This window comes from Balearica regulorum, chromosome 2 (genome assembly GCF_011004875.1).
Source record: "Balearica regulorum gibbericeps isolate bBalReg1 chromosome 2, bBalReg1.pri, whole genome shotgun sequence".
NCBI classification, from domain to species: Eukaryota; Metazoa; Chordata; class Aves; order Gruiformes; family Gruidae; genus Balearica; species Balearica regulorum.
Window position 1 is genome coordinate 49573013 of NC_046185.1, and position 60948 is coordinate 49633960.

General features: G+C 40.6%; 2 long non-coding RNA genes across 2 annotated transcripts; both read right to left on the reverse strand.

Moving 5' to 3' along the window:
- Positions 1-1835: 1835 nt before the first annotated feature.
- LOC142600730 (uncharacterized) lies at positions 1836-20772 on the reverse strand. Its single transcript, XR_012834290.1, has 6 exons — positions 20672-20772; positions 14383-14471; positions 11434-11566; positions 9576-9626; positions 2375-2855; positions 1836-2086 (listed from the first exon to the last, which is right to left on the reverse strand). It is a non-coding gene; the product is annotated as an uncharacterized LOC142600730 (long non-coding RNA).
- A 21558-nt stretch (positions 20773-42330) lies between these two features.
- On the reverse strand, positions 42331-60171 carry LOC142600731 (uncharacterized). Its single transcript, XR_012834291.1, has 3 exons — positions 60096-60171; positions 46072-46208; positions 42331-42897 (listed from the first exon to the last, which is right to left on the reverse strand). It is a non-coding gene; the product is annotated as an uncharacterized LOC142600731 (long non-coding RNA).
- Between the last annotated feature and the right edge of the window lie 777 nt (positions 60172-60948).

A 60948-nucleotide genomic window follows, 5' to 3' on the forward strand; every position in this document is an offset into this window, starting at 1 on the left:
AATTTCCAGCTGTAGGCAGTAGAATCTTAAAAAACAGCATTTCAGTCACTTGTGATTCTGTGACCATAACCTGAGGTTAATGACTGACATTAACTGTGTCATGGTTAATGTCATAACGTAGCTGGCATTCAGTGTAAATGACAGCAATTTTAGGCAATGGGTGTTTGAGGCGAGTAAACATTTCAAGTCTAGCTCTCAATTAAGTATCTTGTTTAGTGGCCATGACAAAACGCTCTCTCAGATTTATTAATGAGTCTGATGGATATGAGTCCTAATGAAAATGGACAGGTAGGTAATGAGGGAGGTACAGTCAGAACATAGGATTAAAGTCAGGTACAATTAAAGTTCAGCTCCCTAGTCAAAAACAGGCTCCTTTGGGGCCCTAGGTAAATCATTTATGCACAGCCTCTCAGTCTTTAAAGAGAGGATAATAATATTCATTATCTTCATACATACACCTTGAGAGTATGAGCAGTTTTGCTGTGTCTTTTTTTCTTAATTCTCAGAAGTGCCCAGTAGATTACCAATATCATGATTATAATACCGGGCAGAGCTGGAGCAAGGCAGATGCTGCGTAGGTTTCTACACAGAACTCTGCTAATATATGGCAGACATCTTTACCCCTTATCAGTTATGCTATTCCACTCTAAGCTTAAGACGAGCTGCCAGGAAAATACCTGCTACCTGTAGGAGTGATGCCACATCATGAGACAATCAGTGCCGCTCTAATGCTATTCCCAGCGGAGCTGCCTTTAAACACCATGTCTCTGGGAGTGACTTGAAAGACATGGCAGACAATGGCAGCACAAATGTCAGGTATCCAGTAAAGGAGATAGCAAAATACCTGTCCTACCCAAAGGCTGTAAAACAGAACCAAACAATGCAGACAAATTGCAGGGGAAGAAAAGGAGGGAGTGACTTAGTGAGAGGGAGAGAAACCACTACATCAAGCCATCTGGATTAAAACCAGATCAGTCATTCTAAATTGGTGCTTGAGTGCTGAGCAAATGAGCTAGAGGAAGAAGAAAATCTGTGTGTTTGTATAGCTGCATCGTAGGACATTAAGGAAGTGGTGTTTTACATTTTAAGCAGAGGAAAGTCTGTGCACAATCTATTAGCTCTGGCTCATATTATGAAGCTGTTACTAAGAAGTCAGGTGTATTTTGGGATATCCCCATGCACATGTACTGCTGACCATGGTCTGCATCTGCATTACAGCCTTTCCAGAACCCAGGCAGCAGTGAGTAATTAAATTTTAATGGTTATCTGCTGAGATGAAAACACTTGGGACAGTGAGAAACTGAAGTTTAAGAGGCTCACCTCTCTGTAGAGAGGGAGTTTGGAGCCAGGAAGAGTTACCACAGGCAAAACAAAGATATGGAAGACAGGGATTAAAAAAACTAATAAAAAAAAAAAGGCAAGCAAAAAAGCAGAGAGAGATAGTGAAGGAAATGAAGAAAGAAGAGAGGGGTGTATTTGAAAAGAGAAATATTTGACTTACCTGGGGACAAGCCACACAGGAGTTAACTCATGAGCTGCAGGAGCAGCTTAGGTTGTCACAGAATGAAAAGAAACTCACACTGGGAATATAAAGAGGAGTTGTTATTTTAGGTAGGTTTGAAGATTTTCTTGCTCTATTTAGCAGAGAATAAAGATAATTTGTTTACAGCACCACATGCACCTGAGAAATGAGCTGCAGCTCAGCATGCTCATGCTAGCTAAAATTTGGGAAAAGGTAATCTGAAGCAAGGACAAATCTCAAGGACTGAAGTTAATCCTAGGACTGCACAGATTTTATTCAGACTTCAAGGCTTAAGGCACACATGTTCTAGTGTCTGGTCAACGTCTAGCCAGGGAGCTTAGCAAGATCTGTGACACATGGGTTACATGCCTTTAAACAACTGAGCTTGTGCTTTGCCTTCATATAGGATCAAGCGTAACAAAACTGCCTCCAGACCATGTTTCATTGTGTGTTGAAGTCTGTCCAGAAAACGGGTGAATCCATGTAAGCAACAATCCATTTCCCTTCTTCCGTAGCATTTTCTCCACAAGTAATCTGTCTCCCACTGATAAATCTGCTGGTCATCTTTTAAAGGCAAAAGGCATTAAAAGCACATTAAAATAAACCTTTTTCCATATTTTTCCCCTGTTTTTCTTACATCTGCAACATTATTCCAACTGATGTGAAATTGCTATATACTCAAGTGCTTACACTCACTGTCCGTGAGAAGTGGTCTGGCACAGTCCACAGCTCCAGGAACATGGGAAAATGGGAGGAGAGGTGCTATTTAAAAGCACTTCACTCATCAACCATGCCAGTTTAAGACTGGAAAGGGAGGTGGAGGGAAAGCTTTACCCACAAGGATATACTTACCTGTAAGAAATGGAATAATTGCTGTTATTTGCTCTATTATCTTTCAGATTTTTACTTTACCATCAAATGTGGTTGAAATAGCCAGCAGATTTGAAAGTTATTGAAAACAACACTAGTACACACTGTGGCCATGTAACCTGCATTTCCTTAGAAATCTGGATACAAGTATCTTGAAATGACCTTCTCAAGGATGTACATAGAATCTTGATTCATCTTTTCTCCTCATTTAGAGCTGTATCAAAATAATCTTAGTTATAGTAGAGGTTGCTGTTTTGTTCTTCACTTTAGTTTCAATTTAACTTAACTAAGCTCAAGTAAATCTCAGTCTCCTTATGACAGAGGCTGAAAAACAGCAGGTGTTTCACTATCCTTGATAGTGCTCAAACTTGCTTAGGGAAAAATAGCTAATGCCATATCCCAGACTAATCCTTCATTCTCAGGAAAGTCGTCTGTTTGGTGATGTCCAGAGGCTGATATTTTACTAAAAATAATAAAAAAAGATACTTAATACTTTCAGCAATTTATTTTTTCTCTTAAAAAAATCTATTACTTCCTTCAGAAAACAGCTCTTAAAATCAAAAGAAAGATCAGCTTCTAAAATCAAATCAGAGACAGACTCTGCTTCTGAATCTGTCAGCTTGCAATATCTCTGAACTGAAATTCCTTGCAGCCCTAGAGTCATATCATTCTAGCCTGATTCCTTCTGCAAGCAAGGCTTGAGTGGTTCCACTGTGTACAAGCGTGTATAGCCACATTTGAAACCCATGGCTCACCTTAACTGCGAAGAAAGGTAGAAACCTCAAAGATAATTGTCTGCAGATTTCACATAAACAGGCAACAGAAAGAAACTGAAGGATCGTTTGCATCATGAAAGCTCACTTTATCAGACACCAAGAAATCCACACTGGAGGATCACTACAGCAAAGATCCCAATCAGAGCTCATGAATAGCTAGAAGATACAAACCCATTTGCGAAAGTTCCAGAACTCTCAGAATAACTTGTTAAAAGTCATATTAGCGCCATAAATATACAAATTGTCTGAGCATCCTCTGCTTCCTTTCCCTTTGCAGTTTGGAGTATTGCAGAAAAAAGATGAAGAGCAAAAAGGCATCATAAGGACTTCAAGCAGGTGTCACATTTGTGCTTTTGTGATTTGAAACAATATGGTCCTCCCAAATGTAGGAAAAAATGTTTTTAGCACTATATGCTGCCTTTCCTTTCTACCAAATGTGATATAACAGTATAGGGTCAGAGTGCATAAAGTACATGAAAACTTGAAACCATAGGGAAGAGCATGGAGCTACTGGAAACTGCTGGCCAAATTACTTTGTTCAGAAAAATACATCCCAGCCAGATGTATGACTCACATCCACTGCCATCTGTTAGATGGAAATAAACCATATTTGCCTTATTAAGGTAGAAATGATCCTCTTTTGCAGTCAGTGATGACCTACTGACCTGACCCCCAACAGCTCAGATCAAGTAGGTTGGGACATTTGATGCTATTAGGATCATTTCTTTCTCAGTCTCATAAATGATAATTTAACCAAACTTCCACCCTCTCCTTCCGAAATAATTCCTCCAGGTCACAGCATTAGGACTCAAACAACTTCCCCTCCCTTCTGTGCTTGGTTGAAGGCAACTAAATATCATAAACTGTAGCAGAGCATCCCTAGTCAGAAAAAATCCTCCTCTATCCCAGAGCCTGGTGAAATTCCTCTGGATGTGGAAGTGATGTGACGTGGGATTCACAAGTTCTGTGAAGCTATGTTGGGTTTGCGTGGCAAGGTTTTGGTAGCGGGGGGGCTACAAGGGTGGCTTCTGTGAGAAGCTGCTAGAAGCTTCCCCTGTGTCTGATAGAGCCAATGCCAGCCGGCTCCAAGATGGACCCACCGCTGGCCAAGGCCAAGCCCATCAGTGCCTCTGTGATAACATATTTAAGAAGGAAAAAAACAGTTAGGGAGAGCTTTTGCAGCCAGAGAGAGGAGTGAGAAGATGTCAGAAACTCTGCAGACACCAAGGTCAGTGCAGAAGGAGGGGGAGGAGGTGCTCCAGGCACCGGAGCAGAGATCCCCCCTGCAGCCCGTGGTGAAGACCATGGTGAGGCAGGCTGTCCCCCTGCAGCCCATGGAGGAAGGATGAGGGGGTGTAGAGATTCCACCTGCAGCCTGTGGAGGACCCCATGCCGGAGCAGGTGGAGACACCTGAAGGAGGCTGTGACCTGTGGGAAGCCCACGCTGGAGCAAGCTCCTGGCAGGACCTGTGGATCCATGGAGAGAAGAGCCCATGCCGGAGCAGGTTTGCTGGCAGGACTTGTGACCCCGTGGGGAATCCACGCTGGAGCAGTCTGCTCCTGAAGGTCTGCACCCCATGGAAGAGACCCAAGCTGGAGCAGTTCATGAAGGACTGTAGTCCGTGGGAGGGACTCCATGTTGGAGCAGGGGAACGATGAGAGGAGTCCTCCCCCTGAGGATGAAGAAGCGGCAGAAACACCGCATGATGAACTGACCGTAAACCCCATTCCCCGTCCCCCTGTGCCACTGAGGGGGGAGGAGGTTGAAGCCAGGAGTGAAGTTGAGCCCAGGAGGATGGGAGGGGTGTGGGGGGGATGTTTTAAGAGTTGATTTTGTTTCTCATTCCTCTTCTCTGTTTTGCTTAGTAATAAATTAGATGAATTCCCTCTCTCAGTTCAGTCTGGTTTGCCTGTGACAACAATTAGTGAGTGATCTCTCCCTGTCCTTATCTCGACCCACAAGCATTTTGTTATACCTCTTCTCCCCTGTCTAGTGAAGGAGGGGAGTGACAGAGCGGCTCTGGTGGGCACCTGGCCCCCAGCCAGGGTCAACCCACCACAGAAGCGTAAAGACCAACTCTGTGGGTATTTCCAAGATATCAGCACCCAAACAGAAAGAGGAATTCAGTCAGCCCCCGTGAGGCATAAAGCCAGAGGATCAGCTGCTTTCCAGCTGTCAGCAGAACTGGGGACTTCCAGGTGCTCCCTGCAGCCATGGAGCCACAGCAGTGCTCGTGAAGGACTCCTGCTATACATGTGTCACCTGTGAGAACCGCTGACCATACGGTGCTGGAGGCCATAGAGGGGTGCTGACAGGCACAGTGATGGATTTTGGATCCAAGAATTCAGGTTCGGATTCAAATACAGACACATTGTGCTTGCAGTCTGTGTGAGGGTGTGCAAATTTTTACGCAAGCTACAAAGGGTTGTATTTCTTGACCTTCCTCAATCCCCAGCACCACATTATCCTTTTGGGGAAAAAATGTAAAAGAAGGGCCCTCTCGTATGCACATATCCAGCAAAAGATCTGACAGCAGCTGTAAGCAGGTAGCGACACAAAAACGGTCGAATATATGGAAAAGTGTCAAGTTAAGGTTTTTATTCCAGAATTTTCAGTTGTTTTACAGACCACCTTCCACTCACTTGTAGACTCCATTTCTGAGCACAGCCTGCAGGCTGAAATACTGGAAGACACAACTGCTGAGCTGGGACTATCCTGAAATTATGGCCTTTTTAGCATCACAGGTACAGCATCCAGTTTTCATAACATCACATAGCTTCAGAAAGGGAATACACATTCCATTGTTGCAAATTCTGTCAAGATTACCTCCCCCTGAAGATCAATTTCATAGCCACTGCCACACTACAAAGAAGATCCCTCCTGTCTGTTTCCCTAATAAAACAATAGAGGCGCTATAAATAAAATGTATCTAAGCTTTTCAACTTGTGACAATTTAAATGCTGGAATATGAATCTTTCTGCTTTTCTCTCAGACTGGTGAATTATGGGATCAAAACATTCCACTCATTCCCTCACCATCCTCCACCACTTCAAAAAAAAAAAAAAAAGTGTATTTATATTTGTATTTTATAGAGCACCTGAGCTCTGCTGGAATGTGTCTGACTTGATGCAAGCAAGCAAGCACAGCATGGTGCTTACTTCCTAGCAATGTACAACCTAATTAGATGGAGACCCAAAAGTTCTGAAGTATAAGGAGAGATTCTTGTCAGCTCCCATACCAGGGGAGTTTCTTTCTAGATCTTCACAGAGTAACATCATTCCTGCACACCACGAGAGCAGTGAATTAGGATCTCCACAAAGTATGGGAAGAATGTTGGAAATGGTTTGGAAAGCTCAGCATCGCATGCAAAGGTATTTGAGTACAGCAGGAGCCATAGAGTGGTTGAGGGTTTTGGGAGCTTCACCTTTAGTAGATTGGAATTTGGAAAAAAAATGGGATGTGGATAGCCCAGAAAAACACAGGTGGTTTTTCAACCTTCTTAAATTGAAAGCCCCACATAAATGTTTGATGAACTGCCATGGACATTTTTGCTGTAGACATTTCCCTTAATTGTCAGGAGGTGAAAGGAAGAGATAGACAAATAAAATACTTAGCACTGTGGTAAACACATTTCTTTGTTTAGTTTTACAAAGTTGTAATTTTATTGTTAGAATTAGCATAATTTTAATTAGGCACTGACAGAAGTCAAAAGCTGGCTCCCAACTGTGCCTGCGTGCTCACAGGGACACGTTATACCTGCTAACTGTGGGGGAGTTGCACGTGTATGTGCTTAGAAATGAACTGCAACCATTTTGCAGCTTGCTTTCTCAAATCTGACATCCCTGCAGTGCTATCCAAAACAGAGGCTAAGTTACCCTGAGCCTGGCAGGACATGTCAGTGAGATGGATGAAGGCTATCTGGGGCTGAGTGAAAAATCCATGACTGATAGCAGGAGGAGAGTTTTATATGAACTCTTACACTGATTGCTGATACCAATTCTAACACTGTTTTTTACTGTTATTTTCCTTATTAGAAAAGTTCTCATTTTCTTCATCTTGTAGTTCTTTGGGTTCATTGTTCCAGTGCTGTTTTTTTCTTCCATGCAGGCATAAACTGTTACTGCTGACTGCAGTCACAGCTTTAAAGCTCACTTCTGCAATTGCATAAAGAGCTAGCAGCTCAGAATACCTGATGTGGACACCAGTGACGAGTGGTGTTCCTCAGGGGTCAGTACTGGGACCGGCACTGTTCAACATCTTTGTCAGCAACATGGACAGTGGGATGGAGTGCACCCTCAGCAAGTTTGCCAACAACACCAAGCTGTGTGGTGCAGTTGACGCGCTGGAGGGAAGGGATGCCATCCAGAGGGACCTTGACAGGCTGGAGAGGTGGGCCCGTGTGAACCGCATGAAGTTCAACAAGGCCAAGTGCAAGGTCCTGCACGTGGGTCAGCGCAATCCCAAGCACAACTACAAGCTGGGCAGAGAATGGATTGAGAGCAGCCCTGAGGAGAAGGACTTGAGGGTGTTGCTGGACGATAAGCTCAACATGAGCCAGCAGTGTGCGCTTGCAGCCCAGAAAGCCAACTGTATCCTGGGCTGCATCAAAAGAAGCATGACCAGCAGGTCGAGGGAGGTGATTCTCCCCCTCTACTCCACTCTCCACCTGCACTCCACCTGGAGCACTGCATCCAGCTCTGGGGTCCCCAGAAAAAGAAAGACATGGACCTGTTGAATTGGGTCCAGAGGAGGGCCACGAAGATGATCAGAGGGCTGGAGCTGAGGACAGGCTGAGAGAGTTGGGGTTGTTCAGCCTGGAGAAGAGAAGGCTCCGGGGAGACCTTATAGCAGTCTTCCAGTACCTGAAGGGGCCTACAGGAAATCTGGAGAGGGACTGTTTACAAGGGCATGGAGTGACAGGACAAGGGGTAATAGCCTTAAGCTGAAGGAGGGTCGATTTAGATTAGATGTTAGAAAGAAATTCTTTACTGTGAGGGTGGTGAGGCACTGGAACAGGTTGCCCAGAGAAGCTGTGGATGCCCCATCCCTGGAAGTGTTCAAGGCCAGGTTGGATGGGGCTTTGGGCAACCTGGGCTAGTGGAGGGTGTCCCTGCCCATGGCAGGGGGGTTGGAACTAGATGATCTTTGAGGTCCCCTCCAACCCAAACTATTCTATGCTTCTATGTTCATGGGAGTTTAGGTCTCAACTGTTTTTCTAACCCTTTAGGCACAAATATTTGTTCCTCTAAGAATGTCCTTCTAGTTGAATGATTTTAACAACCTCCTCCTAAAGTTTGGAGTAGATTTTTCTTTTTTTTTTCCCTTCCTTTTTTTTTATCATATAGGCACTTTTGTGTGCGTGTCAAATACTACTGCTGTAGAAAGTGTGACATATAGTCTAGTGCAACTTATCAAATAAAGGCTGTCTGGCAGTCAATTTCCAGCACATAGTGTTTGTCTCATGAGCTGTGACTAAGGCCCATATAGTTTTGATTTCTAGATCTTATGACTGACCCCATACAGCTGCTGTTTACAGAGCTGTCATATTCAGGCAGAGGGTGTTAATGCAAACCTTCTTAACCTGTAAAGATTATCTTGCAAGAAATTAATCAGGGGAAATAAAACAAGGAATAGACTTGAAAAAATGCCTAGATATTGGAAAACTCTGTGTTAAAAAAAGCATTAAGCACATATACAATACACCCACATAGGCAGACACACATAGACAGGTGGGTATATTTATATACCTGGGTATATATAGAAGCACACTTCTATGATCATTGAAAAAAAGACTGTAATATTCACGAATTGCATTCAGTAAATAGCATACATATTCAAGTTACAATGTGTCAATTAAGAAACTTGTTCCAATACGTTTTACAGTCAAAAAAGCATAAATTTCACTTGCAAACAAATCTCTCCTTTTTTTAAGATTTTTTTTTAAAGCTGCTTCCTTTACTGAACCCTTTTTTATGCAAACCCACTTATAATAGAAGGGTACAGTAAGTATCCTAAACTAACAATTATAGATGACGACATTCTCTTTCATTATGCAGGATAATAAGCAATTTTCATTCCTTGGAAACAAGCAGATTCTACAGCAAGCCTTCAACAAATAGAAAGATGCATAATAGATGCTAAGATCATATAACGTTTCTCTTAATTTCAGGCTTTCTTCTGGATGACAAAGTTATACTGTAGAGTGCAGATTATTTGGAACAGAAAATAAGATATCTTGAAAGTAAGATCTTTAATTGGATTTTAGAAATACTATTATGCTTTCAAAAACGATATTGCCTTGCATACACTGCCAGAAGAGGTGTTGGAATTCGCAGTTCTGGGGGTGTGCTTTTTGTTCCTTTTTAGCTGACTATAAAAGCATTTCTGACTCGGAACAAGTCCTCACCTGAGCAATCACAGGCGTTCTTCCAGCGTGGCCCAGGAAATTAAACAGTTTCTTTAGCAGACAAATTTGACAGAATGAAGCAAGATGTGTTGGGTTTGCGTGGCAAGGTTTTGAAGCAGGGGTGGGGGCTACAGGGGTGGCTTCTGTGAGAAGCTGCTAGAAGCTTCCCCTGTGTCTGATAGAGCCAATGCCAGCCGGCTCCAAGACGGACCCGCCACTGGCCAAGGCCAAGCCCATCAGTGCCTCTGTGATAACATATTTAAGAAGGAAAAAAACAGTTAGGGAGAGCTTTTGCAGCCAGAGAGAGGAGTGAGAAGATGTCAGAAACTCTGCAGACACCAAGGTCAGTGAAGAAGGAGGGGCAGGAGGTGCTCCAGGCACTGGAGCAGAGATTCCCCTGCAGCCCGTGGTGAAGACCATGGTGAAGCAGGCTGTCCCCCTGCAGCCCATGGAGGAAGGATGAGGGGGTGTAGAGATTCCACCTGCAGCCTGTGGAGGACCCCATGCCGGAGCAGGTGGAGACACCTGAAGGAGGCTGTGGCCCTGTGGGAAGCCCACGCTGGAGCAAGCTCCTGGCAGGACCTGTGGATCTGTGGAGAGAGGAGCCCACGCCAGAGCAGGTTTGCTGGCAGGACTTGTGACCCCATGGGGGACCCACGCTGGAGCAGTCTGCTCCTGAAGGTCTGCACCCCATGGAAGAGACCCACGTTGGAGCAGTTCGTGAAGGACTGTAGCCCGTGGGAAGGACTCACATTGGAGAAGTTCGTGGAGGACTGTAGCCCGTGGGAGGGACTCCATGTTGGAGCAGGGGAACGATGAGAGGAGTCCTCCCCCTGAGGATGAAGAAGCGGCAGAAACACCGCATGATGAACTGACCGTAACCCCCACTCCCCGTCCCCCTGTGACGCTGGGGGGGGCGGAGGTTGAAGCCGGGAGTGAAGTTGAGCCCAGGAAGATGGGAGGGGTGGGGGGAGGTGTTTTAAGAGTTGATTTTGTTTCTCATTCCTCTTCTCTGTTTTGCTTAGTAATAAATTAGATGAATTCCCTCTCTAAGTTCAGTCTGTTTTACCTGTGATGATAATTAGTGAGTGATCTCTCCCGGTCCTTATCTCGACCCACAAGCTTTTCGTTGTACTTTTTCTCCCCTGTCTAGTGAAGGAGGGGAGTGATAGAGTGGCTCTGGTGGGCACCTGGCCCCCAGCCAGGGTCAACCCACCACACAAGATTAAAAAAAAAAAAAAAAAAAAAAGACCCATGAGAAAATTGCTGACAAACATTAGCAGGAATTAAATAGAAAATCATTCACTGGAAAGTGATAGATGAAAGCAGCTAGTGTCGATTATTTTTTAACACTCCTACCCCATGTACAAACTGGCCTTAAACGGTAATTCAGTTAGAGCCAAACTGACAGTCTAAAAACATCAAGATTACAACTCATATTCTGTTACTGCTTTTAGAAGAAGACAGTAACTATTTTTAAGGGGGTACATGTTATACAGACTCTATCTGGTCTGTCTCACAGCTCTGGCTCATCGCTTCTTTCAGCCCACTTCTGATGCAAGCCCAAATTCAGCAAAGGATTTACAAATAATTTTCCATAGATGAACAGTGGACCTCTGAAGGACGTTTTCAGTTTCTTTAAAGGAAGGAGAAGGCTGAAGGACTAAGAATTCACTGGGGGACTAAAGAGGTCACGTCAGTGCCTCCGTCCACCCAAAGAGCAACCCCAGATAAACACTTCAGTGCCACCTGATACTGTATGCATGATTCCAGCTGTGCCATCCCCCGCCCTCATGCATAATGGTGCTGCATTGCCCCTCAGTACGTCTCTGATTTGAGACATTTGTTCTTTTCTCACCTGCGGCAAAATTGCAGGATGTGATTCCTCCCTGCAGCTTTGCAGCCACAAGTTGGCATGCAAAAGGATTGAGACATCAGGTGTACTTCAAGACACATTGTCACCAAAAAGGGGGGTGGACATAATCCAGCTCCTTTATTGCATTTCAGAAGAACATTTATTTAAATGATGTTTGCCTCTGATATTAATGTCCCGGCAGTAACTCTGTCCCATTGCTCCCAATCACACATGCCCACATTACAGAGACAGGTTGGGTTTTGGTTTGCATTAAGCCTGTTTTGTGAGTTTTAGTACACTTTGCAGTCTTGAATAACAGAAGAGAGGAAAATAGGAGAAAGGTCATTCAAGAACCAAAGGACAGAAAGCACATTAAATTTGGAAACAGGTATCAGATCAAATAGAGGAGAAGAAAGAACAGCTCCAAGAACAGGATCTGCACAAGGGAAGACTTTGGTCAAAACCAGCAAAGACTATAAAAACTATCAGACCACAGTGCTGCTAGTGCTGACAAAGACAATATTAGTTTGTGCTCATTTCACATGCACCTTAAAAATCAGTCCCTCTACTCATATACGTCTTCTGGAATATGTCCTAATTTTTGCAACAACTGTTCCCTATTTTCTTTTCCAAATAAATACAAGTCTAAAATGTATCAGAATGTATGGAGAGTTATACAGACTTCACTACATAGCATGTGCTATCAAAACACAATGATTCTTTGGTTTTGACATTTCAGTAGGTGGCTGCCTGTTCTTTTCTCAAGAAAAGTTGTGCCTTCCTGGTTTGCAAATGGTGAAGGACACTAATAATGGAGTATTTAAACTCCATATATTAAAAAAAAATTACTAGAAAGAAAATATATACACTTATTTTATCCAAACTCACATGCTCCTTGTCGCTTAGCTGGAAAAGAAATTGCAGCACTCACAAAATGTTTTCCTTACTGGAACAATGAAGAACCTCCTTTTCAAAGGCAGATATCTAGGATAAGTATTCATGCCGGTGAGCCTAGTGTAAAATGTCCTGACTCTTTAGAGAGGCATTAAACAATTAAATAGACAGAGTTTCTTTTGAATTTGAAAAATTAGAAGATAATTTCGGGTTTGTGGCATAGCAGGCGCAAAGTAGAACTAAGTTGCTTGTAGGTGACAGAATGAAGCTCGAAACAGGAATGTGTGTTTGAAGCCATGGTATTTACAAGTTGCTTACAAAGCATTTGCTAGTAAACACCACATCCTTAGCACATGCAAAGTATGTGGTAGATTTTATCACCCAGAGCTATGACTGATTCTATAGGAAATGGTTGGTTTTATCTTTAAATCATTCCAACTCTTTCAGCTGCTGCAGTGGTTAAGATCTGCACCAGGTAGGACGTTGTCTTCACATCTAGACTAACATCTAAAGGAAATAGGGATCAAACTGCACAGCCGAAAGCAGTACTAATCATTTATGCATACTGTTTGGAAACAATTCTCAGGTTTGAAAAGTGCCTTTCAAATAAATATAGACCAAGGAAATGTAATCATCAAAAACGACTTAGACATCACCCTCTTCAGAAAGAACAAATTGTAATCACGACATGTAATAGCTCTTGAGCAATGTTCACATCCCTGTCAGGGGTTTTGAAAGATTGACAAAACGGGATGTGGATGTTAAATGTTTTGTGGTGGGTTTTTTTTTTTTTTTTAAAATACACATACATTGTAACAGTTTCCTGGGAAGCCGAACTTCACAGTTTTTGTCACTTTTTACAGCCTGTCTTGATTTATAGAAAGTGTTATCTCCAGCACGCAAAGCTGCAGTGCAAGGGGAACTGCTGTCCCTGGCCATGCACAATTGACCCAATTCTTCACCTGTGCAGATTAAAAGCAAAGACTCTGGAAAAGCTAACATCCTCTATCATATCTGGGTTCTGGAAGCTCCACAGCACTCCCAGGTTATGAACCTCAGAAGCAAAAGCCTCTTCCCCAGGACTAATCTTTCCCTTCGGTATCTGTTAAAACAAGAATGAGGCCGTTTCTGGAGGGTCTTTCCTTCATCCCTTGCTCTGAGACTGGAGCCCTCGGTCTACCTGGGAGCCGTTCGGTGAGCAGCCTGGGGAGAGAGGGAGCTGAAGGAAATCCTCTCCTCCCTCTCCATAGACCATCCACACAAGGCTGCCCCATTGATCAGGGTGGAAAGGCTACATTTCCCTCTTCTGCCATAAAAGTGTGTCCCAAAAATTCTTCATAAAAGAGGAGGTTCAGGACTGGCCAGTTCCCCTGCCACAGCTTCAGGCAGCATGGGAGCCAGGTCACCGATTGCCATGGTCTTCCTCCTCTCACAACCAACTTCTTGCTTCTCTTTGTTTGCTGGATTTTTTTGCCAGTACCAGGGGCAGGCCTGAGAGGCCAGCGCCTAGCCATGGGAGCTATATTTGGGGTTCACCTCTCCACTGCCAACCCCTCCAGCTTCTGCTCCTCTGCACTGGATCCCTGGGAGAAGAGGAGGAGATGGAGAAAAATGGGAGTATCTTGTATGTCTTTGATGCACTGACCTTTGCTACAAACTGGGTTTTTTGCTTGAATAATGTGGATAAAATATCACTAGACTGTATCTCTCCACTGTAGTGCCCACTTCCCTGGAGCCAGAGACATCCCCCTCCCATCTCAAACTGAAATCTGCATTCACCGTACTGGAGGTCACAATAATAACAATGGATATATTTCTTAGAATCTGTTTTCAAAGCACAGGGAATGAATGAAATCCCCATCTGTTGCTTTATATCCTGCTGCTTTAATCCTCCGAATCACTAGCAGTGAGAAAGGAAGCGCTGGACACAGGAGAGAACTATTCCATCTCTTTTCTGCCATACTGCCACGGCTGCAAGAAGAAAAGCCACTCAAGCTGAAAAAGAAGGTGACGGTTGCAGAGCAGTCTCTGTGAGGAGCTCTCAGCTCTGGAAAGGACTCACTGGTCTGAAATAGCCTGGGTCTGTTGATCTCCAGGGCATGCTACAAGAAGCATCCTTCTGCTCACACTGGTGATGACTGTGACGCCTGCAGAAAAAGAAGAATTTGTGCGAGCTCTGTAACAAGTGAGGGGGGGGGAGAGTGTGGTTGCCTGCTGTAAGTGTTCATAGCAAATTAACAGGGTTTTTTTTTTTTACTTTTTTTTTAATAATTTGTATTGAAGGAACACTTGTGTACATCCCAGCAAGATGGTATATAGGCGCAGACGAGTGGTGATAATTGTACCTTGATTTCCCCCTGCCATCCTCCTGTGATGTAAGTTACTTTTTTAGTTGTTACTTGCTGGCATGGTGCGACAGGCTCAGATTTCCCTTGCGCAGGTATATCTGCAGCCTAGCCAACTTCTGTAGCCATAATACGTCCAGCTCAGCTTTAGCCTTTAGGCACTAGTAGCTTTTCTCTGTTTAGCAGGGCTGGGAACAGGTGTCCTGTTTGTGTTCACTTTGCTTCAGTGTGGAGTCTGTGCTACAGGGAGGGAGATGAAGGCAGGGGATGGAGGGGCGATTTAGAAGTGAAGTTGTTAAAAGGGAGGCTAGTGTCTCTGCTTGGTCCCAGGTGGATTTCCTTTTGTTTAGTCTACCAGAAGAGCAGCATATTTCCTGCTTTATGTGCACAAACAAAAATATAAGAACACGAAACCAAAGATGTTGAGAGCTGTGAGCTCAGAGGAAAAAATAAAGCAGGAACAAAACACACACCCCCAGCCCAGCTTCCTCGGATGGCACAAAGCATTGTAAACAAAGTTCTATGGCTAATATGTTGCTGATACACAGGGATATATAATATTGCCCATAAAATTAGTCATGTGTTATTGCACAAAGTGGTGTGTTCCATAAGAGCTGCCTATTTAGCAAGCTTGATCAAGAACATTAAATATGAAAATAAGGAAAAAACATTTAACATTGTTGAAAAGTAATTAAAAATATATGTCACCATATGCTTCTCTGCCATTACTTCATTTCAGCAAAACAAATGCCTGGAGCATTTATTATCCCCCATCATTTTTTAAAGAGGCCTAATGTTCCCACTTGGCACAGGAGACATGCAGATAAAATGAATCAGCCCTGAAATGAATTGTGTGAAATGCATTTGTCTGAATTCAAACAGCTTCCCTGTAGTCAATAAATGCATGAGTACTTCCGATCTCTCAAAATGCATATCTCTGAAAAATAAGTATTTTTTGCTCATTATACCCTGTGTGTAATCTTTGACAAAGGCTAAAATGTCATTAGCTTTATTAGGGTTCTGATGCAGTCGATGTTAAAAAGTTCATGTTACTAATACAGCCACTAAATAGCATTGGTATTAAAAAAGCAAAGCAAAAGAAAAAATTATAAATAAAATACAACACATATATCAAAAAAGCTTTCAAAGCACAGCTAAACTCATGAGACTAAGTTCACCATTGAGTAATTATGCTCTTTCCTGCTCTGTGATGACAGGAATAAATTTGACCATGGGGCTTTAAAGGATGGATTATAAGCAATTTTATTTTAATTCATGGTGGACAGAAGAAGGTATCTTCTTTCAGAAGTGATGATCCAAAGAGCAGTAGCTTGCACAGCTGCATTCTGAGATTTATTAAAAAAAGTGATGTATCACTGGCCAGTTAATAGGGGGGGATATTATTCTTTGGAAGAACAATGAATTAATAAAAAGGTGACCTAACAGAAAAAAGAAGTCCTTGTTTGTGTCAAGTGTTAGGAACACCCATAATTAATGAAAACAATATCTAAACACAGCTGGATAAAGATATTCATGCTGTGTAGTTGATGCGGTAGTTTATCCATTACTGGCACTGAAACGTATGCTGTTTCTCTTTGTCTTGACACCGATTCCTTTTGAACACGTGAAACTTGACCCACCAGCCTGTATAACAAAGCTCTGCCATGCAAGACAACTCACTGACACTGACCTGGCACATAGCTGTGAGACGACTGACCTGAGACAGAAATCAAACGCAGCAGATTCTTCCTGGGTGAACGGAGGCAAGGAATGCGTTGGAAGTGATATGAGAAAGCCCTGTAATGGCCAGAAATAGTCCCTCCCTTTCTGGGAGTAATGGGGAGAGACAGAAGAGACTGAGGAGGAAAGCATATATTACATTAGTCCAAAAGATCTGGCTTTTTCTCACACTACGTGGAAGGAGGCACAGAGGAAAACGCAGTGGGAATCAGAGGTGTGTACGTGGAATTTGGGACTGGGGGTAGACTCAGCAGGAGCAATCTTTCCGGCAGCACCACACAGCCCATAGCATGTTTTTCCTAACAAATAACATGTCTCTTCTTCTCCCTCCCTTCTATTCTACCCCAGAATGTAATTTCAGTTGAAACACCACATTCTCTTCCTGTCTGGGGAAAAAAGGTAAAAAAAAAAAAGGAAAAAAGAAAGAAAAAAAAAAGAAAGGAAAGGAAAGTGCAGCACTGGATTCAAATGGCATCTACAAATGGAAAAGTAGGATTGAAATTTTGCAAGTGTAAACCACAATGGGGCTTGGTAGCCTGGAAACCCTGAAAACTCCCAAGCTAATCACTATTATTCACTGCTGACAACCATTAAAGAACATGGCTGACATTGGCAGACCAGGAAAAACATCTAAATATCAGATCCACAGTAAAACCATGAGAGCTAGCAGAACTCTGTGATTTTCAGCAGCTGCAATTTTGTTACAGTTCCAAATGACAGAAGCTGGCTATTCAGTTCAAGCTCTACAGAAGTGTTCTTTCAGCTCTGGAAGTCCATTTTTGAGCAATGCTTTATCAGGCAAGGGGACAACACTGATGCAGAAAGTAAAGGTGGTGAAGCTGGGGAATGTAATAGATTTGCATCTTTATCAATGGAACCAAGGGCACACGCTGATCAATGAATCCCATCAATAAAGTAATGTATTTTGAGCACAAGGGTCGTTTGCCATTTAAGTAAGAAAATAATCTGAGTTTGAATGAGCTTCTTTAGCATTTTCAGTTCATGATTTGATCCACTCTCAAAAGTTTTGCTAGCATTACTGAGCTGAACAGAGGTATGAAAAGAAATCACACTTTAAACCAGAATATTCAGACATAGTCCCTCAAGGAACAGATTTTACTTTGTACCAAAAAAGGAACTGTTTTTCCAATGTAAGCCACATTTCCACTTCAGAAATTTGGTGGTATGAGTGGGCATAGCTATATTGGTAGACCATTGCCGGTGCAGACCATTCCTGTAAAACAAATTAAGTATTTAAGTACCGAGTCTAAGAAGTTTACCTAATGTTTGCAAACTGATGTGAGATCTCCAGGTGAAAGATGCTTTAGGAGTATAAATTGCTACAAGATTAATTACTGCTAAAAATGAATATTTTACTAATTCAGTTAGCTGAAAAATCTTCTGTGATTTTATTATGTCTTAAATCATCTATAATCTTCTAAGGATTCAGCATGGTGGATTTGCAGTATCAAGCTAAAAAGCAGAGGGAGGAGAAGCATCAATAACGCCTGGCACAACCACTCCCCCGAGAAGCTGTATATGCCCATCAAAGGCATCTCCTACATATCAGGCTGGGATAGACGTTCTAGGAGCCCCTCGGCTTCCAGGCCCCTGCTATGAAGCAGCATCATAACATCATTATATCTACTTCACTGTTACCGTGCATATTATAGATATTTATTAATGCAAGATATGTTTTCAATTAACTTGTGTTCTTAGCCACTCAGAATGAAGCTCACTTTTCTCCAGTAAGGATGTATATTACTTAAGCATAAATTAGCTCTATTTTGAGCTAAGAAGCAGTGCATAAGACCATTGCTGTCCTGATTCAAAAAAGTTAATTTCTGCCAGAAAGAGAAGGAATAAATAAGTGTCATCTCCTGATGAACATAAAAGCAGAGGAGGAAACACATATGTGATTTGGAAACAGGATTACTCATAGATTCAGAAGTAATAAATCCAATTACCTTGCTTGATTCATCAATAAATGGGAAAGCAGTATTTGTTTTATTATCAAATTAAGTTATTCTTTGGAAGTAATCCACTTAAAATAATTGTTTCCTAGCATCAAGCAAAAGTAATCAGTAAAAAGGAACATAAAATGTTTTTCTACCACTTTCTGCAAAAGGCTTTTTCACATTTTTTGAGCAACAGATTATCCCATTATAAACAAAAGCAGAGAAATCCAAGGAATCTTGATAAGTAAATGTTGCTTTTATAACATCTTTTATTCCAACTACCTGGCACAGTGGTTTAAATGCAAAGGTTGTCACACCCTAGATGCAGAATAAAATGGTCTTTTGGGAGCCCTGCAAGTCAGCTACCGCTGAATTTTCCCTCCTCAGTGAAGCAATGTTGGTGAAACCTTTGACTGCCAGCGCTGAAGCATTCTCAAGTGCATCTTCTGCTCACAGGACATTACTCTCTGCTTGCAGGATACAAAAATATTGGCAATACTGGTTCACCAATACTGACACAATGAATATAGGTTCACCTATCTCATGAGTAATAGTTTAAACAGAGGCAGAGGGAGATGAAAAAGCCTGCAACAAGTAATCAACTGTGGCTAAAATGTGTTCCTACAGTTTTATGACTTATGAGTGGAACTTGCAAAGGTAATGTATGGAGTAAAATAAGGAGAAAACTACTTAAAATCTTAACCTTTCCTTTTTTAAATCTCCTTTCTGCAGGGCAGCCACATCCTCTACAGTCTTTGAACTCTGAAACAGTAAGGTACCTAGAATGCTGTCTCATATTCAGAGTTTGGTATGCACAAGAATTTAACATCCCTCTGTTTTTTGAAAAGGAGATCGTCAATCATACCAATGCAGACAAGGCTTTTATTAGCCATCAAAGATCTGATTCATCTCATGCAGAGTGAGATTCAATAGTTGGATTAGAGAGATTATCTGGCAGCAACCAGAAGTTTTTGTGTTCGCTCTGTTCTAGCAAGACTGAGAAGGTTTTCATCCATCTGCACGGGGAGCCTCCGCTGTGTTTCTTTGGGAAGAGGTGAACCGACTTCCATTGCAATGCTAGACACGCCAGCATAGAGTTTAAGACAAAGCTGTGACTCACTGATGATAGATTAAATTTTAAATGACAAGTTTTCTAACTTTGGAGGAGTGACAGTCTGGAGCAGCCTTCTGATAGTGTAAGCATCAAGCAAATGATCAATTTTAAGCTGGAACTTGGATAGTTTATAAAAGGTATTGCATGATGTCATTGTCCATGAAAAGCACCGTGATTTGAGGACCTATTGCCATGACCCAGACTCCTTTTTCACCAATATCCTATGCTCCTAAGTTGCTAGCAGCTGCAGATTTGTACCAGACCACAGTGCTCTAATGGAAGCAGCCATTAACCCTTCGGATATGTAGGCTGTTCAGCTTTATACTATTACGTATATGTAAGCTAGGATCTAGCTTAATAACGGACAAGCTACAGAACTCTTTGGAGTTCAATTATTTCAACACAGCAGTCTATTTCTGGGTGTCATTAATACTAATGTGGAGGTTGCATGTACTTATCTAGGACTGTATTTTTAGTTGGCAGAGACCCATCTGAAGGCATAGTTGCCTGTCTACAGTTGGAACCAAAATGTCAAACCATATATCTAAAAATATTAATGTAATTGCACACAGAAAAGTGATAACTATGTCATTAAATACAAGTGGATAAGTCAGCTTCAACTTGTGGAATATGCTATTCTATTTTTTTCTTGCAATAGGCATTGATCATGTTAATTTTCAAAGATTCAACATCCAAATATTTTTAAATACTCCAGTGAAATATTTTGGTTTCACTTTGAACACATTATGAAACAGTGCATTTCTAATGTTTACCAAAAAAAACCCCAATTTAACACATTAGTATAATATTTTACAAATTTAGAACATTTACAAAATCTTTAAAATAATAATTATATCAAAAATGCTGAATTGAAAATTCTCAGAAAATGTTGAAGTGTTAGCATGCTGATTGGAATTGCCCTTATAAACATTATATAAAAATTATAACTGCACATTCTGCTCCTGAGATAGTTTAATCCAGCAGTTTCATTTAATGATACTCATTCTCAAATGAAATTGCTGTACTTGAAATTTTAGGGAACCTGAATTCAGTGGAGAACAGTTTAGATAATAATAACCAATGATGTATCAGAACGAAAATCTTAGCATAGTCAAAGGGAGAGAAAACCAACAGCGATTAAAATAAATGAACAAAGAACAAAACTCACAGATATAAATTAAATCAAATACCTTTAGGCTCCTGTGAAGTCTGAAGCATAGCACTACAGGCTAATTTCAGGGAGAAAAATCAGAGGAGGAATTCTGCAGTGATTCTAAATAAAGTATACTGTGAGCACAAGGATTAACCGCAGTGCACTACATGAAAAATTAATCTATTTTTGTCATCTGGATTCTATGACTCCATATTTTTCAGTTCCACTATAATAGCGTTTGAGGTGGTTTTTCTCCTCTTCACCAGACTTATATATGATTTTTCACTGAGAATTCATCTGAACAACAGATCAAAATCACCTCTGGAGTATGTACACAACAAGATTGTGTGACTAGGGTGGGCATTTTCCCTTGTAAAATTCTAAATTCTGAAATCCACCATCATTTCCTGATGTGAAGACCATATCTCTTACTCTTAAATTATGCTGTGAACAGAGTTCAGTACTGAGGAGATTATCAATAAGAGATTGAAACTGGAGAGTGAGAACCTGGCTCCCATAACATTTGAAGGCTCAGGCTGGCTGCATCTCTGCTAAGAAAGCCGGGAGGGCTCTGTAGTTCCTAGGTCTTGTTGTGTGCCTCACTTGCACAGAACCTCCAAACTGAGGAAGACCCAGACTGCTATGCTTGTGACTGAGGTGGGAACCACTGCATGTTTCAATTGATGCACATAGAGAGGGAAACCAAGGGACCAGAATCCAAAGGCAGAGCCTCTGTGACAGGGCAGATTTTGAAACAAATAATTAGAAATGCTTTGGGCAGAAAAATCTAGCCCTTTCTCACTTTATTTTTAAAACCTTGAATCCCCTACAAAGATCAATAGCACTTTTATTAATATTCCCATTCTTTGGACTTCTGCTACGTCACTCTTATTCTACATGTACAGCCAAATCCAAAAAGGGGATGTGATCTTAGGAGATGTTTGGGCTTCTCCAGCTCTAGCTTGTCATTTCATAGAACTGGGCAGAATGGAACAGTAATTAAATAAAATATCAGGTTGATGTTTAAAAAGAGAGAAATTATCAAAGCAGACTCAAAATACACAAACATTTTTGTTGAACAGCATTGGGTGATACATAATGAGTTTGATTCCCAAAGGTTAAGTTCTGGGTGCATTCATCAGTTCAGACTTCTTTCAGTATTCATGAAGCACTTTGTGGGACAGAAGAAAAATCACGTGCCTTCACTCTGTCTGAACATGGCCTCCCGCAAGGGTGGAACTCACGCCCAGAAGACATCAGAAACACTTAGAACATCAGTGCCTTCAGAAACCAACGTGGAAGCTGTCTTTTACACTCAATCTTTCCTCAGAAACTCACACAGAGCAATTTTATTTTTTTCCACCAGCATGAAGAAAGCAGATAGTCACAGACATCCCTTTCTGTCTATGACTAACAGCTGTAGGTCTATAGATGTTGGGCTTCATCTGGTAGAGCGCAGTCATTGTATCTTCTATGTTAAAAGGCTGTGAGCTCGGTTTTGATGTGCTGTTGTTAAGTGGCGTAGCTCCATTTACACTTCTTGAAGGTCTGGACTGGTGCCTGTCTTGGTTTGTCCTTTTGCTAGGTGAGCTCAGTGAACTTGCGTTCATACAGAGAGCACAGACTTTGAAGTTATCAGAGGCAGGTGTCAATGTTATCATCAATAGCGCTTCTGACACGACTTCAACTGGGATTCTAACTGCATTTTTGCCAATACACAATCCTTTAACTTCCTCTAGCTTAGCATAATTGCCTTACAGGAATTTCAAAGAGTTCTTTGAACCAAGGTACAATTAACATCCTTTCAAAGGACATTCCCACCCAGCAGTTTACCCCAGGTAAACTTCCTTTCTGCAGAAAGAGTCTCTTTAAATGTAAATCAGCTTCTTCACTTCTGGAAATTGTTTCCAGTCTCTTCTCAAATACACTTTCACACCAAAATCTGTCTTCAAGGCTTTGCATGTTAAAAGGTACATTTTCAGCTAGAAAGCAGATATAAACTATGAAGTTGATTTTATAGATGTAGTTGATTATCAGAAAATGAGATTCTACCTCTAGATTGCTAGACCATGGATTCAAATAAGAAAAGCTACTGAGAGTGGATGTCCTAGCTAAAAGATCAGTGGTCTTCCACCTTTAATCTAATTTTTAAAGTGTCCCGAGAAATCCTTACTGCAAACTTTGGCTGATTGGAAACTGAATGGCAGCTGTAGGAGCCAGATGAAGAATAGCCTGAATGAAGCAAAGACTGAATGATCCTGTCTTCTGTCCACTGCTGGGTAAAGAGGAGACTTCAGCCTCCAGAGCTGTCATTTTAGCACCTTAATATAGCACTAAAATACACATTTAGAAAAATCCACGTGTTTTAATCTCTACAAAGTGTCATTTAGGATGTCAGCTGACATTAGCTAATCATGCACATCCTCTTCACTTCCCTAAGCCAGGCACTGCTGCTAAATGGGAGGAGATAGGGAGGTTGGTTTAAAAAGCTTTTAAATGATAATGTTTAATTTCATCATTATTTTTAGGAAAGAAAAAACTTTATAAGCCTTTTAAATAACAATCCATGGCCCTGTGGTAGCATCTTGGCTGGCAGTTATAGGTGAAGGTACTGTGCTATAAGAAGCTTTGAAATGTCATAAGAAATTCTTCCCTTTCCTTTGCATCTAATCATGTTACAATTGCCAGTTTATGCTGTGCTCAAGCCATGCAATTTCCAGGGGCAGCCCATTCGTGTGCTGTGAACATTTGCGAGTTATACTTCATATAGCATTTATTAGAATTTGGATAGAAAGTTAAGAATTTTAATGATGAAACAGTATCTCATTTTTCTAAACACGTAAAAGGGCTTGAACTATTTGCCTCTATTCTTGCATTATCAAGGATTAACTTAATGATTTCTGTGGAAAACAAAACCCTCAAAAAAAGGAAAGAGAGAAGTAAAGTAGAGGTTTGGTCATATTTAAATGAATGAAATCATTGCTAATAGCTAAACAGATGCAAAGAAAGGATAATTTCCAGAGCTTACAGGTTCAGTTCAGGTTGAGTTTGTTCTGAGCCAAATGTCCAGTCTTTAGATGTCTTTGCATTGGAGACCTCATAAGCTTCATCTCTGTTCTGAAATACCTGATGCTATGACTAAAATATAATCTCCTTCATCACAGGACTTTCAGTTAGGAAAACACTGTTCACAGATAAGACATAACCACTTTTGGCTCCCTCAAACTATCACCTGTCAAGCCAGGGCCACATATTTATTCCTGGAACTGCAAGGGAAGCTGCGTACCATTAGATGATCCATTTTAAAGTTCAGGACCTGGAATAAGAAATCTCAATTAGGTTTTAGCTGCCAGTTTTAGTGGTCTACACTATGTACTTTGATATTCCTTATTTGAGTCCAAAGCAGGAATAAAATGCTTATAAAGTTCACTCTACATCTGGTGAAACCGTGGTAAAGGAGATCTAAAACTCTGTTCCTAAACTAATTCTTTCAAAATAGAGTCAAAGTAGGATCTAATCAGTAGGGTTAATAAATTCACCAAGCCCTTATGATCACTATGGTCATGCTTTTAGAAAAGATCACAAACCTCAAAGACAGCTGCTCTCAAAAACAGAAAAACAAATAAAGCAGAACAAGCTTAAGCTCCCAGAAACTTGCTCCTTGCTGTGCTGGTCCAGATTGTGTCTGGGGTGAGGAGATAAAAAGCACTGGATTCACACTGCTCCAAAATTGAAGCAGAGCAGGGGTGAATCAGGCCATTAAATTTGTAATCAGATCTGTTGATTGTCCATAGTGCTTTAAGTTCTGTTCTGTTTGAAAATAACTGGGGTTTTACTTGAGAAGACAGTATATATCACAAACAGGTTAGCAGCCCTGAAGAGTTGTTTTTAAAAGGTGAATTCTCAGATTGTCTGACTTGATAATTCCTTATAAATCCTATTCAAATTGATCAATTACAAAGTCCATAGGATCTGTGGAAGAGGAACAGTCCTGGGAGCAGACTTCAAGCAGCGAGCATTTCTTTTCCACTGAGATCGAGGTGTTCCAACTTGTTGCATTGGGGTTTTTCCAGTTTTAGGTTTGTTTTTTTTTAATTTGTGCTGCCAGATCACACTTGCTGCTGCTTCCATCCTCTCCAGAAAAAAAGATGAAAAAAATACCCTAAACCTTTCTCAGAATTTATTTAGCCACTAGGTTCAAATTTTCCAATGAGAGAATGTGTTGTTAATGCAAAAAAATGTGTATACATTTATATTTGCTCATATCAACTTCTATATTTGTTTCTTTGTCAGACAGACCTTAAAATATTGCTTATACATAGACATATTTATATATGCATACACGCATGAATTCAGGTATTACGTTAGAAAGTTATTATTCTATTTGCGTACATAACATACTTTGGCATAATTGCTCAAATAACATCAATAACAAAGAAGTTAGCAGGTCCGTGTTGGGAATAATCCTAAACAACTGTGCTTTAATCATTTGGTGATCAACCTTCGATCGGAGACAGAGAGCATTATGTATTTCCCCCACAGCTATGTAGTCATTTGTTCTGTACATTATGAGTATATGGAAAGGACATTCTTTAAACAAAGGCAACAAGAAATAAAGTAATCTTCAATCACTGTCATGAATATTCTGTTTAATTGCTGATGACTTTTATTTCACCGCATTGCAATGCCCAGTCTGTTGTTTTGCAGTCGGGCTTTGCAGCAGATCAAAAGCTACAGTGGGCTCTTCTCTTCCCATACTCAGGAGGCCCAGAAACAGGAGCAGAACCTGCCAGTTCAAACCGATATCTGCTGTGGGGCGACGACGGTGCTGCAGGAGCAGACAGATTTCTCCCTGACAAGTCAGAAGACAAATACCCTACTCACTCGCTCTCCTTTGATTGAAATGACACAGCGCTACATCTTTCTCTCCTACATGACTCTTACAATCACAGCTCATTATCCTTGACCTGTCCTTAACACTGTACAGTCTGCCTAAAATAAAGGCTGAATAGTCTTTTTGACTGCTCTGTTCCCACGGAAAACTTCTGTTTGTTTTGTCAGAAGCTGTATATTTTAAAAGAGCATCTACCTTGACAACTCCAAGACCTTGACTATATCAGGAAAGAGTTCTGCTCTTTTAAATAGAAATATCCCTCCTTGACAAGAAGTAAATGTATCTCCCATAACTGCCTCTGCTCTTCTCCTTTGTTTGACATCCAAGAGAGGAGATACAAAGTGTGCGGCTGGTTGGCCATGGAGAAAACAGTAATTCTGTCCTAATGAGGAAAACAGGTAATTCTGGAGGGAATCCAGCCTCCAGGGAGCAGGAACCAGAATCAAAGACCATTCTGATGTTGGTTGCCACATGCTATGGTCTTCCCAGTTTAGAAAATGACACATTCTTTTGAAGTGCTCACAGAAACATCTGTGGGTTTGTGGGTCAGGCCCTGTTAAATGTTAACTGCTTAATGCCACAGAGCAGGATCTCTCATCCAACCCTGTAATCTATTTGACCAAAATATTGCAAAAGAAGCAGGGTAAATTTTGAAAAGCTGGCTATCCAAAACTTAGTAAACATAAATAATGTATTTCTTCCTGGCCACGATCTGCTTTAACACAGCAGCACAAAAGCAGTCTTGCCATTGCTGCTGAGTGCAGCTAATGGTCTTTTTGTCTAAATTGCAGTTGGTGTCTCTAACAGTGTGTTTCCTGCCAAGTGTGGTTTCACGAAATGCTGAGTCAGAGGAGCTGGGAGGAGGGACCAACAGCAGCAACGGCAGCTGGCAATGGTCCTGTAAAATTAATGGCACTTTTAAAAGAAGGTTAAGAAACAAAAATGTTTTTGGGCAAAAGAAGAAAAACTGGAAGGCAAATAAACTGAAAGGCAGGGTAAGTTACAGCATATCGTTTCCCAGAAGGGAATATCATACTATAGTGGTTTGATGACATATAGAGTAATGCCTTAATATTTAGGAGTAGATCCTTTAAAATATTCATGTGCTTCCTATCGGACTAAGGGCTCAGGTATAGAGTCGGGTCACCATACATCAGCACAGCGATCTGCCCCAGGAAATTTGAGGCAATTTGCCTTAGTTCAGCTTTCCATAAGACAGACTTAAGTAAGCCAGCTCACTTTATATTTGCCTGAGGACACACACGTTTGCAGCTATTGTATTTCAAATTATAAGTTGTGGGTTGTTAAGGAACAGTAATTCACACTAATATCCAATGCACACAAAGTCTGAATACTTGTGAGGGCTTAGCCAACTCTCTGACTTCCAGCTGGGGTAAGACTTCTGCCACCTCATCTACCTGAACTTACCCTCAGCACTACCAGACAGACACGATCTCTGAAATACAGAAGATGACAGGGCTGCGCAGCCAGCAATGACAAGGAGAGATGAAATATCATTTGCTTCTTAGACTTGATGCCTGGAAATGGGAAGAGGAAAAACAGTAGGAAGAAAGTAAAGTGAAATGGTGTTAAAAGTAGTTTAAACAACTCCCCAAGTCCCCTGGCCACTTGCCCCTGCAACCTGTCTCCCTCCCTGTTGTGTCTGCAAAGCATATGTAGAAGTGCAGAATGGACTACACAAGGGACCTCATGCATCTGAAAATTAACCCCCACCAAAACTGCTTGTTTTCCACCCAAAAAAGTAATTTAGCTCTATGGACAAGCTCTGGGGTCAGTGTAACAAAGAGGGCAAAAAGAAGTGGCTGTAGGGCTGTTTTAGCCACCACGACAATGGAAAAATGTCCATGTAACCACAACCACCTTCTTAATTTTCAATGTCTTTTCCTGCTCGAAGCTCTAATTCGAGCCACTCGGGACCTGATCTTATTTCCACTTAAATAAATTGCAGCTTTGCCATTAACCTTGATAGGAGTAAGATTGATTCTTGATATGTAAAGGATATGATTTTCCACATTTCTTCAAGGGTAGCGTGGAGGAGTACACTGGCATCATTGAGTCCAGTCCTCCACACTGGCTGCTCTGTAGTAGATACTCGGTCCACAAGGAATCAGAGACCAAACTCCATAAGCCCCCCAAATCTCACAGAAGGGCTCCCAACACCCCAGCAGAGGCAAGCAGGGGCTTAGCAAACTGCAGGTGATGCCACAGCAGGAAACATTACTGTTCTGCGAGTACGGCCCTTTAATGAGCGCAGAAGGTGGGTCCCATGGACAGGGTGGGTTCTCGCAGCAGCTAATGCCAAGCTAGGGCTGTTCTGCCAAAATCCCACCACAAAAGAAGGGCCACAGAAGGAGGGAGGGAAGGACCATGTCAGCAATAACTGAAGATAGCCTTCAGTTACAGTGAAACTACATGTGCAGGCTACCAAGTTCAAAGCGGATAAACACAGGCTTGCTTGCAGCTTCGCCGCGGGCAGGAAGTCAAGGCCAAGAGGACTGAAGCCTGGCTTAACCCTGCAACTTAGCACAATTACAGAGCAAGTTACTTGCCCAGAGCAATGAAGAGAGCAATTAAGGGCCTCAAATGGGTCCTTTTTATCTCAGTGAAGAAAGTAATCACATCAAGGCTTTCGTTTTACCCTGGACACTGTTGCCTCCTGACCTGTTTCTCACCTTTGACAGAGTTTAGAGGTTTTAGTTATAGTCTACTCTCTGCTTCTTCTTTCTATCCCTACCCACACTTTAAAAGGATTGTTGATGCAGATAAGCAACACAAAGGGGAAATGGACCTCCTTATGCTCCTTTATAACTTCATTTGTGGAACAGAATCAGCAACACCAACCTGAAGCGATGTTGTGAGAAGCAACTAATGGATTGGTACAGTGAAGATGTTCAGTTGTGATGTTGATGGGTCCCTTATGGAGCCAGTTATACAAAATAATAATAATAATTATTATTATTATTTGTACCACTGTTCTCCGTATCATACCTTTTGTTTCAGAGTTGTTGTTAGGTTTTGGTGGTTGCTTTTTTTCAGGAGATACATTTATTGCATTTAGCTGACTCTTGGCCCAAATTTCCATTTGTAAGGAATGTCACAGTTTAAAAGCCTACACTTATTCATGCTTGTTTAATTTATTTTCTCTAAGGAAACATTTTGCATATCAATGGAAAATCTGAGGGCGTTTTCCTCAAACCATTTATTAGGGTAACTGTTAAAGAACACTGCCCACAGTGCGCTGAGGAAGCAAATGATACAGATGTCTTTGGGCATTCAAATGTCAGGCTGGACATTTGTGTGCTGCAGGAGCAACCTGTGGGCTTTCTGCTGATGGCTCAGCTCTATTTGATATGTACTTTCTCATCACTACATTTTATTGTTGTTCACAGAAACTCACTTATGCATTCCCTTTCATTCCTTAATATTTTTCCAGATGAAAATCTCCCTGAAGCATTTTATGTACTGATAGAAGTTCTCCTCTTCTTTCTTTTGATTTAGGTTTTTATTTCACTTTTTCCTAAACTAGACAAAGCTGATAAGCTGGGGTATGTAAGGACAACACAGACACAAACATCTAGAGAAAGAAGTGGAACTATGGCTCTAGAAGCCAATGCGGGTTTGTACAAATGCCAAGGAAAGTAGCCTGGAGTGCATGGAGGGTCTTTCCACCATGTAACGGTTTAGTAAGCTACACTTTCTACTGCTAATTTCTTTACTTCTTATCCTCTCGGGTTTTTTCAATGTTCTTCCAAATGTCTTCCTCATTTTTCCTCATGGCCGCTCACCACAGAAAAGTAACAAGGTGCACAGACAGCAGAATAATCACATATCTCTTCAGAACATGTCCCCAAACACCATTTGGTCTCCAAAGTGAACAGGCAGATTTGTGTTCTTTCACAGTTTGCAATGACTGTTTTCTCCATTTTCTGTTTGACTCCAATTTTCAACCCGTAGCTGTTGAAACAGTCCCTAGGAGCTGACAATTGTACGCTGCTCTGTTAACAAGGGGCAAATGGTAATGTAATGTAAACCATTACAAGGAATAATGGTTTTAAACTAAAAGAGGGTAGATTTATACTAGATATAAGGAAGAATTTTTTTTTTACAAAGAGAGTGGTGAAACACTGGAACAGGTTGTCCAGAGAGATGGTAGATGCTCCACCCCTGGAAACATTTGAGGTCAGGCTGGACGGGGCTCTGAGTAACCTGATCAAGTTGAAGATATCCCAGCTCATTCCAGATGGGTTGGACTAGATGGCCTTTAAAGGTCCCTTCCAACCCAAACTAGTCTATGGTTCTTTAAAAAGGAATACGTCCATTTTTGTACTTCCAAGTTTGAAAGGCACATTGCTAAACATGCTCTTCTTCACAGCACCCAGTTACAAATGAACTTTAAATCTCTTTGCTGTCTTACTTTTTCTAGAAGTGTTAAGGAGGTAGCACTGTGAGAGCTGGTCTATGCAGAGACACTTGGAAAGGTTATGGCCTGCTAATAGCCCATTGAACAGGTTAAATGAGCATAAATAAATGTAGGATTGTGTGTTTCACAAGATTTAATTTTATGCTATTTTCTGTAGTCATCGATTTTCCCTTTTTTTTCCTTGAACAACACTCATAAAGGGAAACTATATGGTCACTTTCTTTGCACCCTCTTAATGAATGCATATGGACAGTTAACTGCTATAGGGCCCTACATTTTTAGCTTTAAGGCAAAGCAGCACATGCGGAGGTAGTACAATGAATGAAGAGCAGAAGAACTAGAATACCAGTTCAAATGGGCATTATTCAAAGCAACTGCCTTCGGGGGTAGCATCTCTCCTCTCTGCAATGAGCTCTCTCATTAGCTGCCCCGCAGGAAGGGATGAGGTTGGGAGGAGCCAGGCTGACACAAAGTGCTCTATTGATGGGTGCAGATGTCTCCCATGGGCTCTTTGGGAGGCTGGTGAGGGCTGCTGCTGCTGCCGCCTCCGAGGCACTTGGACTTTGAAGTGTTAAGAGTTTTGCCTCATCCTTTCTATAGACTGGTTGGCACTTCTGATAATTTTCAGTCAGTAAGAGCAGACAAGGGGGAAGGAATACAAAAGATCCCTTTTGAAAAGTAGATGTGAAGTTTTAGTCATAAGGGAGGATTGGAGTAATCACATATTTGTATGATTTTGAAATGGCTAGGCCTGGTGCACGGTCAAAGGTCTAACATCCTATAGCATCCCATGACTGCCCCAATACTGGCAAAAAGGTTTTGGGGTTTTTTTTAGTAACTCGAGATTTGTCCTGGGCTGTAAATTGTATGACTTTGGCTTGTATCTCAGTAATGCACATTAACGATTAGTGATACCAGCTGACTTCAGTTTACCCTGAGTCTAATATATTTGAAATCTGATTTTCTTTTCAAGTGGGATAGGTTCTTAAATCCCATGGTGCCTTCTTAATATTAGAGCATATATTGCCTCTGCTGAAATCACATAATTGTGTATTCATGGCCAACTCCTACAGTTCCCTAATCTTGTTTGGATAGTGCACTGAGTTTGTTAATAGCAAAAGGCATTTTTTTATAGCTGGCCCTGCCCTGGATCATTCCAAAGGCTTGTATTTATGGGTAGAAGAGAGTTTGATGATGTTCCAGTGACAACCAGGACACCTCTAGACATAAACCTTATTTCACAGACAGAGCCACCTGCATGTTATATTTTTGTGTTAACTTTGAAACCAGTAGACAATATATTTTAGGTAATGTGTCATTAACTGTGGTACCTTTTTGGATTAATAGTGTTCTACATTCCTCATTTTTATGTTAGGGTTGCCCCATTGATCTTAAGTATGAAGTTAAAGGTATAATAGGGCCAGACTGACTCTTGACATTGCAAGATACTTAAAAGAGCCTCGTAACAGCAGCTGAGGATCTTCTCCCTGCAAGTTCTTCCATGCACTGTTCCTGTATTGTAAGGGTAAGGCTAAAACAGCAGCATACTTCAGTGATTCATAGGTCTGGTAACTGCCCCCAGGGGACTACTGCAAGTTGGCAGAGCAGAGCAGAGCAGACTTGCTCTTCCACCATTGCCCATAGGGTCTGATTTCCTCCACGTCCCCTAAAATTGGAGCATTTTATCTATGAAAACAAACTGGCCGTTAAGTGCATCAGGGAAATAAAAGTGTGATAAGATGCATTTTTTGCTTGTTGGATAGCCGCATCCATTGCTGTGTTTTAGCGTGGTTACAGGAAGTGTTAGTCAGAAGACTGGAGCTCTAGACACAGCACTGCCGACTGCGTTAATCATGTCTCTGAAGAGGCAGAGAAAGCTGTAGTCCAGAGGTATTAAACAACCTTCAGGGCCAGTGTCTAGTTAAAATTAATGGGCCAGAGTCAGCAGCATGCTCTGGCTGTTCTGCACTGCCCCAGTTACAGAAAGGAGATGTAAAACTAGTCTGATGGGCCAGATAAACACCATCTGAGGTTGCTTTATATTTCTAAAGAAGCAGAAGAGGAGCTGGAACACCTGACCCAGGTTGTTTCCACTTCCCTCTCTAAGTCATGATGGGATTTAATTGCTAATGTTTCCAAACATACTGAAAAATGTATTAATATGGAAAGCAAGCAAATTAAGTGATCTAGATTGTTCTCTAGCTTAGTGTGCTAATATTGATTATACTTTATAAAGCATGTAATTATGTTTCTGAGCACAGCAGTAAAATACACTGACAAGTTTTTGAGTACTGATCAAAACGTATACATTAGAGTGACAGCACTATTCTTGGATTTTGAAGGAATTTGGCCGTATAATTGCCTTCATCTCAATCGAGAGAAGAAAATATGACTTGTTAGATCCGCAAAAGCATTTAGGAGCCAGCACTCCATAAAAATCAATGGGAGATAAGTGTTTAAATGGCTTTGTGGATCCAGCTGGTATGTAAATGACAGAAGCCCCTACCTCTTCTGGACTCCTTATTTACAGGTGGAGGACAACATCGATTGCAGCATCTGTGAAATATCAAGGGGGCAAGAGAAAAACATTCCCACACAGAGATTTCTGGTATCCACAGCACTAGGGGTATAATATCTCCGAAGTAATGTAGGGGTCTTTTGAAAACAATTTATCCTGATACTCAAAAAGGAGTTTGTGCTTTCTGTAGCAAAGCCTGCATCATCTGATTCCTCAGTGCGTTTAAGGGAGTGTACAGAAAATATACACATCAATATGTCAAGCAATGGTTTGAGGCAAAAGTAGATGTTCTGGACAATTGAAATCTTTTCAGAGGTTTTCATACTTAAGAAAAAATTGATCCGTCCCTGAAGTACCTCCAGTTCCCATGGATTTCAGAATGGCTTTTCAATACATGCCTATAAAGAAGATGACTCAGTTGCCTTTATTCTCCACAAATATATGCAACTTCTCAACAATTTTATTAAAATGTTATTCACATGATAAGGAAGCAAATCTCTTCTTTTCTGTGTTCATCTTTTGTTTCATACACCAGAATTAGCAAACTGTGCTTACTAGGTTAGGAAAGACCTCATTAAGTCAAGCCACTGAAATATCTACAGTTTAACCTGTTATGGAAAAGGATGACAAAATGCATTCACAAGTCATATAATCATCACATCCAAAAAAGTTTGTCAGATAAACTGTCACAAATAGCAGATAGTGAAGTTTAAGAAAAACTCCTGAGTAAAGGACTTGTTTCTTCCCTCCTTAGCTGTACTATAAATAAAAGTAATTCTGTAAACTTCATGGAATTACACCAACATGGGATAAAAAAAATATCAGATTAATCAAATGCACACTGCATCAGTTCAAATAAGAGATTCCAGATGGATTAGGAAAAAAAAAAGCAGTTTTGTGCAGACCTCACCCTGATCGCAGCCACATTTCTGCCACTGCATCCATAACATGCCCTGATCTCTTCGGAAGCCCTTGCAACACACTGCTACTGTTCCCAGATATGAGGGCAGCATCCAGCATTTGGCTAGACCATCAGAGCTGGAGCCAGAACAGCTTCCTGCTGAGCAGACCTGAATAAAATTATCCAGAGGGCTTTGGTAAAAATTAGTGGGCTTCAGTAAAATTACTCAACAGACCTTAGTAAAAATTAATTGCATAGCCTAGCCTAAAGCACAAAGGAAAGCAGTACCAAATGAACAGCAGCTGAGTTTGGCTCACATTGGAAAGAGCTAATTTGATGCTGGTCAAAAAAAAAAAAGGGGGGGGGTGGAATTTATTTTGTTACTGATTCCAACAGGAAATGAAAGTAGATGGGTTTTTTTAAGGCTGTTTGTTGAGTCATACCCCTCTGAAATTTTCTTCTTTGTACTTCTGGGAATTATATGCAGTGCCAAAGTACCTTCTTGTTTAAACAATGTTTTGAATTGCCAAAGTGGGGAGGAATGTATGCCATGTTACATGCTTTCTGTAATTCGGCATAAAGCAGCAGATGAGGCTAGTTAGATCCCTGTGGAAACCTCAGCTATATTGAAGGTTCCTTGTGTTTGGTAGCACTTTAATCAAAAAGGCTCTGTATAATTCAACATCACTAGAATAATGGTTAATTTGAGAAAGTACAGGGATACAAATAGGAAACTGAAGAAATTAAATTCAGCAAGGCTGCGTAAGACTTTAGTGGGATTAAGGAAAACACGAAACTATTCAGGCAGCAGGTTGGGTTGCCTAGAAATGGGGTAATTGTTTAATGTAGTCTAAAAAGAAATCATTTATGGTCCTAGGGCCTTTATTGTTAATAGCTTGGTTATCTGTTTGCTTTATATCTTTATCAAAGTGTAGGTGAGCTCTACGTAGTATAATGAACTCACATCACTCTGCAAAATAATATTGTTTGGGGCAGTAGATACTCACATTTCCATGCAAAGCGTTTCATTTTTCAAAGAATTATAGTCTTTGGAGAGAGAAAAGACCTATTAGGTCATAAAATCTGTTCCTCTGCCAGTACAGGATTTGTTGTGTCTATGTATATTCATTAGTGTTTTGTTCAAGCTGGTTTTCAATGGAAGTAAGGGGACTTCCAGTGCTGATCTAGGGAAACAGAAGCATGGCTGAGTAGATCTCACCAGAAGTTTGCCACTTATACCCTGTCTACCTTTACAGGTGTTATATTAAATACACATTTTTTGCTTTCAGAAATGCCTCTATACTAGCCACATGTTTATTACAGTTGCATCTTAATTTAAATTAATAATTTCTTCTCTTTCAGACAGCTTTTGTGTCTCATATTTAGGCAGAATTGAGGCTATTGAAATTTAGGAAATGAAAATTATTCCTCCTTCCTGAACTTTCCCATGTCTCTGAATATGGTAACTAGGATGTAGGGGTTGACAGGTGACAATTTTGAAGAAAAAGCCATGTACTATATATCAACATGGTGTAACATTTTACCGATCTGTGTCTTATCTGAATTTCAGACAAATCTGCATTATGGAAATTTATCTCCATTTTTGAAAAAGCTTCAACCTATGCTCTAAATCAAATGAGAACTTGCATATCATTAAAGTCAAGCCCAAATAAGGGCTCAAGGTCAAGCTTGTATTAAACTGTTTTTAAATGTCTTTAATGAGCTTGCTAGTTGAAGAAAAATAGCAAGATAAGTACAGTTTCTTGTTCTCATTCATAAATGCTTTTCACTACAAAAACCTGCTAATTTCACCTAAATCCAAATTTCTTAGGTGAAATTCAGCTCAGCTGTGCAAATATAGAAGGACTTATTCGCAAGCACGTGGTCATAAACATTATCACTCAAAATCACATAAAATTTCACATAATTTCATAGTGCACACAAGTTCTACTTTCTTGAAGCCAAACTCAACATTATTTTTACTTTTTCATCTTTTTAAAAAATTCTTTGTATGAATTCCCAAAGGCACTTTAAGTGTTACTTTATTATTGTTCTTACACTTTTTGTGGATGATAAAATGAATATAGCCTGACTGATCCACAGATAAACAAAATCCCTGTGTCCACACTGGCCACTCAAATCATCTTAGCACTTTTACAGGGGGGATAACAGAGATAGAAAAGTGCTAAGATAATTTCCTTGGCTCCTTGTTCACAGGACTAACTGCTTAGTTTTGTAAGCCAATTTGTCGTGTGATTTGGTCACATTGTGTTGACTAGTCCTGGTATTTTAGCACCTTTCTAAAAAAAGCATGCATAAGGACAATGCCCTAAAAGGGCATTAAGATAATTTTTTTTCTGGTGAAGGAAGACTGGAACATAGTGCCATCATTTACCCCTGACCTTTGTCATTGGGCTCACAACAAAAACATTAGCCTGACTTCACTGAGTATAGCACAAACTTATTCAGCTACTGAAAAATCCTTTCAGAGATGCTTGTCTGTGGCCATCTAGAATGAAAAGCAGGAAGGAGATCTCCTGTGTCCGTGCCCATATGTAGGAGCATACCCTACCTCAGGACTCTGCAGGAACTTTCAAGAAGCTATTAGAAAGGTTGCACAGTTTATAAAGCAGCAATGCTTCTAGACGGTATAATATTGGTCAGTCTCACCAGTGCTGTAATCAGCAAAATTGCTCTGCCTGGAGCTCCTTCAGTATAAACAGGAAGGTGGGACTGACAAGGTATTTTCAAAGACCTCTGCTATGAAACACATATTCCTGGTTATTGAAAAATCACATCTGTCAAACTTTTGGCTTCCTGTGTGTCTGTATTCCCTCTGGCTTCCTGAGTCAGGTTTCCAGTTTAGGTGAAGAAGATTGAACATGGTTGATTGTCTTCAAAATAGCTGGTGGATAGACACTCTGCAAAGGTCTGCCTGTCACATTATTTTTATAGGTTCTGACAACAGCATAGTCAAGTTTATGAAACAGATGATTCATACTATGTATAGCTTTTTATGCATCTGAAATGTATATGCATATGTATTAAAAACATGGTGGGAACTGTTGTCGCAGAATACGCCTGCATAAGGAGAGACAGTAATTCCTCTTGAAGGGGAGGACCCACAAAACTGAAGTGACACTCTGGCACACTGAAATGCTGAAATGCCATTCTAATGAGATAAGCAACCATTTAAAATTTGTGCTCCACTGTATTTTTCAACTACATTATTCTCTATGCATCTAAAACTTTATTAGCAGTATAAGGGTTTGTCTGGAAGTAATGTGCATTTATTTGTACATATTTTACAGCAAGAAACATGCTAAAAAGTCCCTATAGTCTGTTCTTTGGTTGAATGATGGTCATGCGGGATTTACAATTGAATTGTAAGGACAGGCGGATGGGCAGAAGACAAGTGACAAAGACAAGAGTCTCTCTGCCAGCAGGGAAGAAGAGCTGTAATGAGCAAAACTCCCAACTTGATCTAATTTAGAGCCAAGCAGAGCTTCAGGAATGTGTGGGAATTAATCTTTTTATTTATCCAGAATGAAGGAAGAGAATTAAGGGCAAGCGGAATAGCACTGAAATGGACAGATTTGTATTCCCTCCTGAAAAACATTGCATCTAAGTGCCTGACAGCTAAAGTTCATAAGTGCAACAGCAGATTTTTAAGAAACTGTACAGCCTTTCTGTTTGTTCTTTTTTGATGGGGGGATGGGAAAGAGTCTGGGTTTGACCAATAATGTGATCATTGTTGAAAATCTACAGCAGTACAAGAAATGAATGGGGAATATAGTCATAAGCAATAAGAAAATAAAGAAATGAAAAAGAAGAAAAGGGTAATGAGTTTTCCTGACTTAGGTCCCAGCTAAGCAAAGTGTCTAATCAGAGAGTCAAGGATTTGCAGTGTTCGGCCTTTCAGCCTGAAGAGATGTGATCAGCGTGCCAGCATGGTTGTGGTTTCTGCTCATCTGGGTTCCTACAGTTTCCAAACAACCATATCGAATCTCCACCTGTCTGCTCAAGCAATTCAGTTTAAGCCTAAATAAAATGAAATATACACATGACCCACAGAAATCATTCCTTGTTGGAAATCTTATAATGTCGCTACTGTTCTTTGATATAAACCAAGTCACATAGTTTGACTTAGCTTCCACGTACATTTATTCCTATAGTTGCTGGCTTTTTGCACTCACATGTATTTTTATGTCCCCTTCTCCACAAGCTTCTTTCTTCTTTTATTTTGGCAGCATGCCAATATAGTAGCCAGATCCCCTATTACATGCCAATTAATCCTTTCTTGATGAATTTGAGTCATTTGTATTTTATTGTACACAGTACAGAAATACATCATGGCAAAAAGTAGTATAAATAGGGCATGGGTTAGTCAAGTATAAAGCCTTTATTGTCCTCTACTAGACGTGTATTTATAATTTCAAATTAAAATAACCAATGTCCTGCTAGAGTACCCTTTTCCATTGTATTTGAGAAGCTTTTTAATAATTTTTCCAACTTAATGCTCACAGGGTAACGTGCTGTGGTTTGGTTTAGAAACACAGATGAGACATATAGATGAGATGCTGAATTACAGTACTGTGCAGTTCTAACAAATAGAAATAATTGTGTAGTAGCAATATAATAGGCTGCAAGGCAATTGTATCTAATGAGGTTTCTGCATACTTGTGGCCTCTGCTCAGAGAAAAGCATGTTTGCCCCTATTAGCCAAAACCCAGGACAGTTGCATGCCCCCACCAAGGCAAGGGCATGTGTTTGGAGGGGCAATGATGGGGCAGAGTCAGGAGCCATTTTCATCGGGTGCCAATAGAGGATTGTTGAATCTACCCATGCTAAAAACACATACTTAAATCCAGATGACTTTAGTGAGGCTGCTCCTGTGAGCTAAACAGGGTGCTCAAGCACGTTGCTGAGCTGCAGATGACTTTGGCCTCATTAGGGCACAGTCCCGCACTATGACTGAGCTGAACAGTATCCACAGTGTCTGAAAGATGGAGATTTTGCCCCCTCTTTCCTTTTCTTCCTTCTACTCCCCTTCCTGCCCCCTCACTACACATTCACCCTCTCCCCTCCATCTCATCAACTTCAGTGCTTGGCTTACCCTGAGGTAAATTCATTCAGTTTACCAGCAAAAAAAGTCCACATTTCACTCTTTCACCAGGTTCTTTTCTGCCATTTTAGTTAGCTGAGGTGCTGTGTTGTGCTCTAACAAGCACCGAAGCCAGTACAAAATAAGTGGGTGTCCAGGAGCAAGAGGGAAGGAGAGCTTGGAGGGAGCTTGGAGGGCTTCACCCTCATTGCAGCTGCTCTTAATTCATATCAGGTTGCATTAGTCACTGCTGAAAAGCAAAGTGACTTGTGAAACTGCAACATAGTGCCACCTCTTTAAACACATGTAGTTGTGTTCATAAAGGCATTGGCTGAACTGATCTTGTTAAGTCCAGTTTCAGTTATAAAATCCTACAAAGGCATTTTATTGCATAATGTTATTATGATGCCTAGATGCTTCACTCAAAAGTCAAAAGGAATTAAGGCTCTGTAACACAGCAAAACTATGTAGCCAATTAGAAGACATAAGCTGTTCAGACAGAAATGTCTGCATGTTTAAGAATAAGAAGGATTTCACTTTTAACCAACCTTATAACACATCCTTGTATGTATCCTTTACTTGTTAATCTGATTTTATTTAGTTCTAAAAAGGAGCTTTGCATACTAATTCAGATTAATCAGGTCTGACTGCATGTAATTAAAAATTAGTAAGACAAAGGCAGACCCTAAATCAATTCTTAAAGAACATCTTCCTTCAACTATAAAAGATTAGACTTTATGCATCAGTTGCTCTGAAAGGAAAAACAGTTATTACTGAAGAGCATGCTAACATTTTATCATTAAAAAATGAAGCACGTTTGCCTAACAAAATTAAATGATCCAGACAATAAAGCACATTTGCAGAGATCAAGAATGATAAAACCAACAGTAGAGTAAAATCCAATGCAAAAAATATTAAAGCCCATTCCTGCAATGAGCTTCTGGCAAAGGACCTCTGTGCAATAGAGGTCATATACGTTTCAGTGTTTGCACTGGATATAACCCAGGGAACTAAATCCGAGCCTGCAGTGAGAAAAGTATTAGTAATTTTTGTGCAATTCAAATACAATGCAACCTGCACCTTAAGTTGGATGAAAATTAGGAAAACTACCTTAATTACCTCACCTTTTTTTTAAACCCATTTTGAAATAATTTGAGAAGCCTTATTCACTCAGTTTACTGCAGTTGAATACTGCTTATCGCAGCAAACGAACAGAATCTCCAGAGATTCTTTGTAGTATTTTTAAAAAAATATTTTTACAAAAAAAGGAACATTTGGAATTCTTGTGAAAAAAAAAAAGTAAACTTACAAGTCCCAGTCAAACAAAGAATTTTGTTACAAGGACGATGACATGACCCGGAGCAGAAACCCAACTGCCCCCTTCACCACTAAGGTCACATCCTCAGTTATTATATGTGAAAAGACCAAAGGAAGACTAAAATTCAGCTCTGCACCCAGCAAATGGGCCACATTGTGCTCTTTGCACGTCACACCTGTGTTATTTAATGTCTTTTAAAGGAGCCTTCAACCTGCTTAACATGAAAACGAATATTCTCCTGCTCCCACCATCTCCATCGCTCCAGTCAGGGCAGGAAACATGGCAGCCCTGCCAAGCCCTGTTAAAACCGCAGGGTGATCACGGTGGCAGGGGAAGTCCTGCTTCAGGGCCCAAATATAAACCACTGTGGCCATGATTGCCCATGCAGAAGAACTTCAGGGAGCGATGAGCCTCTACGTATTCGCTTGCAGCGGCGCGTCCTCAGCAAAGGGAGGAGGTGACAGGTAGGGGACATGGCACTCGCCTCCAGCAGCTAGCACGGACACTTACCACGCCTGGAACGGATGCTGCACTTCAGCTCAGGGGGCCGATTAGAAATACGAGTAGGGAAGACTGGTGTTTACTAAGTCATCCCTCAAGATGGACCACAGAGTGTAGGTTTTTTCCCATTATAGGTATTTATTGATACTAAAACTCAAAAGCTGTCACTGAAATTAGAATTCAATACATTGAATTCTGTTCTTCAGAGGGCATCCAGTCTCCAAAAGTCTTATTTACTTCTTTGGGGTCAGCATTTTATGATAATCGCTGTCTTGTCCATGTCACTGTCTGCTTACAAATGGCCGCTGCAAGTATTTGAATATCAAGGGATTTCAGAATACAACACAGTTACAGTTGCAAATGTATTAAATATAGAGCTTAAATTTATCTCAGGATATGTAAGACATCCTCTGGGAAAGCTGTGTAATGCAACCATGCTTTCTATTTTTGGCAATAATTAAACTATACTATGAAGAGTTATTAGACTAAATGACACTGTAAACCCCGAAAGCAAAACAGCTAACATCCCAATATGATGTTCTTAGTCCTGTCTCATACTTCATTCTTCTCAGCTCTACTGCAAATGAAAATTAGAGTCAATGGAAACTAAAAAAGTATGCTTTTTTATGCATGAACTAACATATCTAGCTAGGTGAGAAAATAAATACTGTTTACCTTTTTCTGTTTAAAAGTGTAAATCCTTCCTGCTGCATGAATTTGTAAAGTAAAATTGTTCAGTACTTATACATCTCTCATGCTTATCTTCTAAATCAACAGTAATAAAAACAGAATTTTGAAAGTAATAGAGTATATAATAGGAAATTCCCTTTGTCACTTACATTAACACAGTGCAATGAAGTACAAAATATAGAAAATAAACTATGATTCTGACAATAGTCACTTGGAAGATAAACTTATCATGGATTATATATCTTCTTTTAAATAATGCATCACATGCTTTTCTGTACCGCTGCAGTTCCTTCTCAAGGTGGTATAAAAACTGAGCAACCTGAAGCATATTTATACAGATTAAGTGGTTTCTAATACTCCAAAGAGCACTTAATCTGCATGAATGTGCTTCGTGTTGCTATGTGCCTCTGAAGCCTGAACAAGGAGCCTAAGTGATTCTGAAAGTCTGCAGCACATTTGTATTTTGATAAGTCAAACAAAGGCAAAAATGGAAGAAATATGTTAATCGGCCCTGGCAAGCAAGACAAGCAACTGGCAATCAGACGCTTTCCAGCCTGAACTTCTTATTCTCCAGCCATGTCCTTAAAACATCTCAAATTATACTTATAACACAAGTTATTATGCTAATATGGACTCAAAAATGGAATAACGCTGCAAATGATGCATCCTTGATAAAATGTTCCATAATCACCATGACTAATGTTTATTAAAATGCTGCCCTAGAAACTGAAGCAAAGGCCAGCTGTTTTACCTTAAGGGTTCTGCTATGGTATTTTTCAAATATTATGCATTTATCGTTTTTTCTACACGGATCATCTAAATGAAAGAACAGCAGTAACACACCGAGCCAAAGAGCCTTCAGCATCTGCCATCTTCCTCCAGCCCGGCCAGGAGTTGGTTATTCAATAGGTAGCCATATACCTATAAGGTATCCTGAAAGTGAAATATACACACATAGGAAAAGACAACTTCAAAATAAAACCAAGTGATCTTCACACCAGTTCCGCACTTTGTCCCATATCAACTAATATAAGAGGAAGAAATTACACCAGCAGAATTAGCATATGACTGATTGCTCTTAGCGACTGCTGTGGGGGAACAGACTCGGCGGTGTGGTTTGTTGCAGATGTCCTTCCTCTTCCAGTGTTCGAGATGAGTACGCTGAGATGTGATGCATAGGAGGAAGACATTCTTCCACTCTCTTTGCTTGCAGGAAATGAAGAAACGTGGTGTTAAATAGGTTTTCAAGTCACTATGACATATATGAAAATGGTTTCTCGTGTAATTCATACTGTTATGGAGAAAACCTTTGAAAGGTTGTCAGAATATTGCAATGTCTACTGTATATATTTCACACAAAATACACCCAAAGCATCAGCACCTTTTTTTTTTTTGTTTTATTCTATGCAAAGTAAGAGTGTGTGGGATCTTGTAGAACATGTAACAAATATTCAGTACAAACTACTTTTCCAGCAACTGGGTCCCAGAGCTGTATAAATATCTCCAGAAAGCAGTGCCCAAGGCTTTAAAAGTATGTGAAATGAAAAGGATACATCTGTCAGCTGGTATGTAGCACAAGAGGCAAACTGCTGACTGAATTGGCAAGGGAGAACAGACGATGATAATGAAGACAACACTAAAGTCACTAGAAGAGATGGAAGGTAACATTTGTTGGTCTTCAGTTCAGCATGGTTCATAGCGCTGGATCATTTACAATAGTTCATCTGTTCCTAAGGCATAAAGGTACTTTCTTCATAGAGTACTCATCCCAGATATCTTCTACTGATGCCTGTCCTGAGAGACAGAAACAGTTTTCCAAGCTAATAAACAATTCACAAAGTGCTTGCCACAGAAGAGCGAGGAACATTTGGGGTTCATAAAGGGCTACTGCACTAGCTGTAGGGAGAAAAACGAAGTGAAGGAAAAATGATGAATGGCTCAGAGTTGCCATTTCTTTTTCTTGTTTATGGTTTTTGTAAATTTATTTATGGTAATCCTAAAGTAGCATTCTAAACTGGCCCTAACCTCAGGGAGAAAGAGAGGTCTGCCATATCTTTGAAAGGGAAAGCTACAAGTCAAGAAAAATCCAGGCATATAAATGGATGGTTCAACCCAAAGAGTTAGGCTACAATACTAAATTATTTCCCCAAATACATTTGTGGGGGATGTGCATTAATTTCAATTGTTCAGACACCCCCATGTTGAATTGGTCCTTTGTATGCATAAGGACAGGATGTTTTCCACCTTGTCAACTTAAAATGTTAGAGGTAATAAAACCAGTTCAATGTGCAAAGTATGGCACATACCAAACTGCTCCTTCCTCACATTTGTCACTTTACCGAAGCCATAAAACTTGGGCATGTGGGGGGGGGGGGATGGGGGGTGGGGTGGGGTGGGGGGTGGGGATCAATGCTGTTTGGGCTCTTTTAAATACTTGGGTGGAACGGTGATTATTCTGGGGACGAAGCTGGCTGGGTTTATAGGTGGAGCAGAACAGACAGAACCTCCACCCTTTCTGAGTGTTCAGGAGTTGAATTCTAGCATCCATTTCAGAGATGCAAAAGAATTCTCCCTGCCATTGTTAATGCTCTCTTACTGTTGTTGCTTGGAGGTTTTAATATACCTCTGAGGTGCCCCAGAAAGGGAAGTCTGCAGGACAGCCAATCCCTGGTAAAACCTTTGGCTTTTGAAAAAGCAAGCCTAGCAGGTCCAGTGCCATAACACTGCATTTAATTTGCATCCTGTAGGATGTTTTCTTCTGCATTTTGCCACACACTTCTTCCAAAGGAAATCAGACCATACGATGAGCAATTTGTCTGTGTGTGCAATTTACCATCTTTGCCTCTAACAGCTGTGGGTATCCCAGCAGGAATGGACTGACAGGATTTTTGTCTCTCAGTTGTTTGCCTGCTGTGAAAGGGCAGCCTCCCTCACCGCCAGTCTTCATCTCTCCATTCTCCAGCCAACTCAAGTGCAGCATGCTGCCTGATGCTTGTCCATCCCTGCTATGCCACTGCTGGGTTTGAACTGGTGTTTTCAGGTCCCCCATTATTGCTGTCTTTCCTGTGTACAAAACATACCATGCTACTGTGACACAGCTCCTGCAGGACTGTCCCTTCAGCTTTTTATTGCCTCCCACCTCCCCAAGCTCTGGGCCTGCCACCCTGCCCTCCAGGGGTGCAAACACCATGATTCTCCTTCCAGCTGTCTGTCAGGGCCAAAGGGTCCTGCTAGGTCCCAGCACACTTTTGACCTTTCTTCTTGGGAGCCTGAGATCAGCAGTGGATACGGGGACCAGAAGGTCCTTTTATAGCAACAAGGGATTTCACTGTCACTGCTCTTTGTGTGCCTCTCTCTCTTACCACTGGGAAGAAATCAAAGCACAAAAGATGTTCAAAACAACAAAAGCAATAACGTTTTTCAAGTTCACCAGTATTTTTACATCACCCTTTTGCAGATCCAAATTTCCCCAAATTCCCCCTTTCTTTTCCCTCTACCTTGTCTTTCTGGCTGAAGCTCTTGCCAAGCTAATGAATCCAACACAAGCAGGCAAAGCAACACAATAATCCAACCAAGACAAAGTAGTCATAAATTATTACAGGCAGCTCCAAATCCAATCTGCTGTTGTCTTGGTGACTGACTGTGAAGCACCAATAATTTTTTTGTTTCTTCTCAGGCTGCAAGATGTCATCCACATTTGTCTATCTTCCCTCTTCCCTCCTCCCCACCCACCCGGAGACTTGCTTTTCCAGCCTGTGGGGTTAACTCTCCACATAACATTTTTTTTTTTTTCTGATGAGATAGCTAGCTTTGGAGCTAAGCAATCCTTGAACTTTCAGTACTATCTGCTACTCTATCTTTTTCTTCTTAATTTTATTACTTTTATAACAAAAGCTCAGGGGCACTGGATCCTTAGTCCTGTGAAAAGTCCCCTTCTCTCTGCAGTTCTTGCATTGCCTTTTCATGCGCTGTCATGCAGACTTGTGTGCCATGTTAAGTCAGTCCAGGAGCCAGTAGGCCACTTTGTCACTCTGATGCTTTGTGTTCCTTTGACTCCATTCTGTCAAGCACACTGATATTTCTACAGCCAATCTCTGACTCGGAGAAAGCAAATAATGGAGCTGGCCTCACCCTGGAAAATAACCTGGACACATGGTAGCAAAGGGCCTCAGGACACCATTTCCCCTTGACACTGCTTCTTTGCTCTCTTTTTTATTGCCACCCATGCCCTGCATAGAAGAAAACTTCTTTCTATCTATCTATCTATCTATCTGTTTATTTTAATCCAAAGTTAATATTTTTGTGGTTTTCATTCTCTGCTCTCTAAGTATTTTTTTTAATGTTTTTTGTGTTGCCTGGAGAATACATAGGGGTGAGGTGGTTTACACCTTCTTGAATTATATGAGCAATGATGGACATTAATATATTATGTATTTACTTAAACTAAGCAAATATTCTGTCTTCCTTCAAGAGGGAGAAATTTGCCTAGACAAAGCATATATCAAGTATGGAAAATTGCAAATACAGAATGTGTTTACATTTAATGCCGTGATATGTTAGAGTAAGGAGTTTACAAAAGCAAAAAGAGATACATAATTCCTATCAACCTACCTAGCTGCTTTTGCTTTGCTCGATAATTTCCACTTTAACAGTTGAAAGCACTGTACAAGAGTGTAAGCACACATTACATTTAGGAATTAGCTGAAGTCGTGATGTGATATGCCTGTAAGGCAACGTTTTGAAAAATTGTCACTAAGGCGGCACAATGTAGAGATGGTCTTTATAAAAGCGGGTGGGAGGAAGATGTTTGGTTCAAAGTGGGTCATTGCAATAGGATCTCAGTACCATGTGTTAGAACAAAAAGAGAAAAAAATTACTCTCGTGTTCCTATTACTAACTACAGATGGGTTATTTTCACCCACATTTATATAGGTGACTCTTCTCAAGTTTCTCTTTCATTTCCTAAACAGGAACATGGGAGTAAATGTCTTGAATGTTCACAGTTGGGATTTTTAATTTCCAATTCCCATAAATAGTTGCACTGTTAAAGATGACACCATCATTACTCACCTTAAAAAGAAATTGTGAAGATGGCTGGAGTTCAATTCAGCAGGGTAAATACTTGTAATATAGCTATATGTGGAATAAATTCTTCTTTAAATTTCTTCTGAAATATCTGCTTGCCTGAACCCATATCAAATTTATATCTGAGATCAGAGAAAGACCAAAGAAAATTATGCCAGTCATGTTCTTGGCACCCATCAACAGGGTAATGCTGTCAAATATGGTGCACATTTTCTCTTAACACATTGTACATTCTGCTTATCTTGCCTCACCCACAGCCATGCAGACAGGAGGAGGTGGAGGCTGGTGACAGCTTGGTGACCAGACTGGACCAACAGGTGGCCCTTAAACACCCAACAGCATTGAGTGTGTCAGAGACCACATCCAAACAGCCCAAAACAAAGGAGTCATCACCCCCCAGGAAGAAACAAATGCAGCAGAGGACTCCTTCAGCTGATATAATAAACCAAGGAGTCACAGAACGGCAGGAATAATCCTGTGTGCTTGGTGACTGTAGCATAAAACACATCTGTGAGAAGAGGATCCAAAAAGAGGCTGGCAAAGTGTCAGAGAAGGAAAGAAAAGCCAAGGAGTAGCATCCAAAAATAGGAAAGATGGAAAGAGCTAGGTGGAGAATCCAGAAGACATTTGCTGTCATGATAGAAACAGTTAATGGCACCCTCTGGCAATAGCTCTTCATTCAGCAGCAGTGTGGTTTAGGATGGTTTTGGGAGTCTCCACCTACATTCTTTTTCCTATTGCTAATTTTCCCCTACCACACCCTCACTTCTCCTGGCACTGTTGCTTCCTGCAACCTGGATAAAGGAATTGCTCCCACTTGAAAAATAAACCAGCATAAATAAAAGTGAGAAGAACCATTGTGGAAGAAAATATATGAAGGGATGAGGATTGTTCAAGAAGGCACCATTATTAGAAAGTGAACTTTGCTGTTCTGTCCAGTGCGCCTTCACATTAACACTCCCCTCTGATACTGCTCTGCTCTAATCCCTTGCAAAGCCAAAATAGGTGGATGCAATCAAAGGACTCCCCCCTCCTGCCCCCCCCGGAATCCCCACTCCCTCAGACCAGGGCAGGCTGAGCTCCTCAGGGAGCCCGGGGAGATGGGCACCCACCGCTCAGGCATCTGAGAGCGGCTCTGCTGGTTGCTTCCCCTCAGTCAGAAATGTGATTCAAAAGGACAAGCTAGAAAGGTCAGCGGAGTAGTCTGACATTCCCCTCTGCACAACGGCACTGCTTCAAAAGGGGACATGAAAGGCAGCCTCACCTTTCTACTCCCCCTCCCCAAGGCCACCTAACCAAGGGTTCGGTTGTTAATATACTCTCAGGGAAAGTGGGATGTTTAAAAACACATTTTAAAGATGAAATGGCCTCAGTAACATTTGGGGAAGTGCCCTGTATGGCTGATATGGATTGGTGTGCAGTGAGACCACCTCCACACACAGCAACTCTTGCTGGTTTTGGGATTGCGGGTGAGCCAGATGCCATAACTGGATGCCAACATAAGCAGGTGCAGAAAGCCAAAAGGTAAGCAGAGTTTTTCCAGAGAATTACTGTTGTGAAAGACCACAGAAGCCACAAAGCCCTCCACTACCACTCACTGCACATCACAGCTAGAGGTGGGCTGCATTACCCACTGGCAGGTCAGCATTGCATAAAGTCCACCAAAGTCACATTTTTAGCATCTTCACTTACTTATACCTGGCCTCCAGTTCTCAGTTATCTCTATATATGACTTCAAGTTTCTTAGAAAATCCAAGCTTAACACAGCCTTTCTGAGAGGTACTCAGACAAACTCTGTGGGTGTCCACTCTGTTTCACAAGAGCTGCCCTGGGTCCTGGCCTGGGTACTACAGGGTAGGCTGTCCGTAGGTCACGCTTCTGGATAGTCCTTCAGGGCAGGTGTAGGTGGTAATGTAGAAGGACTGTGCTGTTGAACATTTGAATTTTGTCCATGAATGTAACAGTGAAAGATTTTCTCCTTTTATTAAGAGCTCTAGCTATGCACTGATTAGTTCAGATATGTGCACACATACATATTTATGTGCACATGTGTATGCAAATATATAAATTTATACATATATTATATTAATTTCTTATGTATAACCTCTTTTCTAAACAGATGGCTGCTTAGAAAAATACGGCAAGTTTTGTTGGATAAGTACTAGACCCGTCAGTGGACACAAAGCAATATTTTTTATTATACAGTGTATTCATCTTATGTTACTGTAGGTTTGAATCACACATCACATCAACCTGTTTGAACACATCCTAACTGGGAATTATTTGCTTCTACTTGAGAAAAAGATCGCTCCTTTTTTTTTTTTTTTTTTTTTTTTGTTGTTGTACCCCCGCCTTATTTGCAAGTTAATGCACAAAGCAGACCTTAGGCAGCCTTAATTTAGTTTGCTCTCTTAGCTCTCAAATCCCTCATCTGTACACTGCCATTCAGCACAGCAGGAGTGTCAGGTTCCCAGGCCAGAACAAGTCCAGTCCCTCTATATTATTGAGTGAACTTTGTCTATGGCTTTCACTGAGGTAATGGAGCCCACAGGGAGCAATGATCAGGTCTGAGGTATAATGAAGGTCACTGTCATCAAGATATTTATTTCTTTAAATTAATAAGAAGGAAGAAAAAGACCTAGCCTGAGCTTTAAAAACTTTGTTGTTGTATAAGCTACGATCAGCAGATAAAATTGTATCATGTGCAGAAACAATAAGAACTTCTGAAACAGAAAATGGAGAAAAATGCATCATCCACACTGCATGTTACTCATTAGACTCTTCAAAGTCTCATTTTACCACTAGTATATCCCTGCTGAGGTGATTGGCATGCAGCTTGCAGTGTGGAATAGCTGCTTAGAGTTTCCCAGGTTTCACAGGTACAAGCACAGGTAAGCAACCAGAGAAGTTAAAAGGACAAACACAGGATAAAGAGAAAATCTTTGTGAATCACGTTCACTTTAGTTTAGTTAGGTGGGGTAGTTAAATTGGCTACATAAAACATGGCTGCATTTGCTGTCTAGATGAAGTTAAGCTAGCTGAAAAGGTAGATTCTTTCTTCTTTTAAAGGGATGTGTTTGTGGAAGATACTGCCAAGATAACCCTGGAGGCTGAAGTCTCTCCTTTAGCCACAGTGCAGAGAGCACGCATGGAGTAAGAGGCGCTGCTGAGACGCCCCTGCTATGGGGGGGCCTCTACAGTCAAACACTTGAAGCTATGGACTGTAAATCACAAAATCTAACCGGAATGTGGGGGTAGGGAATGAGATTGGTTTTTAAACACCGGAGGAGAAATCATAGAGGATGTTATCTTTCGAATAGCTAAGCTCAAGAAGCAGGTCCATGGTTAGTGGTGTCAAGGATAGCTTCAACTTTACCCTTCAGAAAACAGCAGAACACAATGACAGCTAGTGCTGCAAATCCAAGCACTGTTTGCGGGGCTATTGCAACTGATACCAAGGTGACTTTTGTTTTAAGTCAATATGCTTTAGCAGACTCCTCTAATGCAAACAAACAAACAAGCCAAGCAACCAACCACTAATAATCTCTGCAAAGTAAAATGTCATTCCAAGAAAGGCAAAGTGGTATTTGTGAATGAAGTTTTCTCCTTTACAATATTAAAGACAATGTGTCTCTAAGGTCTGGTATGAATGGGGCACATGACCATAAAGTTGATCCTGTTTTCTTTTGGTTTGGTTCTTCAGGGCTCTATATAATTATTCTTTCTTCTTACTCAGAATAAACAAGGACAAGAAAGCTCTTTGCATTTTCTAAGTAATTGTAAAATAGACAAGGAAGACCTGGCACATCGTTTCTTTCAAGTCTTGGGGGCTGCTAAATAAAGTACATCTTCCCTACTGAAGGAATCTTTGAAGGATCCAGATTTCTTCCAGAAATGGTATCTCATTATATGTTTCCATCCCTGCATCTTTGATTTAAACAGACATTTGAGCATGCTGAATCTTCAACTTTTTACTCTAGTATTCCAATATCAAGCTACCAAACCTTACAATGGCTTTTAAATTCCGCCTTTTTCTTTTTTTTCCTTTTTTTTTTTTTCTTCCCTTTTCTGTTGCAAGGGGGTTTGAATCTGGTTTTTGTTTTGGTTTGTTTGGTTTTTTTAAAACTACCTTCTTGCTTGATTCCTAACCGCAGTCCCGTTGACACAACTTCTGGACAAGCTGACAATAATGTCTGGATGATTTCATAACTGTATCGTATTCCAATCCTCTGGACAACCCACCCTGGCTGTGCTATGCAAGCTGGGAATGTTTTCCTTGGATATATCTCCTAGCCCCTTCCTCATGGATAGAATTTTCTGCTCAACACAAGTGTGTCAGAGATTTTCTTCAAGAAAAGCACAATTTTAAATTAATTTTTCTGCCTGGGATTTTGGGATCATTTTTGTCTTCTATTACCCAGAAAGTTCTGAAGATTTCTTGTTTTACAGCTATAAATATTGCTGCCTTTTTTGCTTTTTTTTTTATGAAGCTTGGCTGTTTTGTTTCCTTCTGGTGTCTCCGTTAACTATTTAGGATTTTCCTTTGTAGCCTTTTTGAAATGTGATGAACATTGTTCTGTCTTCTCAGTTCAGAACTTAAAGTAAAATTTCAGTACTCTATTTTGCCACATATCTGTCACTCATAATATGTAATGTAGCTGAGATAAAAATAAATGCAACTCCCTTGAAAAACTCTGAACACCCTCCAGTCCTACTAATTTCAAGGGAACTGTAGCCTATTAACAGCTCTGACTTCCCCATCCTGACTAGTCTTGCTCATGCAGCCTTTTGCTCCTCTCCAAAGCACATATAGCAAATGCCACCACTGGTGCCTGGCAAAATTTTACCACTGTGCACCGACTGACATCTGCTTCAGTTAAAATGAGTTTAAAACTGTTCCTTTGCGTTTATCTAGCAAAATCCTGTTTATAATATCCTTTTGGCTTAAACTTCAATTACTGCTTCCTGAAGTCCCTACTATATGTAAAGAAGGGAGTAACTTGCTCAGGTTTGTGAAATAGAAAACTGAATTAGTATTTCTGCATGTCCAAAATACTGTTCGTAACCATGTTGAAGTAATGAAACAACATCTTAAAATTAATCTAAACCCCAGATAATTCTATTGGTATTAGTGTTGAAACATTGATTATTTTTTTTATTTTTTTTACAGTTGCATGTAGCTCTTGTTTAACTGCATCTTAAGGTGCATAACTAACTCTTCAGATGATTAAAATACACATTTCTGTTAGTTTTAAAGAGGCTTTTCCATATTGTACTAACTGAAGTTCTGGTAATTTAAATATATAGAATTAAAAAGGAAATACGTGTCTTTAATGTTCTTTTCTGTGGTATCAACACTTTCTGTTAAATAGCCCCACAGTCTTCTTTCTACTACAAAAGCTGCATACATCAAAACCATCCAACTCAGTGAAGAGTTTTATTGGCCACAGTACCTTTACAGATTTGGACAAAAAAGAACTTATTGATATAATATAGTTCTACACTGGAAAAATTCAGACTTGCAGCTATCTAGTTTTTCAGGAGCAATGATGGGAGGTTTAGGGTCAAGACAACATAAGCAACTGTTGTCCTTTGACCAAGCTTTGAACTTATGCCTGCTCTATGTACTTCCACCTTGGCTACTACCAGTGGAACAAGATAAAAGAAGATCTTTTTAAATAAAAATGAATGTTTGTAAAGTGTATCATTGGAGTCGAATGCTTAGTAAAACTTCTGACCTTCAGTCCTGCTGAATTTGAAACACAAAGGAGGCTTTGAAACGCTGCAAATTGGGCCCGGCTGACATTTAAACATCAATTCTGAATGTGTCCACACCCAAATATCGATGCATCAGAAGTGGGACTATTGATTTTTTTCAACAACATGTTTCAGCCATCTGCTTTCCTTCACCTAGTTTTACTTCTGTCAGTTCTTACAATGAATAAACTTTAGCTAGGGGTTGATGTACAATGAAACCTCTCATCAAAAATAAAAATGTACCAAATAACTGTGTTTGCCTGAAACCAGTGCCCAGACCTTGTACCATCATACTGCTAGCCCTGCCCACTCAGACCCTGCTAACAGGAATGTACTATAAAACAGATGTTGCCTGTGCAACCATTGTGTGGAAGGGCCTTGCCCTGAAGGACAGCTAGGGTCCAACCCATAAATTGCTGGGATCCTGGGATTCCTGCTTTCATGCATTCGGGCTCCTTGGAGTAATACCAACACATGGCTTAGGCTGGGCTTTTGTCCACAGAACTCCCTGAGCCATCATCTTGGAGAGACTGTTCTTCCTCACCCCTCTGCCAAAACAAGCAGGACACCTTAAAGCACCTTGGCTCACACTCACCTGCCATCAAATGGGAAAGGCAAACTCTCCTGGGCAGAAAAATCTACAAGTTTGATACAAATGTCCTTGCCCTCACTCAAGTGTTCGATCCCTCCCCTCTCTCTTCAGGTCTTACCCCCTCTGGTCCCTATGACAGAGGGTTTCAATGCTGAGGACAGAGGCTGCCAAAAACAAGCTGAAGATTCAACTTGGATGATCTGTGAATTAGGCAAAAGCTCAGGCCCAAGTCAAACACAAATTCACAGACATAACTGTATTTTTCTCTCATTCCCTCCCAGTGCGTAATTATTTCTACAGTTTTTAAGCATTTTAGGTGGATATCTGGAAAGGAAAACTGAAAAGGAGGAGGGCGGGAGGACGGTAAGATAAGGACGTTATGTTGTAGGTCTGAAGAAGACAACAAAAGCAGGGACGTACTGGAGGGAGGAGCTGTGCACCATACTATACCGCAGGTACAATTATTATTCTGCCAGTACCAGCAGGTGGGTTGCTGCGAGGGAACATTTATTTGGCCAAGCATTTCTGAAATGCGTTTTGTTTATTAGCGCTAAATTAACCCTTTATTTGTTGTTTGGACTTGGAGCTTTTTTTTTTTTTTTTTCCTTTTTTGAAGGAGGAGGAGTTATAATTTACTCTGGCTTCTTTAGCTCTGAACGCTGGCAACCTAGCTGGCCATATGGCACTCCAGAACAGTTCTGCTTGGCTCCCATTCTGTCCCACCACTTTGCATTCAGATATATCCAGGTGCTCGGCAAAGATGGAGGCAGATCATTGTCCCCATTTTATGAATGAGGAAACTGAGACAGAGATCACAGGGTTTCTTTGGTCCTTTTTGGGACACAGATCCAAGAACAGAGCAGCTGACCCCTTGGCACGCTCCTCGCTGGAAGAGAGCATTGCCTGGGATGGCAAGATGAATGGCACAGGTGTGGGGGAGCCAGAGGTAGGCACAAGCTGTTCGATTTAGATGATTATCAGGTTTTAAGTGCATCCTCCACTTTGCATTTGAAAAACTATTGTGCTACTGTGTTTCTCCTGCTTCCAGATGCAGCCAGATGCATTTCTGCTGACACCAGAGAGCAAGGGGCACAGTGTCACCAAATCCTAAATGTAGGTACTTGTCACATAAAGAAAAAAATACACTGGGTTTTTGTTTGGGTTTTTTATTTTTAATCCTCCTTTAATTAAAACATGTACAAAAAGTGGACAGAAACTTTCAGTGAAATGAAATTAGGTAGAAAAATAACAGAAAGAAAAAATTAAGCGTACTTTTAAATCTTTGAGACCTGGGATGTAAAGAGCTGTTTGAAGTTAATGGAGAGCCTGATGAGGAGACTTCACTCCCTGATCTCCAGCTCCATTTGTAATGTATTGTCCTAAGCCACTTCATCTGAAAAATGATTCAAAGAATAAACACGTTCATAGCTTTTGCTGTTATGGCCCAGTATATTTAGCCAAAGAAATTGGGTCAGTGTACTTTTTACTTTCTTTCCATTCTACTAACTCAACAGGATACTGGCCAAATTCCAAGCATGCTGTGTCCCATTCCTGATTTCATGGACACTGAAAAAAATAAAACCAATGAAAAAATGGACTGTGGATGGCTCAGCTGACACAGCCACGGGCAGGAAATGGCTGGTTGTTGCAGCATATCATCCACAAAGCTAGCCAGACTGTAGGTTTTGTTATTTTACATTTCACACTGCTAACCATGTCTATTGGTTGTTGCAATCAGAGCTGCTGCTGCTGCTGCTACTGCAGGGTGGAAAGCAAAAAATAAAATAACAAAGATTGAGTAGCAGAAGCAATGGCTGGTGCTGTGAATATACACAGTGGAGCAGTGTAGGCATAACCTGTTACTAGCTTGATCAATGAATTGGTCTCTGATAGTTATTTCATTGTACTTTGTGAGAGGACTAGGTTATGTTCGTTAAAGCTGGTCACTTGGAGATGTGAATGCTTTGTGAGATAAAATAGTTTGTGAAAGGAACATTCTGCTGTGTCTTTCTGGTGTATGGGGGGAGAGGTGAAGGGGCTATAATTATATGCATGTGTACATACATGCATATGTACACACTTATATATATGTATCATGTATGTATATTCATATATATAGGACTAAAAGCTCCAGAAATCTAAAAGCATTTTCCAAATACTTTTAGGACCTGTCTTCTCTCTTTAGTCATCTTAATATGATTATATGCCTAAGCAGTCTCACTATAGAGAAGGAAACTTTGTACACCTACCTTTGGCATAACGATAATATACATAGATGGTGTTGCAAAAAAAACCAAAAACAAAACCAAAAAAACCTAATCAGCTTCATTGTATCACTCCTGAATGAAAACAAATGTACCTTGTAATTTCTAATCCCTTAGAACAATTTATTTATTAAGGCTTTTTTAAAACTTTCCTTGTTCCTCTATTGTTGAGATTTTTTTGGTTTTGGTTTTGCGGGGGTTTTTTGCCAGTCTGGACAAAGAGGACAGAGAAGTTGTGAGTCTTACAAGAGTGTGTGTGCATTTTTGTATATATATGTATGTATGTGGGGGCATATAAACAATGGGAGAGTTTAAACAGCTTGGAAATTTAATTGAGAAATATTCAAAGAAGAATAGATGCTGCACACAGCCCTATAGGCTCAGGTGTCCCAGCCTCCAGTACTCCCATTTAACCCACAAAGGGACTGCCCGGTAGGGCTGGGACAATAATGATAGTTTATGCACAATACTTAACACCAAGACACAAGCTGTAACTGTCTGTACAAGCACGATGTCTCCAGCTATTGCTTGCAGAATTAGTTGAATGACTAATCTGCCCTTAGTAAGTGTGGAGCAACCCCATCTTTCACTGAAGCAGCAAACAATCCAGGGATTTTCCTAGCACTCCTATCAAAAGGCAAGTTAACATCATTATTCTAGTAAAACTGAGGCACTGAGAAATCTCTAGGTAAATCACTGACACAGCTGAGAATAAAAGCTGGACTCCCCAATTCCCAGGCTCGTACGTTAACCACTAGAAAACTCAGCTCCTTTTAGTCAGTGGGGAAAGACAGCAGAATTCCCATGGGGAAGCAGGGAATGCCATAATTATTCCATATAATCCTACAATTATAAACCAATGGTTTTACTGAGGGTGTAAGATAAATCCTATTGTAATACACACAATCTGTGAAAACCAAGCCCTGGTGAAATAAGGAAACCAAACCAACATGGTCTATTGTTAATGAACTAAAATTGTTAACCCTCTATTTGCATTTATCAGACCAGTGTCAAAACGCTTGTCACAGATTATCTCACAGTCATTAACAGAGATACACCTCCAGTCCCCTACAACAGAAGGTACTATCTTATCAGAGGTAAAAATGAGTAAAAAATGATTGTGAGCTATAAACTGAAAATTCTGACAGGTAATACCAAAAATCATTCATTTTCCTGATTCCGGTTTACTCTTTCCTCCTGGAGTAAATGAATATTCTGTGTGACTGAAAGTATCAGGACGTGTCTTCAGAATGCACTGTCTGAGGTCAGAATGTTTTTGGCAGAATTTGGAATACAACCCTAATCCTCCCGGAGCTCTCTCATCAGTGAAGAATTGCAATCAGGGCCTTGTAGCAGTAATCAAACAGAAGTGATTGTCATGAGGACAGAGCACATGGAAAAGTAAGAGAAAATTGGATAGGACTTATGACAAGTAAGAGATAAAGAGGTGTTGTTGAATAAAATCCATAGTAAGAATTCCTGACCTATTTATGACAATTTGATTAAGAAGGTGAGAAATAACTAGCAAAGTAGGGAGATGATAGCTAACAACTGATTATGGGAGGGTAAGCGCTGGCACCGGGTGACTGCAGTGGAGTAAACTCGGTGGAACTCTGCTCTATTTTAAACAGCAGCAGGTTTTTTCTAGGATTTTTTTTAACTCTTTTTCCTGTTTGACCTGTCAAAAGAATGATTCTACTACCTGTCCTTATAAAAGCACTGACATTTGGAAGCAAACCCAGGCACTGACAGAGACAGGCTTGGTGCTTTTAGCTCAGCACCTTCAGCATAAAGGTCGCAGCCCACAGCATCACCCAAGTAGAGAAGGTGATACACAAGGTCCAGGCAACTCAGTCACCTAGCTCGGACCTTGCATGCAGCTGAACTGTCATTCACCCCTTATCAGTGTTTGCTCCAGAAGTCCAATGTTGAGGTCAATTAAAGGGCAGCATGGGAAGTTAACCCTCAGCGACTGAAGGGCTGCACAATGGCTGAATTTGGAATTAATCGAGGTCTGAGGTTTATTCTGAGTTACCAGTCATTTTAGCCTGACGCAGACAGTAACTCTTAGAAAAGAAGTAGCTGGTAAGCCTGCCTACGCTAGATAGCTTCCAAGGAATTTCACTTGGGTTCTGCATCAGCATCATAACAGAGCTTTCCTCACTCACTTGTATAGAAACCAAGCGTCGGGCGACTGTATCCAGGAGAAACAAAGCTGCTTAAGTCAAGAAGCCATGAGTAAAAATTGAAGTTGCATATTAACTGAGTGCCTGATATTACATGCTGAAATCAGTTATCTGTAAAGAAATCAGGACAGTCTTCCACAATGTGACCTGAATTTTATTTCTTAGCTTCAATATGTCATAAACCACTTCCCTTCCAAATGGAGTACACACTTAAATAATCATACTTAATTTTATATTTTCAGAAAATCAGAAGAGGAATTACTAAGGTTCAACATGTTCAAAAGAAGCGACTCTTCACAGTCTGTCAATTACAGCTATAACAAGGAACTTCCAAAAATAGTTGTTCAGAGGTGACTGTATTTCTGTGGTAAGCAAAGTGATTTCCATTATAGCTTTTGCTTTTTGCAGAACAGTAAAATATTCACTGAAAACACAGATTTCCCCTCATTTTTGGCTTTGGTGGGGTTTTGTACAAACACATTTCTTGCAAAATGTGCCTAGGTCATGAAAATTTCAGCAACGCAGTCATGATTTGTTTTCAATTGTCGGTAGGTAAGTAGAAACTACAAGACAGCTTTCTGGTGCATTTTTGAGTTACAGAATAGGTTGCAGGGAATCAGACACATGATTTAACATATGTTAGATCCTACAGACAGATTTGAGCTTAGCGGTAAGCATGTGGCTAGTCTAATTTAGAGGAATTATAAAATTAGGCAGGACTATTTGCAGGATCGGGTAAGAGATTCATTTTCAGACTCACAGCATTTGAAGAATCAGATCGGTTCTTTATTTTTGAAGGATAATTTCCTTCATTTTGTTGCAGTAACTAGCTTACACCAATGAGTTCCCGAGCGTCAAAGATAAGTGCCCGCTCAGGACAACAACTTGGGCTCCTTAATTCCTCTGGGTATTGTCATAGCAGTAGATGCATTGCTAGTAGTAAGCCACAGACATCTGGTTTCAGCAGGACCCATGTTTTACACTCTATGTCCCCTGATACACCTGACCAGACACCTCACCCTGGCAGCACCGCATCTGATGATAGAAAAAAAGCTTTCTTGTGCCAATATGGGAAACAGGAGTAGCTTCTGCGTTAAACCATTGACCCTTAATAGATGTCTAAACAATTAAGTGGGGTTTGCTTGTCCCTTGTAGAATCTTTACTGCCTTGGTATTTTCTCTGAGAAACCTTCCACTGACTTTAAAGGGATTGGCATTTTATTCTACATATTTAAAACTGTGGATTGCATGCTTGTTGGATTTAGCTAAGCCGCGCAGGAAAGGGTAACATAGCATAAACTGGCAATGCTACACGGATAACCTTAGCTTAACCTTGGATGATATTCTAGATCAGAGAATTTTACAGGTTGAGAATGCCAAATAAAGATATGCTTTTAATATAAAATGTTATAAGATTTTTTTTCCTTTTTGTCCATAGAATATACATTGAGACTACACTCAGAACACTTTAGCTTGACCTTTTACAAACCTATACTACAACAGAATACAAAGGCTTCATCACATGTCAGCATGTGGAATTGAGACTTAATATTTATCAAGGCTTTCATTTTTAAAATAGAGTTTAACAATGTAGCATTTTTGCCAGCAAGATATTTTATCACCTTCTCTTGAAGCTCAGAACAGAGAAGTGACAAGGTGAAAGGGCAACTGATAGCCATCTTTAGCACAGAATTCTTCAATGATGCTTTATCTTGGATGGTTTCTTCTAAAAGAGAAGTCCAGAAAAATACTATGCAGGTTATAAACCTTACTCTGGACTACAGTAATCTGACTGCTACGTTAAATGCAAGTGTTAACAGGTGTCTTTCGCTATACTTCACCTGAAAAGTCTATGCCTTTCTGATTTTTTTCCAGTTTAAGTTGCTTCTTCCTTAAGAGGCATCAGGAATGAGTTGTTGCTGGTGTATAGGAAAAAAAGATTTTGTGGCTGAGCTCAAGTTCCATTTCACACTGCTACAAGCATTGCCCACTCTTTCTGAATCACAAAGCACGACAACCACAATTACCTAGCATGGAGTTTCTTTATGAATAGGGTTTAATCCTCAATGACAGGTCCATAAGTTCTTTTACTCATCAAACCCTTTTTCATCAATTACCGCTTCATGGAACAAACATTGTCTGGGCTTTAACTTACATTTCAAAATTGCTTCAGGAAAGTTAAAAATGTCACGCGTTAATCTATAATAAACCCACAGCTTTGTATCTGACAAGGCATGATAACTCTTTGCTGTAAATGAAACTCCAACTAGCATGCTCAAAAAAACATGCCTGCTAAAAGAACATTAAATTTTCACCACATGCTTATACTGGTTCCGTACCATTGCATATTTTTTCTTCTCTTTCCAAATGTTTAAATTCTCTAAACTTCCCCCACCTTTTTCTGCATGGTATTTTTCCCAGATCAGTTTCTTGAACAAGCTCTCCACCATAACACTTGCACTAGCACGAGGAAAGGAGCAGCCCAGGCAAGGAAAAGAGGGTCAGGAGCATTCCCGTAACAAAAATAACTGTCTAGCCCAAACTGAGTGATTACCTGATAAAGAAAATACTTGTAAAACATCCAGATACAAGCTTCCTGGGTTTTTCAAAATGTCAGAAGTCGACACTGGATCTTCAGAATTAGGTAAAAGTGCATTAAAATACAGTTATTCCATTTAACACAAGTAATGCTAATATGTTTCTAGCCGGTAATGTATTTTTTCCTAGTAAAGTCTAATAATTTTGGCATGAAGAGATTGACCTAAATATAGCTTTTGCAATTCGATAATGTTCATCTTTAGAAATTAAGTTTCCCATTGGGTTTGCTAGACTGCTGAAATACAAGCTTAAAGTAAATGCAGCCTGTGTGCCAATTTTAGCTTGCTTTTCTCCCTAGACTAACACTGCCAAACCCCACAGCAAAGCCAATTTGTTGGTTCCCCCTCCCTCTGCCCAATCAGGACTGGGACTGGCAAGCCAAAAGTGTGTATAGTAATATATAATACCATGGAAAGGGCCAAGGATGATGAAATCCTAACGTCCTAAAAGCAACAGGTTTTTTTAATATCCATCTGGAGAAGTTTGAATCTGGAGGTTTTAGTGTTCAACAAACAGATGACTCACCTAAGGATACACGACAATCAGTTTATCAGCTGGACTAAAAAGCCGAATTCCTGACAAGGGTAGAAATTGTAATAAGCCCCAACGTACCTGGTTTAGATAACTCTGTTGCTGCCTGAACGTAGGGCCCTGCTATGTGCCATGATCTGGGCTTATATAAACACAGCTGTGCTCGAACATTTGATAGGGCTCTTTTCTGGTTTTTATAGCATTACTGGAACCTTCCCGAGAGTGCGGAAACAGCATTTGTTGGAGAACAAGCCTCATTAAAATAAATGACACTGTTGCTACTCCCTCAGATAACTTTGCTCCTGTCTCAGCAGAGGTAGACTGGTTCTATTACTGGGAAACAGTCTCTATTGCCAATTCTGTGGTGGAGGAATGGCATTCTAAATTTAAAAATCCTTTTCTATTGATCCGTGTTTATCACATAATACTATACTGGCTTGCATTAAACAGCAGAGATACATTTTCATCCCTATGAAGGGAATTAAATGCCCAATTCTTATTATTGTTAATAGTTGTGTGCCTAATGCCCAGTGTGCCTTCCTGCAAACATACCCCCTTAATTGCCTAATGTGCAGTCTTGAGAGAAGCGGATTATTCAGCTTTATGTTTCTGCATTTGCAAATATACCAAGGAACTGGTGGCTGCAGCACAAAGAACAGATTTGTCAATTTGTTTATTTTCAAAACAGGACAGCACAGGGACCTTGTTCTAGCAACTCTTGGCTATAGCGCTGTGAAATTCTAAAAAAAGGAAGTATTTTAACATATGGATTTCTACAGTGTGGGAAGGCTTTGCTTTGCATTCAGGACTCTTTCCAATTAAACTGAATGTTAGCTCAGCCCATTTAAAATGCATATAAACTGTACTTACGGGTTTCCAGTTATGCTTACCCTCTTTCTGAAAGATACCACAAAAGGCATGACCAGAAATGCAG